The sequence below is a fragment of the Myotis yumanensis genome, unplaced genomic scaffold, assembly GCF_028538775.1.
Source record: "Myotis yumanensis isolate MYYU_CA2020_CCGP unplaced genomic scaffold, mMyoYum1.0.hap1 SCAF_2, whole genome shotgun sequence".
Lineage (NCBI taxonomy): Eukaryota > Metazoa > Chordata > Mammalia > Chiroptera > Vespertilionidae > Myotis > Myotis yumanensis.
In genome coordinates this window covers 39167694-39239782 of record NW_027223753.1, presented here as the reverse complement: position 1 = coordinate 39239782, position 72089 = coordinate 39167694, and positions in this window count along the sequence as shown.

Below are 72089 nucleotides of genomic sequence, written 5' to 3'. Positions count from 1 at the left end.
CCTTGCATGTGGCCCCCTTGAGTGACATATTGCACCCCTCAGATCTCTGTTTTACCTGTATACGACCAAAAGGGTGCACTGGGATATATACTTCCTGTTCATGAGCTATGCACTGAATGGTTTCCCCTGAAACTCATCTGGATGCTTCTCTTGTTTCTCTCCACTATCCTGGCATTTACTACTTTGCATAGTAATGCTCCCCATTTAAACCTTCATCTCTGTGACTGGAAAGTAATCTCTGGTGCTCTCAGGTTCCCCCTTTCAGGATAACCCATATTCCACTCTTCATACTTGGGCTTGTGAGACACGCATGCCTGGCTCCTCCTAGCCCAGTAGATTTCCCCTAGACTTAGGAAGAAAAATAAATGGTTGTAGATGGTAAGATAGACTGTAGACGCCAGAAAATGTGTATTCAAATAAAAGGGTAGCAAATGTTTTAATCAGGAATATAATAAAAAGCCAGATGGGGCACACAAAACTTTCCATTGGTTGCCCATATCAATAAGGAAATATTTATTCCCCCATACTACCCCTTTGGAGATTCATTGTTAGTTGAGGCATGATAGTGCTATGGTGAGAATGATTTTGGAGTTGTGCCCAGGATGTAATGGAATAATGGATATGCAATGTCCGTCAAGGACATAGGAAAGGGGAAGTGGCAATGCGTGTGCCATATTTGTATCATCCCTGATCTAGTACAACCTTTACTTTTAGCAATGAATCTTATTGCCATCCTTGAGCTAGACATTCTTTATGGTCCTTGGCTGTTTTACATTCTCAGTGTCTGGTCCCTCCCATTCAGAATGAAGTGTGGGTGAGATGCTCTCCAAAGGTGGGGTGTAGGGGGGTGATGGATGATATTCCTGCCACTATGTCACTCCTGAATTTTCATCACTGCATTCCTGATTTGACAAGTGATTTAGCATCGCAGGCTGGGGAAGGACTGATGGATGAATCAGTCCTCTGTGCGTGGCCTTCGGGCAGGAAATTAATAAGAATGCTGGCTGACATGATCTATGGTACTGTAAGCTCATTATGCCTGATTAGCTTCCAGCCTTTCACTCCCTCTGACAGCTACAGGGCCTCAAGGTTTCCACTGGCAACCGTTTCCCTTTCTCTAATTGATTGCTAGGTCTCTGACCATGAAACCAGACCCTCCCACAGACTTGTCAGAATGGGGACTTTTCTGCATTATGTTACCTTCTTCTTTTTGGCAATGAAAAGGTGAACTCCTGGGTTGTCTAACTGGTGTTGACAGTGAAGGCTTTTGAACTCAGAAAACAAAGTTTGAAGGGGTCAATTCAGTTCAGTTGATCAAGTTCTTATCGAACTACTTACTGTGTGCTGACATCTGTGTTCAGTATTGAGGTGGCAATAGAAGTAGATAATGTGAAGCAGAGAATGAGGGAGACATATTTTAATATATTTTCACAAATATTTACGAAGTACGATAATATCAAGCTCTGTAGTAGGCATTGGAAACAAAGGGGCATGAGAGTAAAACAGATGATAGTGCTATATATCGATTCAGTTCAATATATATTGGAGTAACATATCATTATATAATTATGAGTTAAAACATATGACTATGTATTTAATGAAATCCAAAATGAATTGATGTATATGTATCCAAATTGAACATATATATTCTCAAAGCTTCTATTCTATCTACTATACCCTCAAAATTGGGCTAAGCTCTCTCTGGAGTCATCCTAAAAAACCTTAACGCCCTATCCTTGTTTCCCCAAAACTCATGCTTTTTAATATTTTTTGCTTACTTATTTAAGCTTTTATTTTTTATCGTATTTTTTGCATTGCCATAGATTAATCTGCACCTGTTATTCTGAAGAAGCTATATAGGCTGGGGTTTTAACTTCAGTAGAGATAGGTGAGCCAATAAATAGTGAATAAATTTAATTTTAAGTCCCAGCAGTTTTTATAATGATCAGTCTTCTGAATATGCATTCTAATCAAATTCACTTGAGAGTGCTGTTGATGATTCTTCTCCCATAAGCAACCAAGTGGGTATTTTTGCTAATATTTCAGTATAGTAAGAAGAAGCTGGGTTTTTGCTTCAGGGCCAAATTCAAAGGTGACTGCTTCAGCTAAGTCTTTCCTGACCACCGCACAAGGTCAGGTTCTCTACTACATATGAGAAGTGTATTCCTTACAACTGAGGCTCTGAAAGCCTCTATAAGTTGTAAAGTGCCATTAAAATGCTCATAATTATTATCTACTTCTAGGACATCATCAGAAGGAAATAAAATGGGAAGATATATTTTTGCTTATCTTTGGGTTAGGTCTCTTTGGGGAAGGTCTAATTTCCTTTTAGCCTATGAAAGAGGATGAATTTTTATTCTTTTTCTCACCATTCATGGCCAATCACAGGGGACCTCATTAGTGAATAAGTTTGTACTTGCCACACCCCCAACTTGGCCCAAGAAATGACGGGGCCTGAAAATACACACAACTTTGGAACAATTCAGACATAACTTTAATAGCATTTAAAGAGTAACCAGGCAGACATGCCCGGCCTCCCTGAAACTGTCTCTCAATGGCCTTACAAGAAATTAAGACTTGCAATAGTGGGAAGTGCTTGACCTGGGCAGATTTTGTAAATCTTAGTCCGCCAGTTAAGAGGGAAGCAGAGGGTCATGCTCTTCTACATTCTTTGGTCTCTTGTCATAAACAAGACATTCTGGTCCAAGTTTTATTCAATTTTCAAAAGATTTTTCTAAATACTTTAAGATGCTGATTGTTCCTCTCTTTCTTTCCCAGGATCAGGAAGGTGGCATGGTTTGCTTGCTATGAGGACTCAAATAAATTATTTGTTTCTCTGAATCTATTCCCCTCTTTATAAAATGGGGATCAAAATCTTTACCCAGCCCTAACCGGTTTGGCTCAGTGGATAGAGCATCGGCCTGCGGACTCAAGGGTCCCAGGTTCGATTCCACTCAAGGGCGTGTACCTTGGTTTGGGCACATTCCCAATAGGGGGTGTGCAGGAGGCAGCTGATCTATGTTTCTCTGTCATCAATGTTTCTAACTCTCTATCCCTCTCCCTTCCTCTCTGTAAAAAAATCAATAAAATATATTTTAAAAAAATCTTTACCCAGACAGCCTCTTAAAGTTGACTGTGGAACTGAATGAGCAAAGAGAGGGAAGATCCCTTCCAGTGGTTCTCAACCTTCTGGCCCTTTAAATACAATTCCTTATGTTGTGACCCAACCATAAAATTATTTTCATTGCTACTTCATAACTGTAATGTTGCTACTGTTATGAATTGTAATGTAAATATCTGATATGCAGGATGGTCTTAGGCGACCCCTGTGAAAGGGTCATTCGACCGCCAAAGGGGTCGCGACCCACAGGTTGAGAACCGCTGCGACTGTGACAATATAGTCTTTATTATTAAGAGTTTTTGGAGGTAGGAGAGGGTAATGTTGTGTTCACAAATTAGCTCCACCATTTTCAAAATCAAGTTGACATACAGACATTACTAGTCCCATCTTGACTAGGGAAACCTCAGTTCTGCAATTAAGGTCTTTCAATAGATTGGACAAGAACAAACAGCCATGAAAGCACTGGCTGGCCCACTCCCCCCTGCCTACCCTGCCTACTCAAAGTGCATCTTTGTGGTTTTTGACAGCTTTCATTGAAAAAGTAATAAGCTTTAATTTTCTTTTTTTATGTTCAGCCATAGATTAGCCTACATTTGTCATTTTGAATAAAATATCTGAATAAGATATAAGGGCTGAAATTTCAAATTTAATAGCAATGATGAGAGCAACTTAATATTGATAAATGTCTCTTAATTAATATTACTGGCAGTAATTTCTTGATTCTCATTCCTATGAGTAGGAACTTCAAAAAAAATTCACTAACAGCTTTGTTGATGGTTCTTTTCCCACAGAGAGCCCAAGCAGAGCCTTCTGCTCATATCTTGGCATAGTGGAAAGGGGATAGGTTTTAGCTTCAGGCAGTTCTGGGTTCCATCCATAATCAGATTATTTATTTTCTACACATGGATTATAACAGTGATACTCTCTTATTAAAAAAATTTCAGTTGTAGTTTCATATCTTATCAATCTTGTTGCCTATGGCTTCCTTAGTCTTTGAAACAACCAATTTCAGAGCTTTGGGGAGAAGCATAATACTTTCCTAAAACAACAGAGCTATTGTGCAGTTTTGACTTAAAAATTAAGTATTTGTTTGAGCCCATAGCAAGTAAAAAGCTTAAAATTGAGTTTTGTAGAGGAAATATATATCAGTTAGGATTTGCTTTTGGTTGCATAACAGAAACCTGGCTACTAAGACTTAACTGATAGGATTTTTCTTTAATTAAAAAATTTTTTATTTAACAAACCCAGAGGCAGGTAGTCCAGACCTAGTGTGGTGACAGCACAGTGCTGTTTGGGAGCCTGTGATGGTTTTATGTGTCAAGGTGAACATGTTTTGTAGATGTGATTAAGGTCAATAATCATTTTAAGTAAGACAACTTTTCCTAGATAATCTTGGTGGTTCTGATTCAATCTATTGAAAGACCTTAATTGCAGAACTGAGGCTTCCTTAAAGAGAAAGAAATTCCCCCTGTAGACAGTAAGATCATTCTGTGCCCTGAGTTCCAGCCTATCCTAGAGGTTTCAGACTTTCTAAAAAAATTGATTTCAGAGAGGAAGGGAGAGGGAGAGAGAGAAACATCAATGATGAGAGAGAGTCATTGATAGGCTACCTCATGCATTCCCCCCACTGGGGATCAAGCCCACAACCTGAGCATGTATACTGACCCAGCAATCTAACCATGACCTCCTGGTTTATAGGTCGATGCTCAACCACTGAACCTCGCTGGCCAGGCTTGCCTAGACAGCCCACATTTACATAAGCCCATCCTTTTCAATGCATTTCTCTCTCTCCCACCGGTTCCGCTTCTCTAGTGCAATTATGCCTGATACAGAACCAGACTCCTGCTACCTTTCTGTGCCTGTCCTCAGTCCCTGCAAGCTGACTGCTGAACTGCTAGGCATCCTGTCTGTAGTCCTGGCAGGAAGGAGAAAAGGAAAAGGGCAGAAACAGAAAACAAACACCAGTGAAGGCTGTTCCTTTTATAAGGGTTCCCCCACTCCCAGCGCCTTCCACTCACAGCTCATTGGTGAGGACTTGGTCACATGGGCAGCGCCAGCGGCCTCTGGATCTGGGAAGGAGAGTGCTTTCAACCAGGCACACTGTTACCCTGAATAAAACGGGGGAGCTATCGTAAATAAGAACAGGTGAGTGGATATTAGTTTGTGACTACAGAGGAGTTTCTAAATACCTTTAGCATATGATGAAGTAAACCGGAGCATCCCAGGTCATGGCGTTCCTTCTATGCTTGTAGAAGAGTCATTCCTCCCACCTGTGGCAACCAGGCACTGAGACTCGCTGCCTTAGGGGGAAGAGCACATGTGCAGGAAATGAAAACCCTGAAGCCTAAGCCTTCCAGCTGGAGGGATTCTGGGAAGATGAGACAAGACAGAAATGGGAGAGGCAGGCAGATTGTGCCCTGACCCCGCTCTGCATCTCATTGCAGTACAAGGAGGAGGAGGTGCTGGGTGAGTGGTATGGGGGACAGAGGCGTGCCTCTTGACTTTATATTTAGGACTCTGAAAGGAGGTATAAAGCAAAATCGTCAGTACAGAGGAGAGAGGTAGAGGGAGAACCAGTTTGTCTTTCCTGTGTGGAATGATCAGGTGACTCAATTTCCCATATAACCCTGGTGAGGCATACAAAGTAATTCAGTTGGGAGGGACCAAGCTTACCATAGGACCTGCTGTAGCAAGAGGGAGAAAGAGAAAGAGGAATACATGCATCACGGTGGAGAAACAAGAAGACAGAGATGGTGGAAGAGCCAGTGAGAGATTAGAGAGAGGAGAAGAGAGAGACATTGACATAGGGAAGATATAGAGGCAGAGAAGAGAGGAAAAGGAAAGAAGAGAGAAGGCAGAGACACAAGTAGAATATCCAAAAGTCAGAAGACATAGAATAAGCTTATTTTTAAGTGGTACTTTTTCAAATAATATGTTTAATATGTTTTTCTTACACCTTTTCAGATGAAGCACCTCCATATTTAAAGCATTAGGTCCAATTGGTAATATAAGAAGTTCAAATAAACATACTATTTCCCTTGTCTTTTTAAACTTTTTGTAGCATATTGGCACCTTGGAAAGAGAGAGAGAAGAGTGGAGATTAGGGGAAGCAGGCAGAGGAAAATCAAGAACTAGAACATAAGACACTGGGGGGTAGGGGAAGCCGGGGTATTGTCAAGGGTGGGGAAAAAAAAGGACACATATGTAATACCCTTTGTAATGCTTTAAGCAATAAAAAAATTTTTAAAAATAAAATAAATAAAATGAAAAAAAAAAAGAACTAGAAACAAGGTGTGGAGAGACAGGGTCAGAAACTGAGACAAAAGAAGTTGTCTGTTTTCTAGAAATATAGTGGATTACAAAGACAGAAAAAGAGCCTGCTTATGTGCTAGGACTGAGGCATATAGTAAAGCTAGACAACGTGCCCTCGGGAGTGAAGAACAAAGGAGGCCTGGGATGGGACAAGCAATGACCATATGGCTTTCCTGGGTGAGGGGTGTTGAGTGACGATGGAGTTAGCACTGGAAGGCTTTTTCTCTTTTAAAGAATGAGGTGGAGAGGGTCTTCCCAATATATGAATCTGAAGAAAAGATGGGGGGACTTCTTTTTTTCTAACTTGATTATTTATTTATTTATTTTTTTAAATATATTTTATTGATTTTTTTACAGAGAGGAAGGGAGAGAGATAGAGAGCTAGAAACATCGATGAGAGAGAAACATCGATCAGCTGCCTCCTGCACATCTCCCACTGGGGATGTGCCCGCAACCCAGGTACACGCCCTTGACCGGAATCGAACCTGGGACCCTTCAGTCTGCAGGCCGACGCTCTATCCACTGAGCCAAACCGGTTTCGGCATATTTATAATTCAAGCTTAAGAGATGTTAGGTACTGAGTTGTGATCCCCCAAATTTATATGTTGAAGCCCAACCCGCAATGTATTTGGAGATCGAGCCTTAGGGAGGTAATTAAGGTTAAATGAGGTCATATGAGTAGGGTCCTAATTCAGTAGGGCTGGGTGTCTTTGTAAGAAAAGGAAGAAACACCAGAAATCAATCAATCTCTCTCCTACTACCCGCTAACCCCCCAGCCCCCCATATTAGAAAGGCCATCTGCAAAGCCAGGAAGAGAGCTCTCATTGGAAATTGAATCTGCCGGCACCTGGATCTGGCACTTCCAGCCTCTAGTACTGTGAGAAGTAAATTCTGTTGTTTAACCCCTTCAGTCTATGGTATTTTGTTATGGCAGCCCTAGCAGACAAATACATAAGTAATGAATTTAATTGGGATATGTGAATACCTTTATTTATAGAGATTGAAATTTACACCAGACTTGGTAAATATTAGTCTCAATAAATGTGTATTGAAAAAGACCAAAACGGAGGCGTTTTTTATCAGTTTACACTAAGCTAATGATAATGTAATGCCAGCCACATTAATAATGTATGTGATAATCAGCTATGAAAATGTTTTTGCATTTGATCTTCACAGAAACTCTGGAGATAAAGCTATGACTATCACACTCACTTCACAGCACAGATTGAAAAATGGTCTCATGCGTTTAGAGCATCAGTTTCATACAGGTCTCTTATCAGGTAAGTGTCAGGGCCCATCTCAAACTCAATGTTCCCTTCAACTAAAAATACTTCCCCTCTGGGAAGAAGTTAAAACTCACTTGCTGGGGTTATTGCTTGTTTCAATTTTTCTGAGAAATAAAATGTGTTTTTTTCAGAGCTCAATGTGATCATAGCCAGGAATTTTTGGCAAAGATTTTTATCATCACAATATGTTCTGGTCTACTAATGGGTGAAGGGGATGGTGAAGCATGACATCCATCCGTAATGCACGGAGAGCATGAGGGGAGAGTGAGAGGAGGAGTGAGCAAAGCCCCCCTGGAAGCAAAGGCATCACGTGAACAATTGGAAGTTACATTAAACAGAGAGAAGGACTGTTGAAGTCCTGGAACTTGAGAGAAATCCAATACTGGAGCTTCAAGGCAGAATAATTTAGAAGTTCTGGGCAAGAAAAATAGAAAATGACATCTGATACAGGAAAATGTCTCTGACCTAGACAATAAAATAAAATTAGCCTGCACTGCATGTTGGGAATGCAGGTTTTAAAGAAAGGGGATTTTGGCAAATATTAGTGACTTAGCTCTACACAAAGGAAAATTTTAACCACATATTGATAGAAATTTTTTTCTCTTTGACTTCTGGGTGGGCAGTTTCAAGATGCATTTATTAAGCACCTGTTTACTATAGCATTGGCCAAATCAACAGTGCATCCTTGTATTGGCTTTCTCGCCTTCCTTTTTCTCTCTCCTATGTTTTCCCCTGGCCCTCATTCTTTCTTCCTAGAACTACTGTCCCAGGTTCTGCTTTTAAAGGAACCCAGTCTAAGAAAGTTATATAAAGTACTAGAATTTAGATCCCCAGAATGAGGTTTGATCATTTGATCACTAGGATCTGCAAGATTTAAGGGCACTAATTCCTAAGCTGGGGGAAGGCACTTCTAATAGGAGACATAATAAAATTTCTACTGAACTTCAAACTCTGTTTTCACCTGGCCATTTTGGTCTCCTCTATCATTGAATCAACAGGCAAAGAAGGCAGTTGCTAGTAGGGGTAATGGAGCCTCATTACCAAGAATTAAGGTAGAGCTGAGTATGTCATGAACTCAGGGGATTCATTTTCCATGAGTGGTAATAACGATGAGCTCACAACTCAAATATGCATGCATAGGAGCAGCCAATGGCTTAGACCCCTTAGGGTTGATGTCCTGGGTAAATTCACCAGGAGAGCAGCCCAGACCAGCTGGGAGAGAGGGAAATCTGTAAAGGGTGTTGCAGGAGGGAGATGATGAATACTAATTAAGGCTTTGGACAGCTATGGCAGTGACAATCTAGTTTGTTTCCCTGGCAGAATAGTAGTTGGTCACCTCCTCGAAGGAGATGACCTTAATGGAAGGTATGAGCAAATCTCAGTGATGCTACAGATGGACTGTAGTAGATGTCTCCAGTGAGCCATTTCCATCTCTCTCGGCACCACTTCTTACTTCAACTGCTGCTGGGACAACCAGTTCAATCAATAGGGAGCGGTATGATTTTCACTGACAAAGCCAGGAAAGGTTTGTATTTGAATGAGTTAATTCCCATAGGGTTATGCTTGACCAATGCAATTGAGAGACAATGAATAAATTTATCCTCCACGCGCCCCCTGGGAGAACAGCTCTGAGATGCATTCTAGAAAGCTCCTTAGGAGTCCGGACAGGATCAAGCATCACCCTCTCATAGCGGAGCCCGGATCAATAATCATTCATTCTTGTGTTGGTTTTCTCTTTTTCTGTCTGTTTCATTAGTTTCTCATTCCTACTATCAGGAATCGCTTCCTCAAATGAATTGTCTGCAGCTAGCCTTTGTCTTAGTACCTGCTTTTGGGGGAATGTAGTTTTGGGGGAATGTAGTTTTGGGGGAATGTAGTTTTGGGGGAATGTACAGGCTAAAGCAATGTAGTTTTGAAATTGTTCTTTAGTTGCATCAGGTAGCCATATTAGGTAAATAATATATTAGATTTTTATTTCTATATTTTGGTGAATTGGAGACAGTCTGCCTTTAATTATGGGATTTTGAATGATTCCCATTTATTATTGCACTTATGGTTTTCAAACAAGTGTTTATTCTATTGTTAATATTTGACTTTTGCTTCCTATGGCTGATTCTAAGAATGATGATATTTGGGAATTCTCAAAAGGAATGCTGGTCAGATACCTAATGCCCAGGTGGATGAGGAATCTTTTACAATCTTTCATATTTGCTGTGTATTTTTTCCTAGTCTGTTGCTTACTTTCTACATTAGTAGTTTTTTTTTATATTGGTTTTATATTTTAAATTATAAATTTAAATTATAATAGGCAATGGTAAGGAAGATTAAATGATATGTATTAAATAATATTAACTCTTAAAACTGTGATTATAGCCCTAACCAGTTTGGCTCAGTGGATAGAGCATTGGCCTGCGGACTGAAGGGTTCCAGGTTTGATTCCGGTCAAGGGCATGTACCTTGGTTGCGGGCATATCCCCAATGGGGGGTGTGCAGGAGGCAGCTGATAGATGTTTCTCTCCCATCAATGTTTCTGACTCTCTGTCCCTCTCCCTTCCTCTCTTTAAAAAATCAATAAAATATATCAAAAACACCAATTTTCAAAGGGCAATAAATGTAATAAATAAATACATACATAAATAAACTACCTAACTAAATAAATGTACATATTTCTGATTTTAAAAAACAAACAAAAAAAACTGTAATTATAACCAGAAAAATATATTTGTTATTCCCTTAAATGAAAACAAAGAGGATAAAAAAACTTATTGTATTGGACTTTCAGTGACTCTTCCAAGATGGTAACAGCTACAGTATTCTAGTCTTGGGCACAAGGACAAAAATATTTTTAAAAATCTTATCTAATGTTGTTATAGTCCTTAAAAATACATTTTAAAATAAGTGAAAGGTAAACACACCCACTTATCAATGCCAAATAAACTGATGTGATTCAAATCTCATTGTGCCTGCCTTTTGCATGCAGTTGGTAACACACAGGGCTTTGTTCTTTCATTTGGAGAAAGTCACACTTTATTAATAATAACAACCCAGTCTCTTGAGGGATCACTGAACAAAGGCACAGTGCTTTGGAATGTGGGGCTCTGCCCTGCTTTCAGGATATTTGGAGAACATTTCCCTAGAAGCTAAAGGAGCATGGAGTTTGCTTTCTTTCAGTGGCCTCCTCAAACACATGTAACTTACTGGAGCTTAAAGACTTACATTTGTAAAAGCCATTAGTGTCGATTAATGTAGACAAATGATTGAAATTGGGACATTGGGAGGTGCAACTCCACACCTTGTACCATTTATGGGCAGGAAATGAGGAACAATTAGGTTGGTGAGGCTGGAAAACACCCCACCAGCGCTGCCTGGAGGGGGTCAGCTTCAGGAAAGCTCAATGGGAGTGTAATGGGAGATGGCTGTGGCCCAGGACAGCGACAGATGGGAGCAAGGGACAGCAGTTTTGTCCAAAGCATATTTCTCAGCTCAGCTCCCCCAACATTGCTGATGACAACTTAGATTTGGATTCTTACAACTACCTTGGAAGTATATACTTAGTTGTTGATTCATTCAAACATTTTTTTCAGTCAATATTTTCTGAGCACTTAGACTGTTCAAGGGATCCTGTGGTGAATGGGGAATAACCTCTGCCTTTATGGAAGTGAGAGTATTGGGAGATTCAAGGTTGTGATAGAGCATGGAGGTCATGGGTGCTCACAGGAGGGCACCTGAATCTACTCTTTGATGTTCTGGAATGCTTCTCATAGAAAGTAAGGTCCAAGATAATATCTGATGGAAGAAAAGAAATCTTCATTTTAAAAATGAGAAAACTGATTTAGGGTGTTGAAGTAACCTACCATGCCACACCAAAACCAAAGTGGAAGCCAATTCATGTATCATTCAAAGGGCCAAGTAATATAAATAAACTAGTGGCCCAGTGCAAAAAATTCGTGCATGGGTGGGGGTGTCCCTCAGCCCAGCCTGCACCCTCTCCAATCTGAGACCCCTCGGGGGATGTCGACTGCCGGTTTAGGCCTGATCCCTGTGAGATCGGGCCTAAACCGGCAGTCGGACATCCCTCTCTAATCCGGGACTGCTGGCTCCTAACCGCTCACCTGCCTGCTGGCCTGCTCACACCCAACAGCACCCCCCTGCTGGCCTGCTTACCCCCTAATCCCCCCCAACTGGCCTGATCGCCCCCAACTGCTGCCCCCTGCCGGTCTGCTACCCCCAACTGTCCCCCCCCTGCCAGCCTGATCACCCCTAACTGCCTCTGCCTCGACCCCGCCTCCATGGCTTTGTCCAGAAAGATGTCCAGATGGTCTCCTGGAAGGTCTCCTGGTCTAATTAGCATATTACCCTTTTATTAGTATAGATGTTTCTAGTGGGAATAAACACACTTATGTATCCAACACTTTCAAAATACTTTTTTTGAAGGTTGAAATATCTGTGTAAAATTATATATTCTACCTTCTACTTAAGTAGGCTTAAAAGGATGTTTTAAATTGTTCTTAATAAAATTTTCCCAAATACACACTTATCAAATGACTCCAAGGCACATTGCTAAGCCCTAAGGGAACACAAACAGATTCTCTAATACCACCGTGCTCCAAGGACTCACAATCTGGTGGAGAAGTCAGTGACTATGAGGAAAATCGAATTTCTCAAATTCTGCTCTGTAAGATAGGGGAACCAGAAATTTCTTCTCATTTGGTATAGAAAGTATGATTGAGAGATTTGAATAGTCCTTATTAATAAGGAAATATAATCTTTGAGTAAGGCCTTAAAGGTGGAGGCAGGGGGAAGAAGTGTCCTTATAAGCAAGCATTCATGTACCACATTACATTGTGATGCTATACTTTGAGTGTGATTTTGAATGTGATGCTTCATTGTGATAGAGTGCTTTGTCTGCTGATGGGTTTTTCTTTCTCCTGATTATCAACTATATCTATTCCTATGCCCATTTTTCTATCCAGCAGCTCATATGAACGCTTACCTCGTTTGCTGCTTAAAATTGTGTTTGGACTGGAAAATTTGATAACTCACTGAAGCATATGGTAGATTAGATAACAGCTCAAAACATTCTTAGCAAGGGTGTAACACAGGGATCACTAGTTCAAGAGTACAAAACACAAATGAGAGAAGTGTCTGAGCATAGCACAACAGGGAATCTGGGCCCCAGTGATGCACTGGGGAGTGCATGCCTTTGTGAAGTGGGGCAAGCTGTTACTCAGCACCAATGGATTATGGCCAGGTAGAAATAGCTGCTCACAGTTCCTAGATCTCCTAACTTTCAAGAGGCTAGGAATCTGCATTTTTATGTATAATCTAAAAAAATTTAATTGTGGGCAATAAATCACTGTTTCAAAATATAAATATACTAAGTGGAGCAATTATAGTTAAAAATAATCTGCATATTAGATCCTCCCTACAAGCAAACAGTTTGCAACTGCTGGCCCAATAATAATAACTAAACTAAACTTACTGAGCACATTCCTAAGAGTCTTTTTTCATACAACTCATTTCACTCTCATAACAAACCTTTGGAAGCAGGGGTGGGCATGATGGTGACGATGATGCTGATACCCATTTTACAAATGATGAAATGAAACATAGACAAGTTAAATAGTTTCCCACGAACCCTCAGCTAGCAAATGGCAGAGTCAGCATTCAATCCAAGGCAACCTGGCTCCAGAATTTGTATTCAGAAACATTATACCGTACTGATTCTCAAAATGAAGAGCTTTTGTACAAAGACTCCTGGCCAATTATTTGAGGTACTTGGAGACTTTTCTTCTGATTTGAACTTTGTTTTGGATGATACAGCTGTGAAGAATTACTGTTTAGACTATTCAATGTATGCATGCAGTGCCCCACTTATTGAGTTTATTTTCCAGTAGCCCCAACCCATAATGCCAAGATCAAAGGACATTGGAAGCATAGCTCAAGTTTGAATTCTTGCTCCTGCACTATTGGCTGACTGAGTCCTGGTTTCCTCATTTGGACAATGAATATGATTAAAAATACCCTGAAGGGTTGTTACAAGAAACAGAAATAAAAAATACTTGGTTTAAAATAAACACGCAAACTATAGACATTAGGATGACAATGATAATTTTTGGAGAAGCATTTAACTAATTCATTCAAGGCCTATGTTGTGAGGAATCAAAATCAGTCCCATATTGTTCCTACCATAAGAAATTAAAGGGTCAGGTAATTAAGTACAGGAGATGAGACACTTTTATAAATTGTGATAATATAATGTAAAGTACCAATAAGAGGCACACAGCTGAGGGTTATATAAGAGGATGATATTAATATCTATTGGAACAGCTTAGTGAGGACTTCAGAGAGAAAGTGACATTTGAGGGGTTGTGTGTGTGTGTGTGTGTGTTGGTGTGTGTGTGTGTGTGTGTGTGTGTGTGTGTGTGTTATAGGTGAGAAAGCTTTGGGCAAGAGAACTTGGGTTTAGGGAGTCACAGATGAACTGGAATAAAGTGAGCAGAGGCACCAAGATAAGGCATATTGGTGCCCAGATGTGGAAATACTAATTAGTTGACTGGAACTAGAGAGTTAGAGAGTAGAATGTATGGAAGATGGTAATTGTACAGATTTCTGTAGAACCATTCCTCAGGTCCAACCAACAGGTTGCAGAGTTGATTCTCACTGACTAGGTCAGAGAAGTCCTTTGTTTGCATATCGTCTGGGCTGGAATGTGGGGGAGGAAGGTAGAGGGACAGCTGGCAAGCATGCAAACTAGAGAGAAGAAACTTAATTTCCTATCCAATCAAGGTCCACTGACTTGTAGAAAAGGAATTCCTGTTAGAAATCCAGATGTCCTCATATAAAAGTAGGGGGAAGATGTATGGAACCAAAAGATGTCTATAAAACACATTGAAAATTGGGAGTTGTGGAGGCATTGACTCAAAAGAATCATTTGCAATCAATGACTCAGCCTAAACCCACAAGACTTTCCTATGAACAGAATGGAATGCTCATTTGGAGAGTTCTCTCTTTACAACAAAGACTGTGATCAAATCAGAAAGGCAGTGTTATATGGTAGGAAAGGGCTGGCTGGTCTTTTTCTAACCAGAAGAGCTCAAATAATTTATCTCTCAGCCCCTGTCTCCACATATATAAAACAAAGATAATATTTATATTCTTTAATGATATCATAATTAAACATTTGATGAGATGTTTAAATGAGATCTGGATGTTGTAATGGTAGTATAGTACTGCCTGCAGCATGGTGTAAACTCCTTGTCCATTCTTATTGGTGTATAATCTTGGTGTCTCTGATTGGTATAACATCCTGATCCATGTCCATCACTTCTTTTCAAATTCCTTCTCTCTATATTCTTATCTCTGCACATTCCAATATATCCTTTCAAAGTGCATCCAACTATAATTAAAGATAGGCATGCCCAGGCAAAAGCAGCACAGAACAGGGGAAAAGACGATGGATTTGAAGTTGAAATTAATAGATTCTTATGCTGGCTCTACCAATTACTGAATGACTGGCCTTGGACACATTATTTTTTTGAGCCTCAACTTCTTCATCTGAAACAAGGGGCCGAGAAATGAGACAATAGAGATGAAGGTATTGATAGAGTCCAGGCATTTAATTGTATGCAAAATGAATGACAGGAGAGGAAAGAAAACCATGCAATTCTTGGTCACTAGGGGGCAGAATACTGATTTTCTTGGGGTGACAGAGGTGTTAGACGTGTGACATAAAGGTTCACTATAGCTTCATGAGCAGATGGGGATAGTCCTTATGAGAAAAGCTATAGATACTTATTTTAAAAAAAAAGAATTTTCCAATTTATGCACAGCATTTTACCTATATCTTCACATGGTTCATAGGATCCCATTTATAGTTTGGGATCTCAATTTAAGAAATGACAACTTTGGACTAGAAAGAGTATCTAAATTCTCATGCTTCAAAACAACACTGCACTTCAGTGCTACATTTGAGGGCCATTTTAAATGGTGAAATCGCCAACAGAAAGCACAAAAAAGTGGAAAAAAGTGCCACTAATAGGTCATAAAAAGGACACTTGTTTACAGCACAAGAACTAAAAATAAGAAGGCAGAGTACCACCTTGTTCACAGTGGGGCATGTGCAATGAGCATCTCAAATTTTCAACACCTTATGTGTGTCTGTAAATAACCATGAAAGCACCCCACACATTGCTTTTGGGGCTTACAAATCAGTTTTAGCAAGTAGGTGAATTTGCAAATGTAGACTGCAAACAATGAGGACCAACTGTAGGACCGTAGGTTGGCTTGCTGGGAAATGGATGGGGATTTCTCGAAGACTGATGGAAACCCACGGGTTTCCTAACTCCTGCTCAGTGCTCCTTAGTGGTTTAAATTCTGTGCGTATTCTAAACTTTGTCCCCAACATGCTGTGCTATAAAGACTTTTCTCTAAATTTACTCTACTGCTACTGAGTGGGAAAAAGGAAAGAGTGAGAAAAGCCAGACACAGAAGCAGAGAAACTTTCCATCCAGGAGTTTTGTTCAGGCTGGCAGCCTGCTTGTGTTTCCTGTAGACCTTTACATTTTGGAACCCAATCCTAGCCACTGTGCAGGGATAATTGGTGACTCCTTTCCAGTGTAATTAATCCCTCGTCCCACCTCACCTCCAACTCCCAAACTCCCCTCCCCCATGAATACGGTCCAAGATCATTAACAATGTTTCTTTCCTGACTTGTGATTTGTCCCAAAGAGCATAATGCCTCTAACTGAGGGATTTTAATGAAAGAGCAATTTTATGTTGTCTTTAACCAGAATTTTTTCCTCCCTGGGCAAGAAGATTCCAAATTTTTAATGAAATTGGTTGGAAACTAGAATTTTTATAAAAAGCAGTTTGAGAAAGGCAGTTAGGGAAAATAGGACTCAGCAATGCAGGTTGGCATGCTGAAGGAAGTCTTTGAGTGGAGTGACCGTGGCTAAGCCCTGGACTAGGGAGGGGAAGAAATTAAGGAGCTACCAGGGGTGGGCAAACTTTTTGACTCGAGGGCCACAATGGGTTCTTAAACTGGACCGGAGGGCCGGAACAAAAGCATGGATGGAGTGTTTGTGTGAACTAATATAAATGCAAAGTAAACATTACATAAAAGGGTACGGTCTTTTTTTTTTTTTTTAGTTTTATTCATTTCAAACGGGCCAGATCCGGCCCGCTGGCCGTAGTTTGCCCACAGCTGATAGACTCAGCTCTATATGCACCCCCTGTGTGACCTTGGCCAAGTTCCTCCCTCTCTGTGCTTCCATTTCTTAAATGGGAAAGGAGAGGTTGGATAACTTATAGGGTAACTCAGTCTTAGCATTCTGGAGCCCTGGAAAGATAAAATAAAATCTAATAGTACTCTTTATCTGTATCCAGTAGTTTATCAGAAAAGTATATTGAAGTATGTTTTGATGCCTAGTTTGTTTCTAAGAAAATCTTGCTGAGACTAAAATTTTGTTTTTTAGAATTTTTAGAATTTTAGAATTTTTAGAGATTTTTGAGTCACCATTAATGTGCATTGAATGTCTATACTTACAGCCACAGTATTCTTGGCAAGTAAAGTCTACATTTCTTAGCACAGATGATCTAACTCTTGTATGATCTAACTCTTGCCTGCCAATTCAGACTCACTCCTCCACACCCACCCCCTAACCTTTATCATTATTCACTCTATGTCAAACCATGAAGAATTTCTTCAGTTGTCGCTCCATGGTCTCTCTTTGGGAAACCCATTCTCTCATTAGTTCTTTTAGGAAATGCTCATTTGTTCAATTTTTAAAAATCTTCTCCTATCTCATCTCTTCTGTGAAGTCTTTCAAGGACTTTGCCAGGTCTACTGACTTCCCCTACCCCATACAAGGTAACTCTGATAAATTTATTTTATACCATCTTCCTCACTAAACTGTGAACTTCTTACACACATATGTGTCTTCTTCCCTAACACCTAGAAAAGTGTTTGATACCTGGTAGTTACTCAGGAATGTTTGTTGAATGAAGAATAAATGAATGAATCCACAATAAGGAACATTATTATGTGTGAAAAACTGAAGCATGATTACTTCATTACTTATCTAAATTAAGGTGTCACCTTCAACTTAGCACTAGCCATGGGCACTGTGAAAAATGGGGGCCTAGAATTGCCAGATCTTCCAATTTTTCAAGAAAAGAAATGAAAATCTGATCTTTAATGAAAAAATTCACAATTTTTAACATTGACAAGCCATTTAAAATCTGGTCTGGCAAATATCACATAGGCTTCCAGGTGTGCAACCCTTTGGGAAAATAAAATACACATTCCTTTGCATAAAACTCATGCTTTTCCAAACCGGTACCTACCTGCCTATATTCTCACGTTTATTTTTACCTACTCTCAATAATCATTGTCAATTCCTATCATTCCTTGATAATATTTCATGCTTGTATTCTGAAAGACTATTGCATCTACTTTTCCTTTTATGGGCTTTTCTATCATTCTTTAATAGAAGAAATTATCTTGTATTTCAACATCAGGTTCACATGTTTTATCTCTTTCCTATGAACACTTCATAGAGAGAGAGAGACTCTCTGCTAGAGGATCTCATGAAACTCAGGGTGGATTCCTATTATTGTTCTTGCCATTATGTGTTACAGCCATTTGTCTATAAGCTATTCTAGAGCATTCATTCACTCATTCGTTTGTTTACTTACTTGCTTATTTATTTATAAATGTATTAAATTCCTCCAATGTGCCAGATACTGTGTTATTGTTAAGGACTCAAATGTAAAATCAACATTATCCCAGTCCCCAAGGAGCTCACAACCTAGTAAAAAAGGTACTATATTATATTTCTCTCTGAATTGCCAGCACCTTGCAACAAGTAAGTAAGGGCTCAATAAATTTCATTAAATGAGTCAAGTATACAATGCTAATTTTCTTAGTATTTATGATGAACAATGCATTCTGGGGGGAAGCAAAATATGTACTATGATGTCTTTCACATAGTAGGTACTATATAAGTATTTGGAAACATAAATGAAGTATGAAGCCATCTGGATTTTTAATGACCTGCTTAAATATCTATCTGATTATAAATAGAGTATTATGTGTATATGTTTATAAATGTAATGGAAAATAATGGTTGCATTTGAAATCCTATATAGAAAGTAGATTATAGATGTTATAGAAGTCTAACATAGTGAAATGTCATCATGGGATGAGGTAGTTAAGGAAGACTTCAGTAGGGAGGTAGATTCTAAGTTATGGATTAAAGGACTTCCTATGGGCCATGCATGACACATGGTTATCTCATGTCCTTCCAATAGCCAGGATGTAAGCTCATGAGGACAGGGACCTTTTCTCTTTGATTCATCAATTTTCCCCCACACTGAGCACTTTATTTTGCACATAGTAGACACGCACAAAGATTTGTTAATGAAAGAATGAATGATCCTATAAAAAGATACCATTGTTCCCATTTTACAAATAGGGAAACCAAAGCTTAGAGATGGACAGTGGTTTGCCCAATGCCCAGACCAGAGTCTGGCCCCTGGACCATACCACCAGCATCCTTGGGAACTTGTTAAGAAGAAAAATTCTTCAGACCTTCATATCAGCAATCCAGGTGGCTCTAATTCATGCCAAAGTTTGAGATTTACCTATCCAGGGTCATAAGTATCAGGGCAAGATCTGTCAGGCTTAAAGTTCTAAACTATTGTCTGTCTACAGCCAAAGAATCATTTAGAGTTTGTTTTGCAAAACATTTTCTGCCTGATGTTAGTAAATATCACTTTACAAAATTAAAATTTCATATTCAAGTATGTTTGAGAAATGCTAGGTTAACCAAGATTAAACAGGATTCTTTACTATAGAGTTTCTATGACTTTAAAATTCATTATATCATTCACTCCTAAAAAGGAAATATAATGTTCTAGACTTACATGAGGCAGTAGAGCATAGTAATGAGTGTGAGCATTGGTGTTTGACCACTGTGTTCCAATTCTTTATCACTGACTGTTTTGTAACTTTGGACAAGTCTATTAATAGCTCTGTCTCTCAGTTTCCTAATCTGTAAGTGGATAATAATAATTCCTACTTCCTGGAGTTTTTGTGGAGATTAAATAAGATAGTACAAGTAAAACAGTTACTATAATGTCTGATATATAGTTACCTTTCAATAGATGTTAGACATTATAATTATTCATAATATTATCATTTTTAGAATCTACTGCAGATTGGCCCACTCAACACCCATGTCAAGCCCTTTCTAGGGTGTTTTCCTACATTGACTGGAAATCTAAAAACTGCATTTGATAGACATCCTTGAGCTAAGGTGTAGTATTTGACCTCGTTAAACAAGTTTTAGAAGGAAAAAGAAGCAATGAAAGGAAGCAGCCCAATAGGGTGATTGAATCGTCTGGAAGGGAAAGTAGAGAGGTATTTGCTTCTTGTGGGAACTTGAGGCAGAAGCTTAGCACAGTCTTAGCATCCTGAGTGCCCTTTGGTGGTGGCAGCAGTGTGGCAATGGGAATTCTACTGGAGTCCCACTACTCAGAGTGGGGTTCACCCACCAACACTGGCACCATCAGAGAGCTTGTTAGAAAAACAGAAGGTCAGGTCACCTCCTAGGCCTCTGGAATCAAAGTGTGTGCTAACCGGACCCCAGGAGATTCGTGTGCGTGTGAAAGTGTGAGAGTCACTCCCCAGAGTCCCATGGGCCATACGTAGAATGGGGCTGGACATCCTCACTGGCCACGTCTCAGCCTTTAGCATTCAGTATGTACCACCATTTCTGTAAAACTCCTTCTGCTTGTATTAGCTAGTATGGATTCTATTATCTGCAACAAAAAGTCTGACTGTATAATCACAGAAGCCTTTCTGGGGCTTTCTCATGTGACACTTCTGAAAGCACTTTTGTAAAGCAACAGGGAGTAAAAGACCATTTGAGTAACATGGGACCTGATTTTAGGTGGAAGTCCACTTTCATTCTTTTGAATCTGTTGCTCATAAAGGCAAAAGGAGCTTTGCATTAGCAAGTCTAAAAACCCTCCACTGACGGAACTGCACTGTGTTGAAAACAATCTGGAAATTTTTAGTGCAGGCACTAATTTGTTTCTATGCATTCTGCATAAACATTTATTTCTCCATTCGGAACCCTTACTTCATATGTGCACATTGTCATGGTTAGTTAGAACAAGATGCTGAGGTCATGTGTTAGAACCTGACCTAAGCCAATTGGGTTGAACACACATCTTGGATTCTTTTTGATAGAAAATAGGTTCAAAAGTTTGGTATAAGAGACCTTTAGCTGCTCCATCATAATCTTGCTACCAGGTTATTCTCAAAGCTAATCTTAGACCAAATTCTTACATCATATAAACATTTCTATATATATATATATATGTCACTATCAAGCTGACACCAAGGAGTTCATAGATGCATTTTCTAAAGTTGATGAAGTTTCAGCTTTTTTTTTTTTTTTTAATTGCAATTGTGTCCATTGACACATTTATTTATTTATCCATGCAATCATTCATTCTCCTACTTAGTAACCTATTGTGGGTTTTTTTTCCAGTTCAGTTCAGAGTATTGTGGTTCCCTAACTATCACCATAGGATTTGCCAGAGCCATTTTGTTGGGGTACAAGATTAGAATGTGTCAGTGAGAGTGAGACAGGAGAACACCCATTATGTGTAGAGCACGAGTTTGGGTGTCAGACTCATCTGGATTTGAATTCTAATTCCATTGCTGATGATCTACATAAACTCAGGAATTGACTTTGCTTCTCTGAGTCTTCATCTCCTTATCTGTAAAATGGCTGTGCCACCCCTCACATCTCAGCGTCTCTGCATTGCATATCTTCTCCTTCTTATGCAGCTTCCTCAGCTTTTTGTCTGAATTTTGAATAAAATGTGGCCCCCAAGGTGAATGTAGCAACTCCCAAGAGGCAGGGTTCTATGACCCTTAAAGTAAACACCAGCCATCTAGGGCAAAAAATGGAGGCACAGCATATATAGACCCTGCTGGGTTTTACATCTTATTTGTCCAGGAGTGGGGAAAGTGCAAATGAAAGAGTGTGGAGGAATCTCTAAAATATTTAACCAGTTCTTATGCATTTAGCCATCATTCTTAACATTTGTCTTGCTAATCAGCCAACCACCAATTTCACCAATTGAAACATTTATGGCACTTTGCTGAATAAAGTCTTGAAATTGATTCTAGCTATTGCTGTCATAGCTGGTCCTGGATTGCTACCTTTCTGGGGTAATACCAGCTGCTCACCTTTGCAGTATATATTCTTTCTTTTTAATATGTTTTTATTGATTCCAGAGAGGAAGGGAGAGAGAGAGAGAGAGAGAGAGAGAGAGAGAGAGAGAGAGAGAAACATTGATGAGAGAGAATCATTGATCAGCTGCCTCCTGCTTGCCCCCCACTGGGGATGGAGTCTGCAACCCAGGCATGTGCCCTGACTGGGACTCGAACTGTGACCTCCCGGTTCATAGGTCGAAGCTCAACCACTGTGCCACACCAGCCAGGCTGCAGTGTATATTCTTTTTTAAAAAAAATATATTTTATTGACTTTTTTACAGAGAGGAAGGGAGAGGGATAGGGAGTTAGAAACATAGATGAGAGAGAAACATCGATCAGCTGCCTCCTGCACACCCCCTTCTGGGGATGTGCCTGCAACTAAGGTACATGCCCTTGACCAGAATCGAACCTGGGACCCTTCAGTCTGCAGGCCAACGTCCTATCCACTGAGCCAAACCGGTTAGGGCTGCAGTGTATATTCTTGATTAGAATGCTTGTGGAGGCCTCTGGTTGTAGTTTTGACCTAAGGAATGCACACATAATTTTACATTATTTATGGTAGGTGAATTACAGACAGTTTAAAAGCATAGCGGTGGGTTTGTTTGGACAAAGTTCTGGATTAACAGGGAAGCCAATTCTAAGCCCTAATAAAGAATTAATTAACTCATTCCTTTACTCATTGATTAGTTTGCCCTCTACTAGATACTGAGGCCCAGAGATGAAAAGGCAGTTCCTTCCACGAGGAGAAAAGTGTCTACAGAAGAAAACAAGCAATGAAAACCATGTGGCGGATACTATGGCAGGTGAGCCCTAGGTGCTACTGTTACTTTGCTAATGTTTGGAGAATGAAGTGTTGAATGAAATGGGTGATGTCCAAGAGGAAGTGTCCTCTTTGAGAACTGGATACTTAAGGTGAGTTTTAAGGATGAACAGAAGTTGGCCAGTCCATACAGGTAGGCAAAGGTGGACAGTGGTGGTAATGCTTAAATAATTAATGGCAATGAGCTTTGGAATCCATTTTGTAATGGTGAGACTAATAAGATTACATTCTTTCCCTCCCCCATCTCTCATGCTCTGCCTCAGTTATGGGTATGAAGGAATAAAAGGAGTTTGGATTGTTATATACCAGGAACTAGAGCTAATTGCTTTGGATTCAGAAAAATCATAGAATTTTAACTGCTATGCTAAAGACTCTTCACTAGGTATAAATACTTACTGTTTTTTATCATTGCTGAATGGATTATTTTCCCCTTTCAGGGGGAAGTCAAGCAAAGGTTTCCATAGCTTGTTGTTGTTATTTGTTTTCAGTTATTCAAGATATATAGTTCCTCATACTTACAAAATGTAAACTGTTTTCCTGAGAACTTTGTGTTCAAATCCTTATTCTGTGACTTTCTAACTGGACAAAGTGATTCAAACCTCTGAAGGGTCATGATAGTGACCTTATTTACTATAAGAGTTAAATTAAGTAATTTGTGTGTACCTAGTTTAGTGCCTGTCACATAGTAGAAACTCAATACATACTGTCACAATGATTGCTGTATTATTAGTGGCATTAACAATACATGTTTAAATTATAATTTTCTGTTGTCTGTCACACTGCACAGGTGAGCAGGGGAGGGTCATTTATGTGGTGGAATTGGCCTCAGTCAGAAGTCATCGAATTGTTGATCTAACCTGGGCATTGAGTTTCCTAGTTTTTGGAACTGAGCTGGAAAAGCCATCTTTACATGGAATGGCTCATTTTGGCAACTTCAGGTGAAGGTGTTCTTTAGCATAAATCTTGGTGCGGTCCTGCATTCAAGCCCACCCTCAGTCTCCCAGTTGCTGGCAGCCCTACTCAATGTTGATCCTTCCTCCCTGGCTTCTGGTGCTCAGGTCCCAGGTGTCTCTTGCAAGAACTCTCACCCCCTGCCTCCCTCACCTAATCCATCACCTACCCATAAAGAGCTAATATGGACCCCACCTTCTTCCATCAGTGGAAAGAGCACATGCTTTGAAGTCTGAAAAACCTAGTATCCAGTCTTGGCTGTGAACAAAGAGTGTGGCCTCGGGTAAGTTATATTACCCCTCCAAGCTTCTATTCCTTAATTGTAGGGTGTGTATGAAATATGCATTTTGAGAATTGTTGAGATTCAAAGAGATGATGCATGTAAGATATTTTAGACAGTATTGGTACATGCTCTGAAAATAGATGAGTGATATTATTATTTTTAAAAATATATTTTTACTTATTTCAGAGAGGAAGGGAGAGGGAGAGAGATATAGATATCAATGATGAAAGAGAATCATTGATTGGCTGCCTCCTGCATGCCCCCTACTGGGGATCAAGCTCACAACCCAGGCATGTGCCCTTGACTGGAATCAAACCCAGGACGCTTCAGTCTGAAGGTCAATGCTCTATCTACTGAGACAAACCATCTAGAGCAGTGGTATTATTTTTTTATTGTTTTTTATTATATATTTCTTTGATAACTTTTCTCCTAGTTGGGAAAAATTGGTATAGGTTTATTCTTTTGGAGTTGTAAGGAGAAAATAATAATCTATGTGTTCTTTGGTCTTAAATTGGATCATTTGCTAGTTTCACTGGATCCTTAGAATCTCCATAGAAATCAGAGTGGGGGTCTGTGTACCCCATCTCTTTAACACATGGTGTCAGATGTGGGGGGCCTAGCGCTTAGGTAAGCTTGACCTATTATAAGCATTTTAAAGATAAGAAAACCAAGCTATGGAATACATGGGTGTGGGTAGAACCTAGAACTTGATCAAGATTGGTCCCTGGGAGGTAATTTGGTCCAGGGTTTAGAATGTCCTTAGGAGTAAGTTCAAACTTCTACCTGTCAGCACCAATAACAATGTGAGGGTACTCCTTCCTTCCTCCCATTCTCAAGTGGGGAAGCCGAATAGAAGAGGTGGAGGAGGGGGTCAGATTGAGGGTTAACATGAAAAGGACAGAGCAGGTCTCAGGCCTGAGAGAAAAGAAGATTTGGCCTTAATTAATGTCTTCCTTCCAACCAGTCCCAGAGGCCTGGGAGAGAAGCAACAATAGAAGGTAACCCTGGTAACAGCTGGAAGGACACTAGCTGTGGGAACTGAGTGGAGACAGGGAGCAAGCCTAAGGATGAGGTGGCCAAGAACTTCCCAGAAAGAACCAAACGTGGGACTTGTCCTAACCACAGACTGAAAAGAGCATGGAAACTTCCCTATGCCCTTGTTTTCCCTAGCACCAGATGTAACACATTTGTGTGCATATTGTTTTGCAGTCACAGTCATTATAAAACACACATACAATTATTTTTCCAGGTTGCTGATATTTCACAGGACTTAGAAATGAAGGGTGCAAGGAAGGCGGAACTGATAAAGTGCATTCACAGATGACCATATTGAAATGGGTCCCCCAGAAGTCCCTTCTCCACTCGTAATTAGGTTGGGTGCCAAATGAAGAACAGATACTAGATACTACTGGGTTCCAGAAACATTCTTAAGAATTTTATAAATCCTACTAATAAGCCTCTAATAACTAGATGTCCTAGGTATTATTATTCCTATTTGCAGAAATGGATTGCCTAAGATAACTGATTTGCATATGGTCCAAACTGTGATCTGGTTCCAAAGTCATTGTCCCTTTCCTCTCATCATGCTGCATGTCTAGTCCAACCTTAGGGACACACGAGTCCCTTTAGTTAGCAGAGAGTAGTAATGAATCTGGTACAACTCTTACTTGGCAGTTGTCAAAATGCTTCATTCAGTGAAACCCCTCTATTCTATAATGCAGCACTTCCTCTCTCTTTCTCCTCATCTTCGCTTCCCTTTCCCCAGTTTTAGCCCATGTGAATTTCAAGGAAAATGAAATCCGTATGTTTTTGATTCATTTGCACTTAACTCATCAAAATATGATTTTGAGAGAGAGAGTAGAATTGCAGAGAAGTGAATTTTAAAACTCCCCTTCCCCCTGGAAAACAGGATGTCTACTCTGGCCAAAATCATAAAAATTTCAAACTTCAAGTATTAGGGTTTAGCTTAATACATAGAAATCATGTGATTTGAGGGAGCTGTAATTTTAGACTAACACTTCTCTGCAAGCCAAGTATGAGAGGATATGAGCCCACATTAGTGCTATCAGATGAAGGCTTTTAGGTGCCCAGTTAAGTGCATTTCTTCTATGGCCATCATCATCATAAAAGATATTGACATTGTGGGTAAAATAACATTCATATTTTAGGATTGGAATAGATGTCAGAAGTCATATCACTCAATACTCTCAGTTTATGGACAAGAAAACTGAGGCCCAGCAAGATCTGGGTGTGTGCTCAGGTCACAGAGCTGTACCTAACCTCCTGGGTCCTGGACTCCAATTTCATTGCTCTTTTCCTTGGCTAACTATAAAAAAATGCACATGACATTGTATTACCTTTACTAGAAATCTCTCCAAAGTATATACCATTTTTAATTCTGATGTTCCACTAAAATTTTTATTTTTTTAATATATGTTTTTATTGATTTCAGAGAGGAAGCGGGGAGAGAGAGAGCAAGAGATACATCAATGATGAGAGAATCATTGATCGGCTGCCTCCTGCACGACCCCCACTGGTGATCGAGCCCAAAACCCGGGCATGTGCCCTTGACTGGAATCAAACCCAGGTCCCTTCAGCCCACAGGCCAACAATCTATCCACTAGAAAACCCAGCTAGAGCCCACTAAAATTTTTAAAAAATAAATAGTATTTCTTGTATCTGGGGCAAGGGGTGAGGACCTACTGTACATCAGCATAAAAAATGACCCCGATTCACTTGCAAAAATGACTCTTGAACCTCAACCAAATGGTAGTAAATGTTTCCTTACACAAAAAAGTAGGAAACTAAAAGATAAAAATAGCCAATCTGTGTCAGTCACTTTATATAGGTTTCAATCCTATATAATAAAAGGCTAATATGCAAATAGACCAAACAGCGGAACAACTGGAACAACAGAACAACCGGTTGCTATGATGTGCACTGACCACCAGGCGACATGTGCAGGACATGGCGGGCATTATCTGTGGTGGTGGAGCAGGTGAGTGGGGGCACCAGACCAAGGCGGGGCACTGGTCGCGGTCATCGGGACGAGCCTCTGGTGGTTACTGAAAATTCTTTGCTCCCGCACGTCAAGGTCCTGCCCGGTGCTCACACCTGTTGCCAGCACTGGAGCCTCTGCTCACACCCACTGCCAGTGCCTGCCCTGCTCACACTTGCAGCTGGTGCTTGAGCCACTGCTCGCACCTGCTGATGGTGCCTGGCACTGGTCCCAATTGCTTGGTGCCATCAGTGGGTGCGAGTGGCAGCTGCTGGCCCTGATCGCCCCTGACTTCTCCACCTCCCCCTGCTTCTGAGGGCCAATTGGGGCAGCAGCAACCGCTTGCACCCGTTGATGGCACCAGCCCCACTTGCACCAACTGCTGGTGCAGGCCCCAATCACTCCGTGCTGTCAGCAGATGTGAGTGAGGCATGCAACATTAGAGAGTGGGAATGGTGGTGGCTGGAGCGGGGCTGCGGGCAGAGGGGGGACCAGAAACCACAGCAGGAGGGGCCAGGCAGGGCCGCAGAGGATGGACCAAGACCTGCCCTGTGCCTACTGCAGCCTCACGGCCCACAGTTCCTTTCAATGTGCACGAATTCGTGCACTGGGCCCCTAGTAATAATAATAATAATAATAATAATAATAATGTTAGTCATCAGTAATTCAGAGATAATATGCATGTTCTGACTATGTAATTACTACTAACTATGTAATCCTAAGCAAGAATGAACTATGTTATCCTAGGCAAGTTAAGCCTCAATAGAAATATATTTTTTAAAATTTTATTGAATTTATGTCGGTGATGTTGTATAATAAAACTGTATAGATTTCAAGTATACAGTTCTATAATACCACAGCTTTTTTTTATATCTATTCATGTACTGATGACACTGGCTGTTTTCAGATCTTGGCTATTATAAATAACACTGCAATGTATTCTTTTGAATTAGTATTGTGGGTTTGTTTGGATATATTCCGAGAAGTGGGATCACTAGGTCAAACGACAGTTCCATTTTTAATTTTATTAGGAAACTCCATATTGTTTTTCATAGTGGCTGCCCCAGTCTGTATCCCACTAGCAGTGCATTAGGGTTCCCCTTTCTCCATAGCCTCATCAATACCTGTTGTTTGTTAATTTATTGATGGTAGCCATTCTGACAGGTATGAGCTGATAACTCATTGTGATTTGTCTTTTCATTTTGTTGATGGTTTCCTCTTCTGTGCAAAACCTTTTTAGTTTGATGTAGTCTCATTAGTTTATTTTTTCTTTCATTTCCCTTGCCTGAGGTGATATATCAGAAAAAATATTGCTAAGAGTAATGTCTAAGATTTTACTGCCTATGTGTTTTTTTAGGATGTTTATGGTTTTGAGTCTAACATATAAATCTTTAACCCATTTTGAGTTTATTCTTGGGTCTGATCTAAGAAAGTGGTCTAGTTTCTCCCCCCCCCTTTTTTTTGCACGTCCAATTTTCTCAATGCTACTTATTGAATAGACATTGTATATTCTAGCCTCCTTTGTCAAATATTAATTGACCATATCGGTGTAGGTTTATTTCTGGGCTCTATATTCTGTTCCATTAGTCTACATGTCTGTTTTTATGCCAGTACCATGCTGCTTGGATTATTATGGCCTTATAGTATAGTCTGATATCAGTAGTGTGATTCCTCCCACTATGTTCTTCTTTCTCAAGATTGCTGTGCCTATTCAGGGCCTTTTGTAGTTTCCTAAAAATTGTTGGAATTTTGGTTCTAGTTCTGTGAAATACACCATCGGTATCTTGATAGGAATTGTGTTGAATCTATCTTTAGTATAGATTGCTTTGGGTAGTATGGACATTTTAATGATGTAAATTCTTCATATCCATGCACATGGTACATGCTTCCACTTATTTGTATCTTCTTCAATTTCTTTCCTCAGTGTCTTATAATTTTCCAAGTACAAGTCTTTTGCATCTTTGGTTAAATTTATTCCTAGGTTTATTATTTGATGCAATTGTAAATGGGATTGTTTTTTTAGTTTCCCTTTCTGACAGTTCATTAAAATTTTATGTGTATAAAATTTCAACTAATTTATGGATATTTATTTTGTATCCTGCTATATCACTAAATGTATTTACCAGTTCCAGTAGTTTTTTGGTAGAATCTTTAGGGTTCTCTATATAAAGTATTATGTCATCTGCAAATAATGACAATTTTACTTCTTCCTTTCCAATTCGGATGCCTTCTATTTCTTCATCTTGTCTTGATTGTTGTGGCTAGGAATTCTAATACTATGTTGAATAAGTATGGTGAAAATTGACATCCCTGTCTTGTTCCTGATCATAAGGGAAATGCTTGTAGATTTTGCCTGTTGAGTATGATGTCGGTTGTGGGTTTGTCCTATATGGCCTTTATTATGTCGAGGTATATCCCTATATTCCTAATTTGCTGAGTGTTTTTATCATAAATGGGTGCTGGATTTTATCAAATGCTTTTTTTTTGCATCTATTGATATGATCATGTGACTTTTATCCTTCCATTTGTTTATGTAGCATATTATATTTATTGACCTGAAGATATTGTACTAACCTTGCATCCCCAGAATAAATTCCACTTGATCATGGTGTATGATCCTCTTAGTGTACTGTTGGCCCATTTGTTAATATTTTGTGGAGGATTTTAGTATCAAGTATATTGGTCTATAATTTTCTTTCCTTGTAGTGTCTTTATCTGCTTTTGGATAATGCTGACCTTGTAAAATGAGCATGGGTGTCTTCCCTCCTCTTGAATTTTTTGAAATAGTTTGATTAGGATAGGCATTAGTTCTTCTTTGAATGTTTGATAAAATTCACCTGGTTAGCCAGCCAGTCTAGGGTTTTTGATTATTGGGAGTTTTTTTATTACTGCTTCAAAATAATTAGTTGTAATCAGCTTATCCAGATTTTCTGATTCTTCCTGATTGAGTTTTGGAAGATTGTATATTTTAAGGGATGTATCGCGTTCATCCAAATTGTCCAATTTGTTGGCATATCATTGTTCATAATATTTTCTTTTTAAAAAAAAGATTTTTAATTCATTTTTAGGGAGAGAGTAAAGAAGAGGGAGAGAGAGAAACATTGATGTGACAGAGAAATATTGACTAACCACCTCCTGCATGCCCCCCACTGGGGACTGAGCCCCAAACCCCAACCCAATCAACTGAACCACACTGTCCAGGACTGTTCATAATATTTTTTTATAGTCCTTTGTATTTCTGTGGTGTGTCAGTTGTTACTTCTCCTCTTTCATTTCTGATTTTATTTATTTGGGTCTTCTTTCTCTCTCCCAAACTCTCTCTCTCTCTCTCTCATCAATCTTGTTTATTTTTTCAAAGAACCAGCTTTTAGTTTCATTGATTTTTTGTATTTTCTTTTAGACTCTATTTCATTTATTTCTGATCTGATCTTTATTATTTCTTTTTTTCCCACCCACTTTGGGCTTTGTTTGTTGTTCTTTTTATAGTACCTTTAGGTATAAAGTTAGATTGTTTATTTGATATTTTTCTTGTGTGTGTTTTTTGTAATGCTATGAATCTTCCTCTTAGGACTACTTTCATTGTGTCCTTAGGTTTGAAGTTTTGTCTTTATTTTCACTTGTTTCAAAGTATCTTTTGATTTCTTTCTTGATCACATTGTTAACCCTTTCATTGTTTAGCAACATGTTATTTAGCTTCCATGACTTTGTGTGTTTTTTTAGTTTTTTGCCTTTTGAATGATTTCTAGTTTCATACCGTTATAGTCAGAGAAGATGCTTGATATGATTTCAGTCTTCTGAACTTTGAGACTTGCTTTGTGTCCTAACGTGATTTTTCTTAGAAAATGTTCCATGTGCACTTAAAACAAATGTATATTCTGCTGCTTTGGGTGAAATGTTCTGAAGATATCGATTAAATCCATCTGAGCTAGTGTGTCATTTAAGGCTGCTATTTTCTTGTTAATTTTCTGTCTGGAAAATCTATCTATTTGATGTCAATGGGTTGTTAAATCTCCTACTCTGACTGTATTACTATTTATCTCTCCTTTTATGTCCACAAAGATTTGCTTTATATGTTTAGGTGCTCCTATGTTGACTGCATAAATGTTTATAAAAGTTATATCCTTTTGTTGGATTGCTCCCTTTATCATAATATAGTGACCTTCTTTCTTTCTTGTTTTAAAGTCTATTTTGTCTGATATAAGTATTGCTACCCCAGCTTTCTTTTTTTCCATTTTCATTTGCATGAAATAACTTGTTCCATTCCTTTACTTTTAGCTTTTGTGAATCTTTCATTCTGACTATATATATATGAGTCTTGTTTAATCCAGTCAGCTACTTTTTGTCTTTTGATGGGCATTTAAACCATTTACATTTAAGCCATTGCTCTGTGCAAAGCAGAACATACTGAATTTAATAGTATGGAGTGCTTATACGTTACCAGGTGCCTTGCTGAACAAGTTACAATAAGTTTTTTTTAATTTAGTTTTTTAATTACAGTTGATAGTCAATATTTTATATCAGCTTCAGGTGTGAAGCATAGTCATTATTTATTTTAATCTTTATAACAGCACTACCAAGTAGACACTATTACTATCCTCATATTATAGGTGGAAAAACTGTGGTGTAGAGAGATTAACAAGGGGCAGAACAGAAGCTCCAACCAAAATCTCACTTTATTACATGTCTTTAACCACTGTATTCTATTAATTAATTAGTATATTAGATACATATTTAGGTATTACAATTCCCTTAGGATGTAGGTATTATAATTTCTGTCTTATAGATGAAAAATATCTGCAGTTTATTGCGTTAACTATCTTGACTAGCTCCCAAGATTATTAAGCAGCTAAGTGGAAATCAGTATCCCGTTTTCAGATTCCAAGTATGTGCTCTTTTCAGAGTGTCCTGCTGCCACTTAGGGAAAGATTCATCAAAACTTGGAGTCCTGAAAAGACTGAAAAAAAAAATCTTCCAGGAGTTGGTTAGAGGTTAGGAACTGGATACCGCATTGGAAAGCATAAGCCCATATTTGCTGTTCTTAGATCTTCCTGACCTCCCGCTGAGCCCTCCACAGCTATTAACTGCTATGCCATCTTCTGACTTGAACCACAAGGCTTTCAGAGTTCCAGCATTTTATTTAAATGTGATCTTTCCAGGCAAATTGGAGTGGCTTCTGTATTTCAGCCACCTTGTCTAGACTAAGTCTTATGGGAACATTTCTTCCCCTGGCCCCAGCATGAGTGGCAGCCTGCAACCCATGAGCCTGTCTCACTGATTATTTCACTTACAAGAACCATCAGAACACTTTATCTTTGCTATCGCTTTAACCCTTGCTTGTTGGATTCGTTTCTACTGGGAATTGGGAAAATGAAGGAAACATTTTTTATTTTGTTCAGAAATTTCATTAAATGGATATTTACTGAGTGTTTGCTTTATATCAAGCCAATGCCAATGATTAGGGAAGCAGAGATAACTAAGTGCAAGTTCTTTTGTCTTCTTTTATCCCTGTTTCAATCAGAGTCCAGTCAGAAAAACAAAATCCACACAGGACATTTAATGGGGAGGATTCAACATAGTGAACTGGTGATAAACTTGTTAGAAGAGCCGACCGGTTCAACGGGGACAGTGAGGTCACCTAGAGATTAGGAACCTAGGAGAAAGCTGCTTCCACCACCTAGGGCTGTAAGGACCAGGAGAAATGACAGAGTTACTAGAACCTAGGACAACAGAACACTGAAGAGAATGTGTGAATAGATAGGGGCTGTGACTGTAAAGGAGAGGCAGACACCTCGACCTGGAACAGAAAGAGAGGGACAGAAATGCCTTGGCATTTCCCTTTCTCTCCCCTCCCCAACCTTCCACTAGTGCCTCCTAGTGCTAAACTAAACTGAAGCCAGGTGGCATGACAGCCTGGAAAGTAGAGTTTTACAGGAGTCAGTGCCCTGCACTATAAAGCCCAGGTCAGGGAGTGGATAGCACAATCTCCAAACTTCCCCTTTCTCTTTTCTTTATTTCTTCTATCCCTCTACCTCAAATCATGAGACATCGAAACAGCATGATAGGGTACCAAAATCTATCCCAGCTCTAACTGTAAATCATCCAGCTGCCTTCAAAATCAAATCCAAATGTCTTACCATGCACACACAGCCCTCTCTGATCTGGATTCTTCCTGCTGTTCCTCTATCATCGTTCACCAATTCCTTAATATAAACCGTCTCCAATAAAACCAAGGCATGTACTTTTTCTTCTTCTTCTGGCCTCCTTTCCTTTGGCCACCTTGTTCTCTGTGAATTTCCCCCTCTTTACACAATGTTTATCTATTCAATAGACTTTTTCTCAGGTTCTCTCATGTGTTAGAATTTGTGAGAAAAACAGAGCAAAGATGTGATCCTGGCTCTCAGAGTGATTCTGGTGCCTTTGTTCCTCACGGAGGGTTAGGTCTGAGTAAGATAGGACATTTACACAACGTACACAGAAAAAGAAGAGACAGAGGGGAGAGCAACTCGGGTCTTGAGGGTGTTTCAAAGGTTAAAGTAGGAAAGTCAGGTTTAACTACCAGTTTCAAGAGGTAAGCATAGATCAGAAATTAGAGATAAGGCTAGAGGTAAAAAGATAGGTCACCAAAGCAAAGGAGTTGAAGACACTTTTAGTAAGTAGGCTGGAAGTAGTTTGAGCTCATTTTAGCTAACCCAGCCACATGATCAGTTGGTCTGTTTTAAAGGCAAAGGATTAGCGTCATCATTTATGGCGTGGTGGAGATTGTTTGAGCACGCATATTTCTTTAAGCCAGGGGTTGGCCAACTATTTTGAAAAGGACCAGACAGTAAATGTTGTGTGCTTTGCTGGAAGCATGGTCTCTGAAACAACTAGTCAAGCCTACAATTGCAAAAGTAGGCATAGACAATACATAAACAAATGGGTGCATCTGGCTTCCATTAAAATTACATCCACAAAATCAGGTATTGACCTGTGGGCCGTCAGACCTGTCTTCATGCCTCATAGCAGACATATATACAGGTGAGCCTCTGCCAGTTCTACCTCACCCTCAGACTCAATCCTGAGGCCTTGCCTTTATGTGTTTTGCACCACGCTTCCCAACCTGATCCTGGTCTCCTGATCTTCACTTTTTACCTCACCATCAATTAACTTTTTGTTGTTGTTAATGGTTTTGTCACATTCCTTAGAGCTGATGTTCAATACTGCCTCTCCAGCATTAACATCATTTTGCCTATGTTTCAAATTCTTCTACCATTAACTCCAGGTACATTTGTTACACTTGTACTAAGTATCCAGAATTAAACCAGGTACTTTCTGTGCCTAAAAAGCAAATTTTCTAATAAAGTCTAAAGCTAAGCAGAGTCTTATGTCTTGTTCTCAAAAAAAGATGTGGAGCTGAGCATGTTGTATCACCTCTCAGACAACATCTTACCCCAACCACATGATATTATCTAATTTTATAGTTCCAGCTTATTTTAAACACTTGTATGAATATTACCATTCTTATTTTTGCCACATTATATTCAATACTTGTTTAGATTAACCAATGATTTGCCAATTTTTATTTTTCTCATACTTTTTTGGTGTGTGTGTGTGTCCATAATTAAAGTTTTAGTAGAAACAGCTGTACTTATTTATTTACACACTGTCTATGGCTGCTTTCACGCTTTGATAGCAGAGCTGAGCAGTTGAGACACAGAGCATGTGTTCCAGACAGTCTCATGCTTCACACTGCTGCTTGGTTCACTACAAATCACAGTGACAGTTATAATTCTACAACATTTCTGGTGCCATGCATATCACTATGCAATAACATTTGTTATATCATTGTTGGATGTCATGTCAAAATAATAAAAACAAAAAAGAGGAGTTTGAATATTGCAATTGTGGTACACTGGTATAAATTATTATTTTTTATATAATTTTGGTGGCAAAATATATTTTTTTATTTAGCAGCTAGAGGCCCAGTGCACGAAATTCATTCACTGGTAGGGTCCCTAACAGCTATCGGCTGCCGTCTGCCAGCTGGGGCTTCCCTCCTTCCCCTGGTTGTTGCCTGCCACTGCCACCACCGCCAGTGACCAGGGCCTCCCTCCCTTTCCCGGCTGTCCTGTCCCCTGGTCGAACTCCTGGACAACTCCCAGTTGAGGGGATAATTTTCATACTATGCTTTTATTATACAGGATGACACTACAGCAATGCCACATAAATGTTATCAGACAATGCACTTGTTACATCTCCAACTTATGGTAATAACATTTAGGAAAACAAGAATCAGAAAAGGTAGTAAATTTTAAATAAAATATCAATGAATTTCTTCACAAAAATAAAAGACAAAAATGAGGCTGCAGGAGAAAAACCAAGATGGCGGCATAGGTAAACATCGGATATTGCTGCCTCGAACAACCACTTCAAAAATACAACTAAAAGACAAAACAGACATCATCCAGAACCACAGGAAAGTGGCTGAGTGGAAATTCTACAACTAAATGAAAGAGAAAAGCATACTGAGACTCAGAGGAGATGCAGAAGTAAAGTGCAGAGGTACAGAGGCACACATGGAAAGGGCTGGCAACTGAGGACACCGTTGTCTTTTTCAATTGGGAGGGAGTCTCAAGCTCCTGACTGCTCTGAACTCCAGTTCTGGGTGAGGGACCCAGACTCATACGGGGAGAAACTGGACTGTCTGGCATCAGTCGGAACTCAAGGGCGGCTTTCTCTCAGAGGAGCTTGCAGGGATTACCGGGACACTGAGACTCGGGGCCTCTTAGTAGGACCGAGGAGCAGCCATAGCTGCTTGCTCCGCCCTGTTGATCCCCTGAGACCCTGCCCCACCCAAGCTGTGCACAGAGGCTTTTGCATATGAAAGGCCTGGCCCTTTGCAATCTGAAAATTACCTAACAAACTGCAGCTCAGTCAGAGAGACCCAAAACTTCCAAAAGAAGGCCCAAGGCCCCACAGCAGACTGCATTGCTTCACAGCTGGGCCTCATCTGGGCACCTCCAAACCCCAAACAAAGAAGAGGAATCTGCAGATCTCTCCATAGCTCCTGCTGGGTAGCCTCAGGCAGAGATCCAAGAGCCAGTGTACCCAGTGGTCAGAGTGGGGCCATCCAGATTACAACTCCTCAGATCCATAAGGGACACACTCAGGGGGCAGACTCAGTGAGCACGAAAGCCCCACTGAAGCAAGTCTTGCCCCAAAAGGGTATCTTCAGCACAGAAGTTCTCCCACTGTAGACACAGCTGATTCTCATAGCCAATTGACCTGGAGGTCAATTCCACCCAGTAATACCTACAACAATCAAGGCTTAACTACAACAAGACTGTGCCCAAAGCCCACAAAAGGGGTGCACCAACAGTGTCCACCTCAGGTAACTGGGGAGGCTGAGCCACTGGGCCCTATAGGACACCTAGCATAGAAAGCCACTCTATCAACACAGGGAAGCAGCCAAAATGCGGAGACAAAGAAACAGGTCACAAATGACAGAAATGGAGGAAAGAAAACTACTGGATATAGAGTTCAAAACCACACATAAGGTTTTTCAAGAATTTTCTAGAAACCGCCAATAAATTTAGTGAGACCCTTAAGAAACCTAGTGAGACCCTCGAGGTTATGAAAAAGGACTAACTAGAAATTAAGCATACACTGACTGAAATAAAGAATATTACACAGAGATCCAACAGCAGACTAGAGGATCGCATGAATCAAGTCAAAGATTTGAAATACAAAGAAGCAAAAAACACCCAACTGGAAAAACAAAAAGAAAAAAGAATCCAAAAATATGAAGATAGTGTAAAGAGCCTCTGGGACAACTTCAAGCGTACCAACATCCGAATTATGGGGGTGCCAGAAGAAGAGAGAGAGTAAGATATTGAAAACCTATTTGAAGAAATACTGACAGAAAACTTCCCCTACTTGGTGAAAGAAATAGACTTACAAGTCCAGGAAGCGCAGAGAACCCCAAACAGGAGGAATCCAAAGAGGACCACACCAAGACACATCATAATTAAAATGCCAAGAGCAAAAGACAAAGAGAGAATCTTAAAAGCAGCAAGAGAAAAACAGTCAGTTACCTACAAGGGAGTACCCATGTGACTGTCAGCTGATTTCTCAACAGAAACTATGCAGGCCAGAAGGGAGTGGCAAGAAATATTCAAAGTGGTGAATCGCAAGAACCTACAACCAAGATTACTTTACCCAGAAAAGCTATCATTCAGAATTGAAGGTCAGATAAAGAGCTTCACAGATAAGGAAAAGCTAAAGGAGTTCATCACCACCAAACCAGTATTATATGAAATGCTGAAAGGTATCCTTTAAGAAGAGGAAGAAGAAGAAAAAGGTAAAGATACAAATTATGAACAACAAATACACATCTATCAACAAGTGAATCTAAAAATCAAGTGAATAAATAATCTGATGAACAGAATAAACTGGTGAATATAATAGAACCAGGCGCATAGAAAAGGAGTGGACTATTCTTGGGGGAAAAGGGTGTGGGGGTGCAGGAAGAGACTGGACAAAAATCATACACCTATGGATGAGGACATTGCCGGGGGGTGGTGGGGGGGAAGGTAAGGGCAGAGGGTGGTGTGGGAACCAGGTGGAGGGGAGCTATGGGGGGAAAAAAGAGGAACAACTGTAATAATATGAACAATACAGATTTAATTTTTAAAAAATGAGGCTCATTTTTTAGCTATTTTTCAGAAGCTCATTTATTAGCTATTTTTCTCATACTTCTTATATCTTATCCTATTTAATATATTTTTCTTTTAGCAAAACATCATAGACAGGAAAGTGGGTGTGAAATAGTATATTGTTAGTTATTTTTTCCTTTTTCACTTTTAAAAATCTCCCTTTTTCTTATTGTTGTCATTTTCCTTTAATTCTTTGAACATTTTAAGCATGTTTGTTAAATTCCTCCTCAGGTCATAATATTACCTCTAGTGCTCATATTTAAATTTTTCTGTTTTGGAGGATTTGTGACTCTTCTTAAATGTGTTAACATGTTATATGATGCAGAACTGGGTTTATAATAATATATGCAGAGTTTTCTCCCACATTTGCACTGAGCTGTGAGCTTCCCATCTAATTGTCACCTCAGCATAATCCTTGCCCTTTCTATATTCTCTGCTGCATCTAAGAGTAAAGTGTTAAGATTATATTTCCCAGAATCCTTTGGGTAGTTTTTGACAATGAGAAGCATTCGCAGAAGAGTTGAAACGTGGAAAACCTGTTATCCAGCCACAGCTGCTGCAAGATGTAAGAGCACTGACAGACAGCAAAGGTGGGGTTTTGTCAGTGCCTTGCAGACCGCCTCCTGAGTGGGGGCCAAGCAAACTTTTTCTGTAAAGAGCCAAGTATAAATATTTAGCCTTTGCAAGTCATATAAGGCCTCCTTCTTCTCTTTTACTTTGCTTTATGAATAGAGAAGACATTCTTAGGTAGCCAGCAGTACAATAGCAGTTTATAATCCAGGTTTGGCCCACAGCTTATAGTTTTCTGACTTCTGCTCTGCAGATTCTTCCTCTTTAGGCATCTGAGCTCACTGGTGGCAGTCTGCCTGCTATTCCTGCACCTCCAGATCCTGAAAGCCAGCAGTGGCCACTCCGATTTTGTTTCCCAAGTCCTTCCAAAGGCTGTAAAGATTCTAAATTCCCTACAATGGCTTCTGAATTCCTGTTCAGAGCCTACAAGGTACTTTAATAGTTGTCTTAGACCAGACACTATAGAATTCACTTTCTCTAAATTGGTTTTCATGTTAGATTCTACCATTTTGGTGTTAAAACAAGTCAGGTCTGCTCCTGATAAGACACAACTTCAAAATTCCCATTTTATGCTGTGATTCTACCCTCATCCAGGGTACCTAGGCATACTTCTGGCTATGGCCTACTGCTACTTGTTAGAGATTTCAGCTCCTCTTTTATGGACAGAAAGCCTATTCTAACTCCTAGGTCCATACAGAAATCCTAGCTCCAGATCCCTATAGTGATCTGTGTCTTGGAAACCAATCTCTTTCCAACATGAGCATTGAAACTTCAGTTCCTGAAATTTCTTTAGACCTAATCCCCTCAGGAGCAATTCAGCTTTAGCATCTACTCACCACTGGGGTTCCTTCTAAATTTCTGGCATAGATTTCCCTTCCTTGCTTTTTAGTTTGTTTATGTATTTTGTAAAAATGTTCTATCCAGAGATTCTATGAGTTTGAACTGTGAAAGGGATAATTTTAGCATGTACTTAATCTACCCTCTTGACCTGAAAGTCCAATGTTCACGTCTAGGAAGTAAGAGGGTTGTGTTTAATGATTATCAGAGTCCCTTCAAGCACCCTGGGGTTCTAAGTTTCTATATCTAGGCACCTTGTATTTATATAGAAATATTGCTGCCAACACTCAGACACATGTGCTGGCCCCAGTGGTTATTTATCATTGAAAGAAGACTATTAGTAGAAGTTTAAGCCAGCACACATTTAATATTTGGCAACAGAAAGGGGAAAATATATGGCCAATATTTTGCATGCAATGACTAAATTCATCAATGCAAATGCATCCAAAAACCCATTTCTTCATCATCTATTGTTTACCGTAGTACCATTCATATTGGTAAAGCACAGAAGTATTAAACAGCACAAGACAAACCACACTTGATACCTGGATTCTGTCTCCCATGTGCAGCAGCCTCTAAGTAGGTAGAGTAGAGGCTGTCTCTAACAGAAATATTCAGATTTCACACATTACTCATTCTCAGTTGGAGAGTTAGTTCTTTAACTCATTCACTCACCATGTATTAACTGGACATTCCCCATGTGCCAGGCACTGGGTTTGCTGCTGGGGCCACCAGAGAACTCAAGGAAGTCACAGTTTCACTCTAACAAAGCATATGGTCCACAGGGGAAGATAGATATGGGACATGTGTTGCAAGGTTGAGTGACACTAAAGATTAAGTACAGGGTGCCATGGGAGTGTATAAAAGGGGGAACTCAACTGATCTAGAAAGTAGATTTACACAATTAAAGTTCAGGCTGAGACCCAAGGTCTTTGTCTTAGCCAAGCAAAGCTGTCCCCAAGCACAGGGGAGGCCTGGGAAGTAGGCAACCGAAAAGCAAGGGGTAAAGCAGGCCTAAAAGGGGCGCAGAGACACCAGCTCTCAGAAGATCTCATGAACTCTATTAGGGATTTGAGGCTTTGTCCCAAAGGCAATGGGAAGCCACCAATGAGGTCTAGGTAGAGAAGAGGTACCATCAGATTAAAAGGTCCCTCTACCTTCAGTGTGGAGAATGGAGATAGGGAAGTAAATCAGGAGTCTTCTACAGTGATTCAGGTAGTAGCTGGTGATCTCACAATCAAGGATAGTGGCAATGGGGAGGGAAAGAAGTAAGTAGGTGTTAAGGAAGTAGCATGTACAGGACTGGGGCTTGATTAGACATAGGGTTTGAAACACATTTGTGGTTTTCTTTACAGAGGAAGGGACCTACAGAGATAGCAAACCCAGAGGGACAGAAAAAGATAGAGAAAAAAGAGAGAAGAGAGGAGAGGAGAAAGGGGGCTTCAGCTATGGAAATGACATTACTAGTAGAGACACAAGCTTTGGAATTGAAGAGACCTAACTTTAAATGTAAGTTCTGCCACTTCCCTGCTCTGTGCATATAGACAAGTTAATTAATATGTCTGAACCTTAATTCCTTCATCTGTAAAATGAATATCAGCCTACAATGTAGTTATAATATTAAATGAAGATTAAATACACAATGACTATGATAGACTAGGTGCTCAATAAGTGAGATTTCTCACCTATCCTCTGGCTAATCAGTCTTATCTATCAATTCACAAGAATTCAAACCTGAGGATCAGAAAACTAGAGTTATCTATGCATATTAGTCAATTGCTCTGTGACACTGAGTGAGTATTAACTGGACATCCCCCATGTGCCAGGCACTGGGTTTACTGCTGGGGCCACCAGAGAACTCAAGTGTGTCAGTGTCTTACTCCATTTGGTGAGGAAGTCAGTCTGAATGATTTCTAAAGCTTCCGCCCATTTACTATGTTAATGACATTGCAGTCAGCATGCCTACAGGTCTCAGAGTGTCTCAATGTCAGAGCACCCTCTGGAGAAATGTCTCCTGGACACAGGGTTGTGGGGGATGGGAAAGCAACAGAGAAATCTCCCATTTCTGCCTCATTCAAAACAACATGAATCATCTTCTCAGAAGCAGCCTTCCTTCACTGACAGCAGTGACTTGCTGATTGCCTGGTGGGCTCACACGTCATTCTCCTTGTCAGGTCTCTATGGTGAGAGATATGTATACTGGTTTCTTAAAACCAACAGCTCTATGGAATGGGAGTACCTGCAAGAAACACACATGAAATGGAGAATGCCACAAAGTTGTATTTTCGGGACAGTACAGCAAAGCAAGAATCTGTTTTTCATTATAAATGAGAATGTTTTCCTAGATGGTGTCTGCAGCCTTAAGTGCAGTATTCTAGAATGACGGGATCGATGTCTCCAATGTATGCTGTCTGGTCAGACCACAAATGAGGGATCATGTTTGAGAGGTGTCATGTGCAAAACCTCAGGCTCTGGAATCAGACAGTCCTGAATTCGAAATATGACACTTATTTTCTAGCTGTGTGACTCTGGAAAAGGAATTTAGTCTAAGCCCAATGCTGTCTGGGTGGAAGAAAGGTAGGAAAAGATGGTGGAGCTGAGTACCAAAGGGCAATCAGCAAGCGTGTGTGAATTTTTCTTCATCAGGTAGTGGCTGTTTTTGAGCTAATTTGCTGCCAACCTTGAAGCAGAATATTTAGTAAGTGGAATACCCCAAAAGCAGAGAGTGTGGCTGAGATGCCCTTGATGGAGTACCGACTGGTAGGAGAAGAGGTAAAGTTCAAACCAGTAATTTCAAGTACAGATGTGTATTTAGAAGTGCTTTCTGCCTACCGAGGTGAGGTGAGAGTCATCATAGAGAAGCACCATAAGCTAGCCTAGAGAATCCAGTGACTTCCCCAGGACAGTCACTTTAGAGGGGACACTGTATTCTTTCCTGCTTCCTGCACCTCACTCCCAATATTCTATGGGAAGCACAGGGAAAAAGGAGAATGAAGAGGCAACTTGACCATGGCTCCTGCCCTCAGGACTAGAGCCACTACCCAAACCTGCATGGGGTGAGAAGGAAGAAGTTTAACAAGCATGAGACTGAAGTTCCAAAATGAATAACACTATCTTAAAAAATAGGATGAAATTTTATTAGCAAACTGAGAATAACGGAAAGCTCTGGAGTCTTATTGAGTATGATCTAAGGGATGTGCATCCTTTCCTAAAAGGGAGATTTAACAGAATGTAGTTGGTAAATGTTAGACTAAGAATAAAACTGTTCATATTTGTCCTTCAACACATGGATACATCTCACTGAAGTGGTTCCACTGACCACTTTCCATGGCTTAACAAATGGAAAAGGTTATCACATGATTCCTGTTGCTCAGTGCATAGGTTTCTATCAATCAGTAATAGGGGCAGAAATAGAATATTGGGGACCAATTATAATTGTAAGATCTATTAATCATGCTCTGTTAACCGTGATTGTTTTGTTCTGATTAAAGAAGGCACATTCTAACCTGGCTGGGAGTTGCATGTGGGACCTGGGAACTCACCTGGAAATGCAGCCCATCCTCCCCATTAGGAAGCTGCCTATTATCATGGAAAGATTAACAACCTTGTTGCAGAAACCAGAGCCGCCAGCCCTTTGAAGACCACCCCCCCCCTCGCCTTTGCATACCCGCAGGCCTTTGCAAATCTCCAGCCTGCATTACCTGTTAACTGCCCATTTGGCATTCCCTTTTGCCTACTTCCCAAGTAATCCTTGTCTTTCTACCCAATATAAGCAGCTGGCTTATGGTGGGGTGCAGAGCAGATTTTTGTGGATGACCTGCTACTCTCCCATACTGCCGGCGGTATTGGAATAAATGTTCATATATGATTCAATCTTGTCTCTGCTTAATTGGCTCAAGTAGTGAAAGGCAGCGTGGACCCAATGATTGTCCAGTTACATCAGGACTCCAGCAGGGAGCAGGTGGTGTACACCCCAACTGGTCAATTGATGGAAACTTAGTAAAGGGATTGTTTATAAAGATGTGTTCAGTGTTTATGGAAACCAAGAAAGGATGAGGGAATGCTATAGGCTATTTTATCAGCTGGGAACTGTGATCACCATGAAGCCCAAAGGGTCAGGAGGAAAAGGTCCCCTGACAGAAGGATGGCTTTTGGTGGAGGACATAACCATCCCATGGAAATCCAGCAGGGAACTTGCTGTTGTTACTTATTCAGGTCAACTTTCCAGGGCAGGGTGGAAAAGGAATGAGTGTGGCTCTAGAAGGGTAAAGGAAGAATGATCAGAATGCCCCCAACTTTTCCCTTTAGCCATGCAGGCTGCCCTGATTGAGGCCAGGATAAAACTATTGTTCCTGGGCACCATTCTGCCCACATCCCAACTCTTGGCAGTTCCCTTCCATTGAACTGCAGATGTCAGATATATTGCCTTTGAAAAGCCTGGAGACATTCTTCAGGAATCAATGGAAGGGAGGCATGTCGATGTATCAACTGCCTCACCCCTCACCCAGTGGGGTTTAGAATTGGTATTTCTGCTGTTTTAAATCTCAGACAGCTGTGATTTCAGGGTGACCACAGGCGTGTGTTTTTTTCCAACTCTGCAAATCCTTTGAGGGAGATCATGCCTTCCTGCACCCCTTTTTTGCCAGTCTCTTGGATAGCTGGGCTTGGCTCAGGCATTAGGGGAGGACAACCTTTCCTGTATTCCAAAAAGGGACAGGCCCTGTGTTTGCTCCTCTGCATCCCAAATGTCTTGTCGCTGGCAAAATTTCCTGGATTTTCCTGAGGTCATGCAGCACTTAATTTAGTGACTTGGATAAAATATACCTGTGTATAAATAAACATTTCTTGAATAGTAGACTAGGAAGTAACAAAACCAGGTTTGTCCAGTTCCAAAGCTATTTTCCTTTTTCCTTTACAGGATGTTGCTTTTGAAGCAATTTCCTGTGAGCTCTGTCAGAGGCCACGAGAGAAGCTCCCTGCGTGATCTCAGAGTGTTTTAGGCTGTGCTTTGGTTCAGACCAGCCTGGGTCAGTAAAGTTTGTGTAGGGTGGTTTGTATAAGCACAGTGTGTATAGAGACCAAAACAGGATAGGGTTCTGTACCTGTGAGATATCCAAGGGGCTCTAGGGTGAGGGGGACTTTTGTTCTTTGATTTACACTTGTGGCCTTTGTACTAGGTGTCACAAGCCATAGTAGATACTTCACAGATGCAGACGTTCAGAATTCTCCCAAGAACTCTGTAATATAACTTGACAGGTTAGTAAATTAAGGCTCAGAGAGCCAGACTCATTTATGGAATTAGTATCAGGAATGAAATTACCAACTCGAACCCCCACTGGGTGAGGGGTGAGGCAGTTGATTCATTGACATGCCTCCCAGGTTTATCTGAATTGAACGTCTGCTCTGTCTACTATGTTATATTATACTGTGTGTTATCAGATCAGCCCAAACTCTGGGGTAGAAGTCCCTAAGTCTGCAAGAGAAGTCTTGACAGTCCTAATGTATTAACTTCCCTAATACAGGCATACCTTGCTTTATTGTCCTTTAAAGATGTTATATCTTTTAACAAATTGAAGGCTAGACTCTCCACCAGCAAAAGGATTATGACTCGCTCTGTTGCAATACTTGCTGCATTGTGGTACTCTCTGTATTGTGGTGCTTGTTTTATTGCAGTGGTATGGAGCCAAACCCACGATGTTTTTGATGTGTGCCTGTTCATGTTTATAATTATTGGTTTTTGAGTCTGAAGGGAAGAGTTCATTGACTTAAGGACCTGAATCTGTCTGAGAAGGGAATTAGGGTCTGTCCTGGATGCTGAATTATGACCTAAGAGAAAACCCTCCCTTTCACTGCGGGCACTAAACTAGCCCTCTAGAGCTCTTGGCTGAAAGTACAGAAGATGCTGCCAGTGCCCCTGCCCACCCCCACACACATTCCTTGTATCATTTGGCACTCCTTGGCAGACTCCCAGGTTGTGATGCCAGTTCTGCATCCCTTCCTTTCTAGAAGCACAGAAGACCACCCTGTCCAGCATACCAGGCTGGAAGTCCCAGGAAATGAAGCTTCATTTCCTTGTTGGGGTAGCTGACTTAATAATACACCTTCCCCCCTCTGTTACTCTTCCCATTTACCTACCATTATTGTCTGCTTGGCCCAAATAAACATTCTGTACTTGAGTCCCTGTCTCAGGGTGTGCTTCTAGGAGAAACAAAACTAAAAATTAGAGTCATGGTTGTTTGTTTGACTTTTGTTCTATGAGGATGTGTCTAAGCTTCACTCAAAGTAAAGCAATTGCTTTGGACCTAGGGTCACATTCACATAGCCTGGAAAACAACAATGACCAACAACATAGCTGCCCTGTGGTGTCTCTGCCCAGGGAATCTCACTCCCTTAACAAAACAGTGAGGGTTAGGTTCTTGCGACTATGTGATCTCTGGCTCTGTATTATTGCACAATCTGGCTCTGAAGACATTTCCACACACTCGTTCTGAATGTTCTTGTCTCCTGCTTTTATCCCTCTAATGCCTTCATAAATACCCCCACTAGGTTTTGAAAAATCCAGACTTCTAAGCCTTAACATTTTACTGTTGCTGACACCAGTCCCATTGCTCGACTCCAGTGCCTCACTTTTTCTTGTTATGTAACAGATTTTCTTAAGATGCTGGGAGATGTCATGGGAGATAAAAACCTCAAAAGTATCTGGTTTCTATTAAAAGCAAGTCTAAAGAATTAGAAGTTTCTTAATGCACAATTATGAGATGCACAACACCAGATGTAGTCACCTATATCTTCTTTCAAATTCTTCCTGTCCTATCATTGCTCAGCTTAATGTTTCCATGGGGAAGAAAAACTTCTGAATCTTAAAGAGAACTGTCAGTTGATGTTCCTGAAGTACATTCTTATGATACCATCCCCCATATCCACATTCCTTTGCCGTTGTAGGCTACATCATAGCCTAGAATCCAATTCTGCACAGCCTCATTAACTGCAAAGAGCATGGAGGAAGTTAAAAGGGACCACGCTTGCCAGGTAGAACATGGTATCCATAGGCCATGGTAACAGATACTATGTTCATCCAAGCTAGTGGGATGTTTCAGAGGTCACTAAAGAGGGTGAACTAGCAATTATAGCTAATGTAGATAAAGTAGTAATGGTATCACTAAATTTCTGATGCCAGGAGGACTGTAGGGCTAGCAACGAGGTTTGAGTCCTGGCTTGATAGAAGCAGTGGTTCCTCATGTGCATCTGAAGACAGTAGATGAGGTCCATGCATGTCCAACAGCATGTAGTAATATGGAAAGAGAATGAGGACAACATCATCCAGGCTAATATCATGGCTTCCTTATCTTCATTTTGGAAATATGGCATCTTGTGCTTGTATACTCAGTGGAAACATTAACATTTATATGGTTTTAGTAGAAAAATATGAAATATAATGTTTAACATAAATTTAGTTTTAGTGTTATTTGGAGATATGGTCCTCAATGTCAAGTTTTAATCTTACTTAACATTGTATTCTCCACACCCAGCACAGGAGTTGCTATGGAGTAGACACTGACTAAATGGAGTTTTTGTTGAATGAATGTTAAGAAATCATTGTGACCGCAGCACAAACACAATGTTCCAGTACACAAGTATTTGTTGAATGACTGGATTAAGTATACAAAATATTGCCCAATGCAGGGACCTTGTTAGGAAATATTATAAGATAGGCTCTTCATGTTGTATAGGCAGGAGTGGATCTAACCACAAGGAAGGGAGGAGAGTGAAATTTTAATGTGGGAAAGGGTCTGGAAGTTTGTAGCACAATTACAGATAATAAAAACAAAACAGCAGGAAGACACTCCTCTTTTGACCCAAGCACCACTCACCCCATCACTGATTTCAAATATTTCACAGAGAAACCACAAAATGGAAACAGATCGTCTTTATTTTGCAAATATGGGAACAGAGAGGTTAAGCAAGCTGGCCCCTATAACTCTGGAAGCCTGAGAACTTGGAACAAGTACCGTCATTTGCAATTCCTCTTTCAGACCACCTAGTTTCTCAGTCATGTATTATATTTCCCTAAAGAGTACATACTGGAGAATACTTTCTCTGGTGTTTGCTCCAAGCAATGTTATTAACATTAATGCAAACTTTATCATGTGACCGGGGACTAAAAAGACTAATAGAAAATTAATTTCTGAGAAAAGAAGGCAATATGGGGTCATTGAAAGAGTCAGAGTTTTATTATCAGCTCTGGCACTAACTCATTATTTAGCCTTGGAGATAAATCATAAAAACTCCTCGGAACCTCAGTTTCCCCATCTCAAACAGAAGAGGTTGTGGAAGTTAGTCTCTGTGGTATAATATTGTATCTCTAAGATTCTCCAAGTAAATTAGGACACATAAACATATGAGATCCTGGGAATACTATCCAGAACCATCAAGAGAGAAGGTAAGCCAAGTTCATAATGAGATTTAATTCTTGGAAGCAAGACCCAGCCAATAGCCAGAAAGGCTGTGAGTCCCTGTGCGACGTTTTCCTACTTTTGTGCCAATCCCAAAATGCTAAGTCATTGCTTTTGCTAGAAGGGTATTTTCTTATTGCATTCTGAGGATTTGAACAAATATTTTCACGTTGAGGAACGCTTTGAGAACATTTTCAAATTGAAGGTTAGGCTTTCAGGACAAGAGGAGCCTCCAGACTGCAAAGCGGAGCTCCCAGGTTTAGACAGACACCGCACGTGGAGGAGAGGGATCAGCATCTGCTGGGCTAGACTTGGTTTGACACAGCGCTTTCTTTCCACTGAAACCCAAAAGCCTCTCAGCAAAGCCTGTGGGCACTGCGCTGAGCGTGGCAGTTCTCACAGGAGGGGCAGACACTGACAAAGCATTTAGCTTCAGCCTCATGGCTGGTAACAGGCTGAGGCCCATGAGTGGGCCACCTACATGGGAAACTAGACACCCGCTTCCTCCTTCGCTCGGCTTTTGCAGGGACACTTGCCTGAAAGTCCACTTCTGGGTCCCTCTCCCTTTCCTTCAACTGTGCAAAAACAGCATGCGAAATACCAGACCCACAAATGAAAATGCTGCTTCCTGATCGCCTGATCAACCAACCTACAAGATCTAGGCTCCTATAATTTTCCTATTTATTATCATTTGTAAGCACCTTCAAATACAGGTTTATCCCAAGGTTCCTATGAAACCTTAGGTGAACTGAAACAGCGTAAAATGAAGAAACCCTTCATTTATATGGAAAATTTTTTAGCATTCCCAGACCCCAGAAATAATCTACTAGATCATCCCAACCACACTTAATTATGCCCAGTTTTTGGATAAGCATAGCACCATTATGAACTCTCTTCCGCTTCTCTGATACCTGAGGACATATCTTACTAAAGGATGCACAGAAGACACAGCCAGGAAGCACTGATGCTCACAGACACGATTCAAAGCGATGGCGGGTTGATGCTCAGATGCTGAGTGTCCTTTCTGCGGCATGAGATGGGCAGGGCCACTCTGGCGGCTCCGAGTGCATGCTGTCCCTCTAACAGGTCCACTGTAAGACAAATGCCGAATTTTCTCTTTTCATCAGATTTCTGCCCATTAGCAAAAACAGGTACTAAATGTATGTCTTTCATAAAAGTGAAGTAGTGTGAGTGAATTGCAAAAAGTGAGGGAATGCCTTTACTCTGTTTTTCTTCATTCTGGTTATCAGATGGGAAACACCGAAGCTCTGAGGCAGTAAATGATTAGGATTTTTTCACACTGCGGAGCGAGAGGTGGCACATTTAAAACAACTCTGCATACAATCATGCTTCAAAAGTGGTTACTCATTATTCATTGGTGTATCTCAAAAACCTACATAGTGCTTGGCATATAGTACACCTTAAATAAATACCTGTTGAACAGATGAATAGGAATGGAGAAAACATCACAGGGTCCTTTAGTTAATATCCTAGAAGTTTATTGTAAGTTGGAAGTCAAAACTAAGAAGCACATTGATGAAGTAAGGGAATAATGGCGGCTATGTTGTCTTTAATAATATTGTTTGTTTCCATCTAATTAGACCTTGAAGCTAGGACAGGGATTTGACCCAAATAACTTGAAGGAAAAATAATGGCAGCAGTGGCACTAAAGTTCAGTTAGCTACAAAGATCACTTGGTAAATTGAGACACAGGGTCAAGGGCGGTATTGCAAGATTTTTTTTTTTCAGAAGACATTGATTAATCTTTTCAAACCCTTTCCTCAGGAAGCCAGGATGAGCAGACTAGACACACAGAGCAGCATTGTCTGCTGATACCTTTAGATTCTCCAAGGAAATAGAGAGCTTTCATGACCAAATTATGTTAGGAAGCTTTGTATATTTCACAATCTATGACAGCATAAGATCTGAAATTTGATAGGGTTTGAGGTGTCCTATAATAAAAAAAATCATTTAATTTTGTTTAACCCACTGTTTTATTTGACCTTAAAAGCCTGTTTCCTTTTTCCTTATTTAATATCCTGTGCAAATACTCCTCTTTTGCTTGTGAAGTTTTCCTTAAAACCTTTCTTCTTTCCCATCTTTCTACATATGGCCAAAATCTCACTAATTAATTCTAACTTTAGAGCTAATCAAGGCTGAAAAGTTGGTGCCCATTTAAATGGATATCAATGTCTATTTTAAGGACATCTCTTTAAAGTTCAAGAGAGAAAGGTGAGAAGGAGGATCACAGCTATCCATTCACAGAACTCCTTTAACAAAAACAATAGTCATGCTGCCAACTGGACCCACCATCCTGAGGGGGAAGTTTAGTAATCCTCTTTTCTTACTCAAGAATGACTCAGGTTATTCCTTTTAGCCACATTTAGTACTTTCTTTGAAAGGAACTCTTGCAGGTAACATTTTCTCAATCTCATATCTTCCTTATTGATGTTTTAGTGTTCCTTACAGATTGGGAAGCCATGTAACATCAGTACAGCATGATCCTTGACCTGGTTCTCCTTATACCAATTACATCTATGGGACTTGCACTTTACTAAACAGTGAGGAAGTCAGTGCCACAGATTAAGGATATAGTATATATTTCCTACTCCTCGGGCTAATTATTAGATTTAAAAATTACATAAAAACAATTGCTAGCCAGTGATTAAAAAATGTTTTTTTTTCTCCCTTGCAAAATATTAGTGAGATAAACTTGGGGAAAGAATCAGGTATCAACTATATTTCTCTTTCATGGATACTTTATTTTTTTTATCTTTATTGTTGATAGTATTACAGATGTTCCTCCTCCTCTTTTTATCCCCATTGCCCTCCTTCACCCTATTTCCATGATGCCACGGCCTTCACTACCCTATCGTCTGTGTCCATGGGCAATGCTTATATGCATATAAGTTCTTTGATTAATCTCTTCCTGCCCCCTTCCCTCTGAAAATCACCCATCTGTTCCATGCTTCCATGTCTCTGGATCTATTTTGTCAGTTTATTTATTCATTAGATTCTACATATAAGTGAGATCATGTAATATTTGTCTTTCTCTGGCTGGCTTATTTCACTTAACATAATACTCTCCAGGTCCCTCCATGTTGTCTCAAAGGGTAATAGATCCTTCTTCTCCTTTTTTTTTTTTTTTTTTTTTTTACAACTGCATAGTATTCCATTGTGTAAAATACCACAGGTTTTTTTATCCACTCATCTACTGTTGGGCACTTGGGCTATTTCCAGATCTTAGCTATTATAAATCACAATGCTATGAACATAGGGGTACATATATTCTTTCAACATCATTAATCATCAGAGAGATGCAAATTACAATGACAATGAGGTACCACCTCACACCTGCCAGAATGGCAACCATCAATAGTCATTAGAGCATTAAACTTTAGATCATTACTTCCTAAATTGTTTCCATTTCCAAGCACATTCTCAAACAATAGTGATTATCATTGGATTGTTATTTAAATTACAGTACAGATAGCCATGAGTTAGATTAAGAAGGTAATATGAGTAAAGATCTATTTCTCCACTTCCAAATCACTATTAAAATGGTCAAAGGAATTTTTAAAGACAGGTAGAATGTACAGTAAAGCCCAAATAAAGAAGAATGCCATTCATATTCTTGATACCTCATGGGATTTTTGGAGGTGGATTAAAGGAAGGTATGGCTCAATTCTCTCCTTCCTGATAAAAATGCCCAGCATTATAGCAATAAGTAAGAGATTCTGGCAAAATCCCATTAATAGCCGTAACATAGGTGAAAGCTAACAGTGGGGAAGAAACATATTAGAGATAAAATGTGTTATTGTTATCCCTTTTAAAACTACAAATCTACAGCAAGGACCAGCAAACTTCTATAAAGGGCCAACTAGTAAATATTTCAGGCTTTGCTGACCATGTGGTCTCTAGCAACCTCTCACCTCTGCCGTTGTAGCATGAAAGCTGCCAGAAATGATCTGTAAATGAATGAGTAAAGCTGTGTTCCAATACAATTTTATTATGGATATTGAGATTTGAATTTCATATAATGTTACTGTCAATTAAAAATTATGTTCCAACCATTTAAAAATGTTCTCTGAGGTCATACAAAATATAGGTGACAGGCAAGATTTAGCCCACCTTTTGTAGTTTGCCAACCTCTGTCCTATAGCATGAGAAAGAAGTTCTTCCTGGTGTTTGGAATAGCTCAGCAAGCACTGAGAAGGGCATGGCAAGCAGCAGCACTAAGACCAAGACCAGGGACAATTCCATGGTTTCCTTGGCATGGAGGCTTGGCAAACGCAATGCTGGAAAAAATAGTCTATTTCACAATAGTTCTGCAAATGCAGATACTCACACACATAGATTTTATAAATTATTTTGAAAAGCAGTCTATCAAAAAGAAAAATAGACAAGATAAATATGCAAGTTATATGCCAATTTAAGTGTACAAGCTGTTTATAAAAGAATAAATCAAAAAGATCCATACATATATGAAAAGTTCCAAACATTAGAAATGAGAGTATATTAGAAAACCTTAGTGATATTTTTTACCTATCAAATTGATAAAAATTAAATAGAACATTAGAATCTACAAAGACTACTAGGGTCCTGATTACTCTCATATCACTGGTGGCAGTGTACTGGTATAGTGCTATAACCTTGTAAGAAGCCATTCTACAAAGAGAAATTTATTCTACTGAAACAGTGATATAACAAAAAATTATGTGTAAGGCTATGCGTTATTGCAATATAATTTATTATGAAAAATGTTTGAATTAATTAAAGGTTCAATAGTAAAGGATTGGTTAAGCATGGTACATTAATCTGCTAGAATTCTATGTGGCCAATAATATCATTCATATTTTTTTTTACATAAGAAACTGTTTATAACTTATTGTAAGCGAAACAAGCAGGTTATAAAAATATATGTGTGTGGGTATGTAGTACATGGTGTGTAGTGAATGTGCAGATATGTTTATGGAACAAAGATTGGGTGGACATGTACTAATAATTCACATTGGTGTTCTCTGTGTGTGAGGCCATCTTATAAATAGATAACTACAAAGATTACTGTTTTGCCCTGGCTGGTTTGGCTCAGTGGATAGAGTGTCAGCCTGGGGAAGAAAGGGTACAGAGTTTGATCCCCAGTAGGGGGCATGGCGGAGGCAGCCGATCAATGATTCTATCTCATCATTGATGTTTCCATTTCTCTCTCCCTCTACTTTCCTCTCTGAAATCAATAATTTTAAAAAAAAGATTATTATTTTGCATTTTAAGGAACATATATGCATAGCACATGGACACAGACCGCAGTGTGGTGATGGCTAGAGGGAGGGGGGTGTGGGGGTTGGGTGGAGGTGAATAAAAGGAGGGTAAATCTGTAATAGTGTCAACAATAAATAAATAACAATAAGAAATTTGCCCTAGTGGGTTTGGCTCAGTGTATAAAGCATCTGACCGCAGACTGAAGGGTCCCAGGTTCGATTCCAGTCAAGGGCATGTACCTTGGTTGCAGGCTTGATCCCCGGCCCTGGTCGGGGCACGTGCAGGAGGCAACCAATTGATGTGCCTCTCTCACATCAATGTTTCTCTTTCTCTGTCTCTCCTCCTCCCTTCCACTCTCTCTAAAAATCAATGGAGAAATATCCTCGGGTGAGAATTAAAAAAAAAAGAAGAAATGAAATAATATGATATATTTTCTTTTTAGTTGCCTTTTTATGTTTTCAAAATTAACCAGTGTTGATCTATTTTTACTTTTGTATGGTATTCCATTGTATGAGTGAGTATACTATACATATTAGTGTGGACAGCACCCCCATGAACAGTATTGCACATGCCTTCTTATGTGAAAGAATTTGTTGAAGATATATACTACTGAAGTACATTGATAACTTGTAAGGAAAAGTCACGTTTCACTTTATTAGGTTATAGCAAAATGTATACAAAAAAATCACAACTTCTATCATAAGTAATACTTACACTATATAAGTATATTTCCACAGTTCTGAAAAATGCCCTGCCATTAAATAATTGAATATTGTTTCTTTTCTTTCTATTATTTCTCTCTAGAACTCTGATCATCTATGTTAGACCTTTCCATATACCGTCCATGTGTTTTAATCTCTTTTTCATATTTTTCTTTTTCTTCTTATTTTGTCTCACTGGGTCACATTTTGGGTAATGTTCTTGGTTTTATCATCTCATCTAGTAATTATTTACTCCATTTCATATAATCTGACTTTTATCCATTCATTGAAGGTTTAATTTTAGTAATTACATTTTCTATTTCTATAAGTTATTTTTGGTACTTTTCCAAATATGCTTGGTCGTTCTCAACCCCACCCCCCCTCACTGCCCCAAGTTTCTTATCCCTTGCTCATATTTAAGCATCTTTAAAATTTTTGAAAAAATATTAAGCATTCTTATTTTATATAAACACTAGAGTTCCGGTGCATGAATTTGTGCACAGGTGGGGTCCCTCGGCCTGGTGATCAGGCTGGTGATCAGGCTGGTGATCAGGCTGTCTTGCCCAGTCCCAATCGGGGCCAATCAGGCCAGCCAAGGGCAGGGACTGTGGGGAGGTTGGCCAGCTGCAGAAGGTTGGCTGTGGAAGTGCACTGACCACCAGGGGGCAGCTCCTGCATTGAGAGTCTGCCCCCTGGTGGTCAGTGCACATCATATTGACCTGTCAACCCGTTGTTCAGTCGATTGGTCATAAAAGTCGCTTAGGCTTTTATATATATAGATTGAATAATTCCAACACTGTATATGGAATTATTACCATAGGCAGGCAGCTAGATAGATAAAACAAAAGAGAAAAGGAGCTAAATTGCCTAAGCCTGATTGAGTCTGGAAGTTCCACTTAATCAGGTTTAAGCCTGGAAGCTACAGCTTCTCAGACACCAGGGGACAGACAGCCACATCATCTGCTCAAAGGGACTTAACCCCCTGGCAGGTAGGAAGGATGGATATCCAAACTTCCCTGGACGGGCCCTTCTACTGGGCTACCTGAGGGGAAAATTCCCTTGCTTAGGCATGTGCAGTAAAAGCAAAGATATTGCAGGGAGGTACTTTGGGGCATGCACAGTAGGAGCCATAATGTCAATCATAAAGAGGAGGAGTCTAGCCTAGAAAGAGGATTGGATTGGATGATGGGGCCAGGCCCCAGAAAATCCAGAAAAGAGATTGGTTTCAGGGGGTAGCACAAGCCCAAGAAGAATAAGGACCAGGTTGGATAATTTCAAAGGTAACTTGTTTGTGCGCAAAACCAAGGAAACATAGGATTAAACAGGGATCACTGGGAGGACAGAAGCAATTGCTACTAGATCCCCAGGGCGTATTATTTTTTTTCACCCCAATAAATCTTGCCACTACGCTTGAACTTCTCCCACGTGTGTGCGTGTGTGCGGTTGGAAATTTCTTTTTTGCTGGGACTACAAGAATCCATTTTAGGTAGCAACAAAATTGTTATAGCTCCGATTTTTCTAATTGTTTTTTAATGTTTACTTTCATCCTTAGTACTTTGTTTCCTTTTTGCTTTCCTTATATTTTTCTTGGAGAAAGTTTTCCTTAAAACTTTATCTGGGGGAGTACTCAGTGGCATGGATTGAAGCTTTACATTTTCTGAGAGGATTTGCATATGGTTCTGTTAGTTTGTTTTCGTTCTCTACAGAATAAGCTCAAATTAAATTATCTACATGAGGTGTTTCATACTGCAGAGTAGCAAAAATTTGGACTGAAAAATCCATGTGAAGATTGACTTTATTAATATGCTCTGGAAAGACTTTCTTATCTTCTTAGGTTTATGAATTAAATCAGTAGACAAGTTTCCTTGCTCTCCTTTACTAGCAAGTGTATCTACTTTTAATTTTCCCTTCCACTGAGGGTATAGTCCTTTGATAGTTTACTCATATTCTCAGCCTCTATTCTTAAACCAGAATTGGGGAATATCCCAGAAAAAAAGAAGAAGAAGCAAATACATAATATCATCCCACCTCTCTGTGGTTTTCCCTTTCCATAATTTTGACCCCCCGCTCCCCCCAAAGTTCTTAAGTGGTTTTCTGATGCCTTTTTAAGAGCCAGTTTTTGTATTTATTTAGCTTTTAAAATTATTATTAGTAAAAGCATTTGTCTGCTATAAGCAATTCAATTCTACATCAGTGTAGAAGTATCAAAAATGCATTTAAAATACATTTATTCATATTTAATTCAACTTCTGAGTTGTCTTTATCAGAAAGGTTGTTCCAAGTAACCAGACTCATGTCAGAAACTGATACTGATAAGAGGTTTTCTGAAGAGAATTACTTTTGTGCCTTATTATATGATCTAGAAGGACAGAGCTGGCAGTAAACAAAACTCAGTTCGATAGAAATAAAAGGTATTGGTGCTGATCTGCCATCCTTTCATCTCTAATTTTTTATCTGAGCATAAAATATGTGTGAAGGTACATGAACTTAAGTGTAATGCTCAACTAATTATCATGAGCTGAACATATCCATGTTAGTACATCCCAAGTTATAAAGTAGAATGTTATCTCTCCTCCAGAAGTCCTCACATGCCCTGGTGGGATTACTGGGCTGTATAATGACTCCTCCTCCCTCCTTTCTGAAGGTATTTACTACCTGGCTTCCTAGCCCATTACTGAGCAAATAATCCCACTAGGAATATAAGCCACAATTTATTTACCCCTTGTACTCTTTATTGGGGGAAATTATGAATAGTGTTTCTATAAACATTCTCACACTGATATTTTAAAGCGCCTATTCATTTCAGATTTAATATGATTAGGAATGGAATTGATGGGTCATCCTATATAATAAAAGGCTAATATGCAAATTGTCCCCTCAGGAGTTTAACCAACCAGGAGTTTGACCACTCACTATGATGTGTGCTGACCACCGGGGGATGGCACAGAATGAAGGAAGGCTCTGGACGGCAGCTGGCAGCCAGGGAAAGGAAGGCCCCGATTAGCCCTGATTGCTGGCCAGGCCTACAAACCCTACCTGTGCACAAATTTCATGCACCAGGCCTCTAGTATTATATATTTATATTCAGGTTGAATAGGTAATGCCAGGTTTTCAAAATAGATGCATTAATTTATGGAGTCATAGACAGTGGATGAGAGTTCCACTTATTTCACAACTTGGGGAAAATTTTGGTAGTATCAGTTTTTTAAATTTTAGTCAAACTGATGGTATGTGATGGAATTTCATTGAGATACTAATTAGCGTTTCACTGATTACTTTTCATAGGAGAGGAGCATTTGGATATCCTCTTTTGTGAAGTACCTCTTCAAGTCTCCTGCCTATTTTTCTATTGATTACCTATCTTTATTTATTATGCCTACAAGCCCTTCATCAGTTACATGTAAGATTATAATCTTGACCATTAACAAAGGTGGCTATACATATTATCATAATAATAAAAGGCCAAGAGGCGTCATGACCAAAATTCCAAATGATCATGGTGATGAGGGGACCCCCACCTGGATTGGGGGTGTAGCCGGTCTTCAAACCACTGGTGGCCCCTAGCCCAGGCCGGCCCAGTGCCCCAGAGGGGACCTCTGCCATGTTTTCTAAATGCTCCTTGTGGACAGAATATAAACTTTTAAAATTGTTGGATCCACTATATATAAATATCAGCTTGTTAATTTTGTTCTCATATTCTCTATTCTTATTGATTTTTATTACTTTGATCTATCAAATACTGACAGCTCTATCAAATACAGGAATGTTGACCCAGCAATGGCTCCTGTACATTCACATAGTCTTCTTGACACCAACCACAAATAGCAGCCTTGCCAGCCCTAACACCCATTCTCACTTCCTGTGCATTGCTTGCACATGTAGACCTGCCTGAGCCTGGGCCAGACCCCTCCTTTCTGGCTCAACACAGAAAGTTATAAAAAAACAGGTTCAAGGTCAATACTGGACAAGCAGCTACAGGGTGCAAAAGGTGTACCCCAACATGTTAATTAGAAGCTGTGGAAAACAAGATCTGAAGTCAAAATCTAAGCAGAAACTATTGCAAGGATTGTTGCAATAAATTATTAACTATTCTTTCAACAAATATTTCTTGAATTCTTTTCTTTGGCAAGACACCAGGGGAGGATGTGATGCCCAAAGATAATTTAAACAATTCCCTGAGTGCTGGATTTCAAGCTTCAGTAAATTGTATATACAGACTAATAGCAGCAGGGCTTTCTCTAATGAATAAAAGCAGAGTATTTTCTTTGTTCTTTTAAAAAAGAATAAGAAAAGAAAACACACCTGAGTTATTTGCAGCTTCTCAGATATAGTCTCAAGATTACATGGCACACATTATTTAACAGAATGAGAAAAATCTGATGGTCTCATCCATCCTGACCTGGCTGTTTTTATAAGAGAATAATAAACAGTGATAATTGCAAAACTTGATGGAACAAAATAAATGAGGCTCCAAGAAACGTTCTCAGTCTTCATTTATTGCTATTGAAACAGCTTTTGAGTAAGGGCCAGCTAATTTCTACCAGATCTAATGTCTGTTGACAAGCTTTAACAGGTGCTCTTATTTCTGCTTGAATAGTTTGTCTGTAACTCATCTGCCTAATTCCATTCTCGCTCCAAATCTCCAGACTCTTCTTGAAAGAAAGCTTTGCTCATGCCACCCTTTGTACAACCCATCAATAGATAATCATTGTCTATAAGGCATAACGTCTTTTTTTTTCCGAGAGAGAGAGAGAGAGAGAGAGAGAGAGAGAGAAACATTGATTAGCTGCCTCCTGTGTGCCCCTATCAGGGATCGAACCTATAACCAGGGCATGTGCCTTGACTGGAAACCAAATTAGCAGCCTTTTGGTTCACCAAACCATGCCCAACCTACTGAGCCACACTGGCCGGGGCTGTAGGGTATAACTTCTTAACTGTCACCTCCACCCACCCTTATCTCATAGTCTGCCTCATTATGAATACTGTACTTTGACCACATATGACTAGACATTATCTTTCTGCACTGCTTCCTTCACATATACCCCATTCCTCTCCCATGCCTTTGTTCATTGCCATAGCCTGCATGGAATGTCCTGCCACCCATCTCAGATCTCACGCCACTTCCTATTCCTAAATCTAAGTAATCATCAGGCCCATAATGAAGTTTGATATCAGTTCATGTCAACAGATATTTAAGGAGTGCCTAGACTTTAATAAAACTTGAATCAAAGTATGATAGGTCTGGAGATGTAAAGATGAAAGGGTAGAATCACTTCCTTTTCTTGAGCTCAGTATAGGAGAGACAGACATGGGCAGAGCCATCCTGACACTACTCCTCACAATCCCCAGTACAGGGTGATGCAATGGCAAGGGGTTGTGGTGGCTCAGAAGAGGCTGGCTTTGCTCAGCCAGAATGAAGTGGTTGCTGGAAGAAACGACCTGGGTTTGCTGTCATGTTAAAAGTCAGTTGTAGTACAGAAAGTGGGGAGGATGATTATCTATCGATAGGTTGGACAAAGGGTTGCATGATTAAAGCTTTCTTTTGAAAAGAGTCTGGAAGTTTGGAGCGAAAATGTAACTAGGCAAGAGGAACAAGAAGAAAGACTGGAATCTTCTATGATACCTCCTCAACTTCCCCTCATTTCAGAATTTAACTCTTTGTCTTCAGTTCCATAATTATATATTTTTTGGTCATTCCTGTTGCACCAGTACAATACTAATGTCATTCAGCCTTATATTTTATTTACTTGATTGTCATTATCATTCATCAAGTGCCCACTAAGTTCCACACTCTGTTCAAAATTATGCCAAAAGCTGTCTCATTTAATTTTCTCTACAACCTTATGGGATGCACACCATCATCATCGAATCCACGAACTCAGAAGATTAACTACCTGAGGTTGCACAGTTATTCTACTGTGTGTATCCATTAACTGGAGTGCTTGATAGTTTTCAGGGTTCTGCATGCAGAGATTTTTAAATATATATATATATATATATATATATATATATATATATTATTTCAGAGAGGAAAGGAGAGGAAGAGAGAGATGGAAACATCAATGACAAGAGGGTATCATTGATTGGCTGCCTCCTGCATGTTGGACCGAGCCCACAACCCAGGCATGTGCCCTTGACGGGAATTGAACCTGGGACTTTTCTGTCTGCAGGCCGACACTCCATCCACTGAGCCAAACCTGCTGGGGCTGCATGCAGAGATTTTGATGTGGTAAGTTTCAACTGGGACTCCTATATTTTGTCAAATAAAGGGGTTGGGAACCATACTTGGAGGTACACTCAACTCAGAAGGGAAGGATCTGGGACTTTTACCCACACCTTTCAGGATCCAGAACCTGTGTCTAGACTTGCCTGGCATTGAAGGGGAGCAACACATTACTTACTGTTATGTCTTACAGAGTCAAAAATAGTTTGGCTCACTGCTGGGATTAAAGTGGAGATTCCCAGTTTTTTAAAAGAAGGCAGCTTTATTTACTTCTTGCTAATTGATATTTATGTTAATAACAGAGTTTTATGATTAATTGTATGTGTCAAGTTGACTGGGCCACAGGGTGCCCAGCTATTTAAACACTATTTCTGGGTGTGTCTGTGAGGGTGTTTCCAGCTGGGATTAGCATTTGAATTGGTAGATTAAATAGAGCAGATTGCCCTCTCCAATGTGCTTGGGCATCATCCAATCCTTTGAGGACCTAAATAGAACAAGGACACAGAAAAGAATTCTCTCTCTCTCTCTCTCTCTCTCTCTCTCTCTCTCTCTCTCTCGTGCTGAGCTAGAACATCTGTCTTTTCCTGTTCTCAGCCTGAAACTTTAATCATCAGTACTTATTGTTCTCACCCTATCTCTACAACTTGCAGACAATACGTCCTGTGATTTCTGAGCCTGCATAATAGTGTGGGAGAGAGAGATAGAAACATCAATGATGAGAGAGAATTATTGATCGGCTGCCTCCTGCACACCCCACATTGGGGATCGAGCCATAACAGGTGCATGTGCCCTGATCGGGAATCGAATCATGACCTCCTGGTTTATAGTTTGACGCTCAACCACTTAGCAACACTGGCCAGGCTGAATCAATTCTTTATAATAAATCTCCTTATGATATGTAGATATAGAAGAAAAGATATGAATATATATGAATATGTATATCCTGTATAGGACATCTGGATATATCCTATTGGTTCTGTTTCTCTGGAGAACTCTGACTAATACACAGAGTGAAAAAATTTTATGAGTCTGTATTTTTTACAAACTGGATTTCATAAAATTACTATCCCCCCCTTCTATGCTGTCAATAACTTTCTACAAACATTTCCAATTCACTTGTCCTACTCAATTATGATTTTCCTAAAACACAAATCTGGTCATGTCATTCCACTATTTAAATCTTCTCACCACTAAAAGAAAAATGACCACCACAATTAGCCTGAGGTCTAATGTCATTTGAAAGAGCTCATTCCTCACCAGCCTTTGTGATCAATATCCTCGCCTTTGCACCTTCTATATAAGCCACTCCAAACTACCTTTGGTTTATCAAATTGCAAAACTGTCTCTTGCCTCTTTCTAGTACCCTCTGCCTGGGAAACCCTCCCCAGCTTTAATCAGCTGACAAATTCCCACTCTCCCTTTAAGACCTAACCCAAATATTTCGTCCTCTGTGCCTAAATCACTGTATGGTTCCATATGTCTAGGATAGCATATTTTGTTTATAAGCTTGTCTTCTTCATCAGACTGAGCATCTTGAGAACTGAGACTGAGTCTGCATCCTTTCTGTGTTGTCAGTGCCTGGCATGAAAGGGTTCAGCTGCGTTTTGTTGAGTAAATTAATAGGTGAGTGAAGGAATGAGTCAAGAAATGAAAGATTGGTTGGATGAATGAAGTCATGTGTCTTTATTTCCCATCTCACATTCAATCCATCAGGAAATTTGTTGGCTTTACCTTTAAAATATTTCCAGAACCTGATTATTTCTCACCACTTTCACTGCTACCAATTTGGTCCAAGCCACCCTGGCCCCTGGCCAAGATTTCTCTACTAGCTTCTTAATGCTTCTTGGTGCTTTGATCCTTGGTGGTCTCTAAAGTCTATTCCTAACATGGAAGCTAGACTTATCCTTTAAAAATATAAATCAGATCAAAACCCTCCTCTGGCTTCCATTTCATGCAGAATGAAAGCCCTAGTCCTTTCAGTGGCTTACAAAGCGTTATATCATCTATCACCTTCCTTTTCAGTCTCCTGCCACCTTCTTACTTTCTAATTTCATTTCCTACCACTGTTCACCTTGCTCACTCCACTCCAACCACCCTGGCCTCCTTGCTGTTCTTCAAATATACCAGGCTTGCTATTGTCTTAGTGCCTTTTCATTGACAATTTCTACTGCCTGGAATATTCTTCACTTCTTGTCAGCATGGCCCACTCCTCACAGCCTCTTTAATTCTTTGCTCAAATGGCACCTTTTCAATGAACCCAACCATGACTCCCTTAATCCATATTGTTCTCCCAATTGTTGCTTGTCTTGATTCTATAGCATTTATTATCTTCTAACATACTCTATCTATTACCATAAATGGCCAATACAGTTTAATTATTAATGATGTTTATTATTCTCTCTACTAGAATGCAAGACTTGTTCTGAGTGATATATTCTAATTGACCGAATGGTGCCTGGAACATAGTAGAGGCTTAACAAATATGTTTTGAATAACTAAATGAATGTGTAACTACTCAAAGAAATAAGCTGTTAAGTGTCCTAAACTTGTCAGACTTCATCATTGAATCTCTAGTCCCAAATATAATGCCTGCCACTTAGTAGGTGCTTAGTAAATGCTTGTTGAATGAATGGATACATATGAATTGAATTTCAATGGATTATATTCAAGGGAGGAAAAAAAAGCATGTCAGCTAATAATCAGTTTAGTTTATTTAAAATCTCTTGGTGTTTATTTTAGCAAAAACCTTCTTGGATTTCTAACACAAAAATAGGATGTCATTGAGGCCTCTGTGGTTTTAGTGGCTATGACCTTTACCATCATTCTCAGGATGGGAGGGGGAGCGTGCATGGAGGGCCTTAATTAATCTAACCCCGAGGCCAGAGTGATGTGCTGACAAAAAAATCAGGAAACCTTACAGACCAGCTTCCCTAAAATAACCTTGCAATTGTTCCTAAGTATACCAGAAACTCTAATTTGGGCCGTTTCAGCTCCTCTCAATTGACTCAGAGTGCTTTTAGCTAACATCAAATGCTTAACAAATCTGATAGTTTCCCACGAGAACCTTCCATTAAGTTTGCTTTCTGCCGAGCTAAAGAAAAGGAAAGTTTGTGTTTTACAAATATAGAAAATAGCTTTAACTGTACTCCACTTTTGCAGACTCATGGGTAAATTTTCCAATCAAGCACCAGTCTATGTGATCTGATTTTTGATCAAAATATAATGTCTACCAGGTGGGCTATTTTGGACTCAATCTTTGCCAGGTGGTGCAAAATAATGACAAATGATCATAATGCCTATATATAAATGATCACGGGTCACTCTGCTTGACCTGTGGTTCAAACCAACCTTTGTAGAAACCCATTTCCAAACTACACCCACTGCTGTGATTGAAGGTGGATATTTTCAAAATTGCTTGGCTCGGCAAACTTGCTGCTCTGGAATTACTTTGAATTGTGGCCTGACTGACAAGCTTTAGAATGGGGGATTTGATATCTGAGTAAATAAATAGGTCCACCAGATTCATGCATGAGCTCTAAAGCTTGTCTTTTTTCTTTTTTTTTTCTTTTTGAGTACTAGTGGATACATCATTATAAGTGTCTTTATATAAGACATTAAAGGCCCGGTGCACGAATTCGTGCACCAGTGGGGACCCTTGACTTGGCATGTGGGATCAGGCCAAAACCGGCTCTCCGACATCCCCCAAGGGGTCTCAGATTGTGAGAGGGCACAGGCCAGGCCAAGGGACCCCACTGGTGCACAATTGGGTCTGGGGAGGGATACGGGGAGGTTGGACAGCTAGGGAGGGACCGAGAGAGGGCTGCAGGGCATGTCCGGCCTGTCACGCTCAGTCCTGATCAGCCAGACCCCAGCAGCAAGCTAACCTACCAGTCAGAGTGTCTGCCTCCTGGTGGTCAGTGCACGTCATAGCGAGTGGTTGAGTGGCCTTAGCATATCATTAGCATATTATGCTTTGATTGGTTGAACCGACAACTGGACAACTGGACACTTGGCATATTAGGCTTTTATTATACAGGATACTAATTTTAACCCCTGGGAAATATGGTTAAAAACATTTTATCTTTATATCCATTCTACAAAGTTGTATCTAATATAAGGTCATTACTTATAAACATTTAAGAATAAATACATAAATTATACATTTCATTTAGAACATTAAAGGAAATTACTCACTGTTTAAAATAGATATGATTCTTATCAAGATTATATAATAGATTTTTTTCTTTGGTTTGTAGAAAGTTCAGAGATGTTCTTAATTGTGACAATTATCTATTAGTGTAAGTTTCCCCTTTGCCTTTATGCTTTTTGATATTCTATTTCTGTTTTAATATCTTAATTTTTTAAATCATATTGTCTTTTAGTTTCAAACTATTTATGGAAGTAAATTGGGTATATAGTACAATAACAAAAATCAATACATTATATGCTATGTACTTCTTCAGTTGAATTTCCTACTGGGAAAATGTAAAAAAAAAATCCTTGCCCTCATAACTAAAACTATATTTTGTGTATATATTTAATATGATAAGTGTAAAAGAAAAAAATTATTTTAATAAGCATTTATTCCATACCTTCTACATGCAATGTACTGTGCTAAATGATGGGTTAAGAATTGATAAAGGTAAGACTAGATTAGGAAATAGAAAATGTGATAGTGATTCCATTTATACTAGTATGCAATATCCAGAGTCAGCAAATCCATAGGGACAGAAAGCAAATTGCCAGGGGTTGAGGGGAGAGGGAATAGGGAGTGACTGCTTAATGGGTAGGGAGTTTCCTTTTGGGGTGATAAAATTTTCTGGAACTAAATAGTGGTGATGGTTGCACAATACTGTAAATGCTAGTGAGGAGAACTGATTCACTTATTTATTTAAAAAACAGTATTTATTGACCACTTACTATGTGTCAGTCTCTGATTAGGTACTGGGGACAAAATGCTAAGCAAAAACAGAAATTATTCTCTCATGGACTATGTCTGGTAAGAAGACAGAAAATTAACAAATAGTTTTTTAAAATGTTAACCACAGATAAATCCTATGTAGGAAAGAAAATGTAAAACCAAGAAACTTAGTCTAAGCGAAGGTTTTGGACAAGAGTCAGGGAAGATTGCCCAGGGGAAGGAACCATCGATCTGAGCTTTGCAGGATGAATAGAACCTAGAAAGGAATAGGGATGGAGGGTTGGGAAGGACTAGAGCTGCCCAGTAAGGAGAATTAGCATGTGCAAAGGATGGATGGGAAAGAATAAAGAGAAAATGGTTTGAGATAAGTGTTGAGGGAAAAGCAGGGACCAAATAATATAGGGCATGTGAATGTAGAGACAGTGTAAAGAAAGTTTTGAAGATTAATGAAACAGAACTTGATAATGGATTGCACCTAGGATTATAGGGGGAGGAGAGAGGAAGAGAAGTGAGAGAGAGAAAGGGGACCTGTCCCTCAACTTTCTGATGTGCAAATCTGGGTGATGGACAGTGCCACTCTGAGACAGAAAGCACTCCAAAGGCACCTTTTGGAGATAAAAGAAGATGATGCAGAAAAAAAGCAATTTGACAGTAGAGGTGAGTCACAGACTCAAATGGTAACCCTAACATAGCCTTTCCTCCATGACTCTTGCCAAAAAATTTTTCCTATGCTCTTTGAAGTTGTAATTAATAGTCCAGGTTGCAATGGCAGCTACATATTTTTATAAGTCATTAATAGTCCAGGTTGTAATGGCAGCTACCTATTTTTATAACAATTAAAATATATATTAATTGTCTGTGATGATTAATATAAATATATATTAATTATCCCTGATAATTATTACAAAGACCAGAAAAGGAAATAACTTTCACAGTGTGCGTTCAATGTTATTGACTGCTGTGAACCACCTTCAGCCACTTTGTGTGTACTGGCATCAAATGTCCTAGAGTTGGGGAGCCACTGTGCTATACCCCATCACTCCTATTAATCAAGATATCTATACTTTGGAGTTATTCTTGATATGGGACCAACCAATATTTATGTTCAAGATCATGGTGTCCAGAGAGCATAGAGCAGATAAAATAGCTTTTTTAAAGGAATTGTTATGAAATAGGGTCTAATATAGCCTCCCACTGGCCATGCAAACATAAAAGAGAAAGGATTAGGACAGTGAAACTCAGACATTCCAGCTTTTTTATGAAATTTACCTTAAAATGGAATATTTTCAAAGCTGATTTTAAAAAGTAAGCATTCACCACATGACTATAAATGAAATCATATGCCTTCAGAACTGAGAGAATCATGGCCCTGAGTCCAGGAGGATGAGTCCACAAAGATGGGTCAAAGCTCCAAGCAGAGGAGGCACTTTGACCTGATTGAAGAAAGGAAGAAACAAACCTACAGTACTTGGCATTCAATAAAGGGAGAAGGGCAGGCAGATGCCTTTTTGGGGAAAGAACAGATGGAAGGAAAATTAAGCAAAGTTGAAAAACATCATTGTGGCTGCTCCACAAAAACCAGCAAAGCTATGGTTTCTTTGGAGCCAGAGATTTGAAAGGTAAGAAAAATAGAGATCGCATTACAAGGTACTCAAAGCTTTAATGTGCCAAGCAATGATTCTAATGAAGGTCTGGCTAATTCCCTCTCTGTCTCAGAGATGAGCAAGGGAACTGCGAGGCATCTAAACCTATAATGGCAAGTATTAACCCAGTCTGAATGATTTACTGTTACCATATTTGGGCCGACTTTGAGTGCAGGAGAGGGGGAAAAAAAAGAAGAAAAACAAAGCTTACCCATAAAAAGAAATTGTAGAACTTCATGTCCCAACAAGTGAGTAAAAATGTTAACATTGTTTTTTTATGGCCTAATAAATGTCTTTCATAAAAATTGCTGAAAACACACTCCCTAGATCTCTTTATTAGGTTGGAAAAGAGATATTGATCAGAAGGAGGAGATGGTCAAGAAAGAGAGTTAGAAGGAAACCAGGTCTAAGGCTACATAAAAATACATGAACTGCCTTTTTAAGCTTCATAATCCAGTAACATAGGTATTTTTATACATGTGATGGAAATGAGACTAGAGCATTTAGATAACTTCTCTGAAGACATACAGCTGAAGATGTTGAAATCAGGACTTAAAACCTGCCTGAATCTAAAGACTTAACTCTTTCAAGCAAACCTCCAAACCTTCTCTAACTATTTACAACAGCTCAATTGAAATGGTGCATTTACTACTTATATTACATTTAAAATATTATGGATTCACAAAACAACTGTGTGGGGAAGGAACAATAGTGATTTTGACAACCATGTTTAGGACATTGCAAAATTCTATGGGCAGTAACATAATGGTCCTACCTACTTTACAGATGACAAAAATTACATGTCTTGCCCTAGATTATATAATTAACAAGTGATAGTTCTAGTCCTCTATTTCACATCTCATGTGGTGTTTTATAGTTACAATAACTTTTGGCTATGAATAGCCAAGATAAAAAAAATAGCTTGAACAATTATGATCAAATGTGTTTTATTAGAAGAATCATTTTTAAGATCAAATTGTTATTTGGGGGACTGAGTCTTCTTCAAAGTAAAAATTCAGAATTCAATTGTCTTTGCTATCATGAATTCAAACAAATTTGTAGGTAATCAAGGTATCTATTGAACATACCTTAGTTCAGTAACACTTTCATCCAATTAGCACAAATAAATGGAACAAAGAAATAAAGGTGACATGGTCTTGTTCCTCAAACTTCTCACTGTGTCATGGATATCTTCAGACAGGCAATATATTTATGTAACCCAAGAATCCCTTTATGAAAAGATTGCTGCAGAGCCATTGGGCCCAGCAGAAGTAGGTTCAGCCAATAATCTCTCAAGCAATAACCACAGGAATAAAGAGGAAATGGTCAAAGAAGTTGTTAGAATACCTTTGAAACTCAATAGTTTGAGTCTGTGGTCATGAATCCTTATATTATGACCCCCTCTACAACTACCATGTGTAGCATTTAACATTATAGCTCAGTGATTAACAACTGTTTTAGAATTCAAAACCTTCTAATTTAATTCTCTCCATTTTCACTGCCACTGATTCCTAGTTTATTTTTTTATCATTTTCTCCTCTACAATAACCTCCAATGTCTACCTATACTTACACATCTTCCATATACACTGAGGTTGATAATATTTTTAAAAACCTGATGATGTCTCTTGTCATCTTAAAAATCCTTTAATGGTTCCCTATTGCCTAAAAGATAAAGTCCAAACCTCATAATATGCAAAATTCCATCAAGATCTGATCCCATTCTACCTTTTTGTTCTTCCATTTTTTCTCATTGCAGCCTACATTCCAACATACTGAACCAGTTAGTTTCCTGAACAAACCCTTTGTGCTTTCTTGCATGTTTTTTTTTTCCTGGAATCCTCCTACACCCCTTGTCTTTTTTGTAAGTTTCTATTCATAGGCATCTCCTATGAAGCCATTTGTGAGAGCCCCAAGGTGAGTTGTCACATTGATAACAAATATGTATTTTTATGACATCTTCTGTTAGAGTCACCTATCTTTTCAGTGCTTAGCATCTTCTATATACCTTTATCATAACATTTAACAACACTATAATCATTGACTTACCATCTTTTCTTCAGACTGGATGGTGGACTTCTTATATGCAAGGATTGTGTCTTACATACTGTTCCTATTGGCTAGCATAGTTTTGGGAACAAAGAAGATGCTCAAAATTTTTGTCAAAATGGACAAATTAATGGACTGCAAATACTTAGGTTTGAATTCAGGTAGAAAGAATTCCACTTAAGAGCTATTCATTCTGAAAAACTAAAATCTTATTCTTCATCCTTAACACTGGTTTTTCCTCCCATCTTTCCCTATTGCAGTAAATGACTCAACTGCTGAAGAAGCAGGGTAGGCCAGAAACTTAGGATTTACCATTCATTCCTCACTTACTCTTTTTCAATTCACTATCGAAATTGTTAAAATTGACATTGCAAATAGCTCTTTAATTAATGAAATTTTCTCCATCTCCACTTCCAGTGTAGTTTAATCAACCCTTACCTCTTTTCTTAATTGCTGCACTAGCCTCCTAACTGGTCTCCTGTCAACCACTGTGCCTACTCTCCATTCTTCACGCGGCATCAAAAGTGAGCTCTTCAAAAGGTAAATTAGATCTTGTCATTCCCCTGCTTAAAACCCTGCTTTCTTGAGGTCTAAAAATAAGTGATAATCTTTTCACTATCTGATGATTTCTTGCACAATTATGTCTCTAGTCTCTTTTTGTCCAACTCTCCTCTCTGGTCTCTAGGCTCCATCTCTTTGGCCTTTCTGAAGTACTTTCACCATGCCAAACTCTTTAGCACCTTCAGTCTTCCTACTTGCTGGTCCATCTCTCCAGGTCAGTCTTTGACTCATTCTTCTCATGTTTTCCATGTCACATTTAAATTTAATTTCAGAGAGGCCTTTGCCTAAACACTCACTATGTAACCATTACCCCTAAACCTTAGAAATTCTCTTAGAGCAGTGGTCGGCAAACTCATTAGTCAACAGAGCCAAATATCAACAGTACTTCTTCAAAATAGACTCGCCCAGGCTGAAAACCATGGGCCATGAAGTTTCAATCACACTGTACACGCGCCCGCACATGGTATTTTGTGGAAGAGCCACTCTCAAGGGGCCAAAGAGCCACATGTGGCTCATGAGCCGCAGTTTGCCGACCACGGTCTTAGAGCATCTTGCTCTTTTTTTTCTTTTTTTTTTGGCATAGCACCTGTCTATATATGTAGACATATATTTTTAAAGGTTTTACTAGATTTTAAAATTCATGCAGATAAGAGACCATGTTTGTTCACATAACACTATATACTCTGTCTACCACAATGCCTTCACATTGAATATGTTAATAGAATAACTAAACATATCTGAGCTTATTTACTCATGTGTAAAGTGGGAACAACCCTATTTACCTTATCAGACTTTGAAAATTATATGAGTTCATGTATATGATGGCTCTACATAACTATACATTATTCTAATAAGACAAATAAAAGCAGTCTCTCACACTTTTGGAAATAAACTACTATGGTTTTATTAAATAAATTTCTATGATGTTGCCTCAAGGTCAGAAATAGGATCCAGGAATAACAGTTCTAGGAAAACAGTGTTCTTAGCACTATCAAGTAAGAACTATTAAAGTTTAAGTACGATAGAATATATTGACACCAAAGTACTAAGCTCTCTAACACTAGAGGATGTTGCTGATGAATCAGATGAAGACTAGATTAGGCCATTCTTATGCCTTTTGAAAACCCAGGGATTCTCTCATTATAGAGAGCAACAACAAGGGCAAAAAATCCACAAGTCTGGCCCTGACTGGTTTGGCTTAGTGGATAGAGCGTTGGCCTGCGGACTGAAGGGTCCCAGGTTCGATTCCGGTCAAGGGCATGTACCTTGGTTGCGGGCACATCCCCAGTAGGGGGTGTGCAGGAGGCAGCTGATCAATGTTTCTCTCTCATCAATATTTCTAACTCTCTATCCTTCTCCCTTCCTCTCTGTAAAAAATCAATAAAATATATTTTAAAAAAAGATTTAAAAAAAAATCCACAAGTCTGCACAAGAAGCCCAGAAAAGTAAAGGTTGATACAGAGGAACTTGAGGCTTGCTACATAGGAGAGAAGCAAAGGAAATATTTGTTTTAAAAATTTTCAAGGCAAATCTGAATGAGACATTATTTTCAGTTATCAAGTCTTCAAAATATAGATCCAAGGAAATATCATAAAAATGACTGTATTCCTTAGAGTACAAAGGTAAACCAACGAGTAAATGTCTCCAATTCTTTGATTAGGAAGCCTATGATTAAGGAAACTTGTTCAGGTAAAATTCCATGGTGCCCTTATCATTGTTCTCATAGAGAGAATGTGAAACTACAAGAAAAGTGCCAAATTTTGCAAAATGCTCTAGAATAAAACTTAAGTGAAAGAGACAAGAAAAAAAAGAGAAAATATTTTCATCCTTTCAGAAAAAAATCATGTCTATGCAAACAGAGCCAACAAGTGCTAAAGAAGAAAGCCGTGCCTAAATCCTATTGCTGTGAGAATCAGACCTCAACAGCAATGTCACAACACCCTGATGTAGTCAGTTAACTCAGAGGTCCACCACGAGGGATTTGTTACTGATGTCTAAGTGCAAAAGAGTATAAATAGTTTACTTTTAAAAGTAAAAATACTGGAAAAACAACCACCAAGCAGTGTTAGTTGAGCATAAGGATTTTATATTTTTACCATATCCTTATGGTCCTGTCTGAGATTTAGAATTAGACCTAAAATAAAAGTTTCCGCCAGGTCTTTGTAAGAGTAAGCAGGGTCCATGAAAGGACCAATGAACTGTGGAATTGTTTTATTTATCAGGAATCTATTGAGCATATTCTGATCATACTGTGGGACACTATGGATTTTGCTTTTATAATTGCTGTTGCCCATTAACTATCCCCTGCTTCATGCTACCACACTCTGAATCTCCTTCAGAAAACTGGCTCACCTACATTTCTATCCATGGCAGTTGACCCCATCCTCGGCTTCATTTCCTGGTTTAAACTGATCTGCAAAGTCTAACTCCGAGGCCATTATGGTTGGTTCAGAGGAGAGCATGTGGCCAAATGCTGGCAAGCAGGAGAAGAGAAGAGTTTGCTGGAATCACTGTTCTTCCTGCTGAAGGAATTGAGAAGCATGTAGCCCATGGAGCTGCTCACTGTCCTTTTATAAACATAAGAAATGCTGTTTTCAAATGACATTGACACAATAGAAAGAAGATATTGTAGACAGAATAATGCTTCCTCCCCCACAACCTGTAAATGTTACCTTACATGGTAACAGGGAATTTTGAAAGTATAATTAAGTTAAAGATCTTGAGATGGGTAGATTATATTACATTATTGAGTTGGACTTAATGTAATCTCAAGGGTCCTTATAAATATAAAGAGAAGAATATTAAAGAGGAAAAAAGGTGAAGTGGCAATGGAAGGGGAAAGAAAGATTGGAAGATGCTATGTTGCTTGCTTAGAGGGCAGTCTTGAGAAACTAGAAAAGACAAGGAAAGAGATTCTCCTCTAGAGCCTCCAGGAGGAAGCCAGCCCTGCTGAGGCCTTGATTGTAGGACTTCTGACCTACAGACTGTAAGATAATACATTTCTCTTGTTTTAAGTTTGTGGTAGAACATTACAGCAGCCATAGGAAATAATACAGCAGAAAAGAAAGACAGATAGAAGCAGGTTCTCTGGTCCTTTGTTGGTGGTGTTGAA